Source organism: Glycine soja, chromosome 18 (genome assembly GCF_004193775.1).
Source record: "Glycine soja cultivar W05 chromosome 18, ASM419377v2, whole genome shotgun sequence".
Taxonomy (NCBI): Eukaryota; Viridiplantae; Streptophyta; class Magnoliopsida; order Fabales; family Fabaceae; genus Glycine; species Glycine soja.
Genome location: NC_041019.1, coordinates 12,301,279 through 12,362,226, shown reverse-complemented (window position 1 = coordinate 12,362,226; position 60,948 = coordinate 12,301,279). Strand labels below are relative to the sequence as shown.

At 32.6% G+C, this 60,948-nt stretch overlaps 4 protein-coding genes across 9 annotated transcripts; 1 reads left to right on the top strand and 3 right to left on the bottom strand.

Annotated features, from left to right (window-relative positions):
- The first annotated feature begins 1,625 nt into the window (after positions 1-1,625).
- Positions 1,626-7,680, top strand: LOC114396937 (imidazole glycerol phosphate synthase hisHF, chloroplastic-like). The gene is made up of 12 exons (XM_028359099.1): positions 1,626-1,668; positions 3,744-3,799; positions 3,903-3,941; positions 4,047-4,145; positions 4,380-4,442; positions 4,521-4,583; positions 4,687-4,769; positions 4,916-5,024; positions 5,111-5,164; positions 6,389-6,476; positions 6,849-6,886; positions 7,390-7,680. The coding sequence occupies exons 2-12, from the start codon at positions 3,791-3,793 to the stop codon at positions 7,663-7,665; spliced, it is 921 nt and encodes a 306-aa protein (XP_028214900.1). The 5' UTR covers positions 1,626-1,668; positions 3,744-3,790; the 3' UTR covers positions 7,666-7,680.
- Positions 7,681-8,418: 738 nt separating this feature from the next.
- Positions 8,419-19,053, bottom strand: LOC114394443 (imidazole glycerol phosphate synthase hisHF, chloroplastic-like). The gene is made up of 19 exons (XM_028356019.1): positions 18,749-19,053; positions 18,552-18,634; positions 18,361-18,455; positions 17,734-17,837; positions 15,974-16,143; positions 15,751-15,865; positions 15,164-15,219; positions 15,022-15,060; positions 14,818-14,916; positions 13,296-13,358; positions 13,155-13,217; positions 12,969-13,051; positions 12,714-12,822; positions 12,574-12,627; positions 11,263-11,350; positions 10,850-10,887; positions 10,241-10,346; positions 9,378-9,544; positions 8,419-8,707 (listed from the first exon to the last, which is right to left on the bottom strand). Exons 1-19 carry the CDS (start codon positions 18,897-18,899, stop codon positions 8,648-8,650), a joined length of 1,743 nt encoding a protein of 580 aa, XP_028211820.1. The 5' UTR covers positions 18,900-19,053; the 3' UTR covers positions 8,419-8,647.
- Positions 19,054-24,233: 5,180 nt separating this feature from the next.
- Positions 24,234-26,186, bottom strand: LOC114396936 (pentatricopeptide repeat-containing protein At5g15280, mitochondrial-like). Its single transcript, XM_028359098.1, has 3 exons — positions 26,000-26,186; positions 24,838-25,419; positions 24,234-24,736 (listed from the first exon to the last, which is right to left on the bottom strand). The coding sequence occupies exons 1-3, from the start codon at positions 26,184-26,186 to the stop codon at positions 24,234-24,236; spliced, it is 1,272 nt and encodes a 423-aa protein (XP_028214899.1).
- A 3,440-nt stretch (positions 26,187-29,626) lies between these two features.
- On the bottom strand, positions 29,627-33,103 carry LOC114395422 (villin-4-like). 6 transcript variants are annotated; one of them, XR_003663017.1, is made up of 5 exons: positions 31,758-33,094; positions 31,324-31,421; positions 31,039-31,138; positions 30,542-30,863; positions 29,627-29,907 (listed from the first exon to the last, which is right to left on the bottom strand). XR_003663017.1 is itself a non-coding variant. In XM_028357198.1 (4 exons), the coding sequence occupies exons 2-4, from the start codon at positions 31,377-31,379 to the stop codon at positions 29,812-29,814; spliced, it is 252 nt and encodes an 83-aa protein (XP_028212999.1). In that variant the 5' UTR covers positions 31,380-31,421; positions 32,979-33,103; the 3' UTR covers positions 29,627-29,811. The 6 variants fall into 6 exon arrangements, 3 of the variants coding, with proteins under 3 accessions (XP_028212999.1, XP_028213002.1, XP_028213000.1); XR_003663018.1 differs by lacking the exon at positions 29,627-29,907 and having other exon boundaries at positions 30,692-30,863; positions 31,758-32,890; positions 32,979-33,103; XR_003663019.1 differs by lacking the exon at positions 29,627-29,907 and having other exon boundaries at positions 30,692-30,863; positions 31,758-32,890; positions 33,007-33,071.
- Between the last annotated feature and the right edge of the window lie 27,845 nt (positions 33,104-60,948).

Sequence of the window (60,948 nt, the reverse complement as noted above, 5' to 3'; positions counted from 1 at the left end):
CCCCCTTTTGGAATGTTCCAAGCAATAATTGTCTTGCCTTTACATGTCCTTTTGTAGTGGCCAACTTTCCCACATTTTTTACAAACAACTGATTTTGACTGTCTTGGCAGCTTGAAGTTGGTCTTAGGCTCATCATTACTCTTGTTTCTTGTTTTCTTTGGTCTTCCAAGTGCCCTCCTCATCATTGGTGGAAGCATTACTGGTCTTTGTAAAGGAGGCTACAAGTTTGGTCCATTACATGGAAACACAATAAATGAATATGTCGACAAGAAAGTATATTTCCTGTCAAATGCAATCGAAACAGTTTCAATTTAAAACAACTACCACATACAATCCAAAAACAACATAACAATAACAGAAAACAACAACTGTAATAAGAAATGACACTGACTTCAGGTTTGACACCATTGAGCCACTTGCATGCTATTGAATAAGGGCAAGGAATTCTAGTTAACTCCCACTTTTTACAAGAACATGTATGTTCTTTTAGACTAACCAAGAACTTTTCTATGCCATTTGACGCCGCAAACAAAGATAAATCAACATCACCAGACCAATGTGGTTGCCATGCTTCACAAGCTTTCTTGTTTTTTTAATGATCTGTTGAATTTTGGGATAGATGGTACCCTCGTACCTCATCATGATAGTCCTTAACTTGACAATTATGGAACTAATGTAAAATCATATTCCTTCTAACAAACTGATAATTGGCTTGTCTATGTACTCTATAATTGCCTTGTTGAATGCCTCCCACATGTTGTTGACTTGCAAATCACACTTGGTGTTTAGTTTAAAAGCAGATCTTGTCCAAGCACCAGGGTTTAACTTATCCAGATCCTACCATGCATTTGCATCATATGTCTTAATCTGATTCATAGTTATTTCCCAATCAGGGACAATAGTTGCTCGATCTGCCATCCACACCAATTCTTTCATATGTGCTCCAAGGTACTTCTTTCTCCAATTACCATAAATGTTTCCCATACAGCTCATGTTCTACATTATGTCCAAGCTCCTTGATTACCTCAACCAACCCCTACAAATAACAGTGAATAAATTAAATAATAGTAGAAATGCAAAGATACAAGACTCTTGTAGGTTAAAATAATAGTATCAAATTTAATTTTACCTTTTGTTGGTAAGAAATGAATGCCCAACATCCTTCTTGAATACCATTTAAATAAGCTAGCAAAAGATCACAAACCACTTCCAAGAAGAATAATTTTCAGATTCCAAAACAGCATAAGCAATAAGAAGCATTTGATTGTTTCCATCTTTACCTACTGCAAACAACAATTGGCCACCAAATTCTCCTTTCATAAAGCTACCATCCAATCCTATCAAATGCCTGCAAGTGGTTGCAAATGCAGCCTTACAAACCTCAAGACATACATAAATACGTTCAAACACAAGACCATGAGGAGTTAAGTCACATTTTAATTTGACTGTGTTGTTTTTGTTTTTGTCTAGTATCTTAGCAGCATAACTTCTCAGGTGCTTATACTGATCTCTAGTTGCACCTTCAATTTCTTCCATTGCCTTTTGCTTTATATGCTTGATCCACAGTCAACCTAATTCCCCATTTTTATTCACCATAAGCAATTAAGGTTTTTAGCTTCATATCAGGAAATGTGAATGCGGTTCAATTCCATCCAGAGAAGAGTGGAGGCAAGTTTTATATTTCTTCCTTTCCAATCTTTAGTACTCTCTCATATAAAGGACCCTAAACATGAAGGTTGTGATAACTGCTAAATAATTGTATTTTGATAGTAGAAAATTAGTCAAATATTGGCCAAAAATTAATTATTTAGCAGTTATTTGTGATTAAAAGTTAGAAAATTAATTAAATTGAATTTTTGGGTGCAGATATAAAAATTGGAGGTGTAACAAGCAAAAAGGGCAGAAAAATTGAATAAAAGAAGAAAATTTGAAGAAGGCCCAACCCAATAGGCGCGTTCAGCGCGCGTCACGGGCTAAGCGGGCTAGGAAGTACACGCGCTATGCGCGGGGTGTCGCGCTAAGCGCGCCTACGAAGGTCCAAAGCTCATTTCAGCAGCTATAAATAGAGAGTCAGTCCAAGGGACAAGGGGACCACCACAGAACCCCCTCTTTTAGGGGTTTCATTTACTCCCTTTCTTTCACCCCCTTCTCACCCCCTTCTCATTGTAAAGCCCTCATGACCATGAGTGGCTAATCCCCTAGCTAGGGCCTGGCAGGCCTAAAAAGCCAATGATATATGGAGCATTTCAAGAGTTATCAATAAAAAGAGGAATTCCCTCCAGGTTCTTTTATTTATTTACCATTCTTTCTTTTTGCATCCTGTATCTCAGAACTTACTTTTTGTTAGGGTTTAGTCCACTCGGGAGAGGGTAAAGCCTAATTAGGGGTAAGGAATGAATACTTGAATCTGTTTTAAGGGTTAGTCCACTCGGGAGAGGGTAACGCTTAAGAGAACACTAAAAGGAGGAAATTATCGGGTTATCTTTTAGAGGGTTTTTCCTTCCAGTTTCTTTTATCTGCTTTTCTTTCTTGCTTATTCTGCATCTCGAACTTTGTTTTCTGTTAGTCTTTAGGCCACTCGGGAGAGGGTAAAGCCTAATTAGGGATAAGGAATGAATGCGTGAATCGGTTTTAAGGGTTAGGCCACTCGGGAGAGGATAACGCTTAATAGAACAATAAAATAAAGAAATTATTGGGTTAGCATGACTTAATGCCCCAATGCCCATGCTTTAGCAAACATCTAGAATGTAATTCTAATGCATCTTAGTTATTGAGTCTTCGCAAAGGGCATTTGGAAGATAGGTAATTAAGGTAGGCTTGTCATCGTGAGGCATCAGGGGCAAGTAGATGGATAGATGTGGGGCAGAATTAGTCCATATATCTAGGCTGATTAGACTTGTTAGGTTTTAGCAATTTTATTATATAGATTTTATTTCTCCTTTATTTGAATTTCGTAGAAATAGTTATCTTTATCGCAATTTAAATATTTTATCTTCTATCTTGATCTTTCAATCTTTTATCTTTTTCTTTTATCTTCTAACTTTATCTTTAAATATCTTATCTTTTCTTTTATCTTCTAATTTTATCTTTAAATATCTTATCTTTTTTTTTACCTTATCTTCTATCTTTCTTTATCTTTTATTTTAAATTCTTATCTCTTGCTTTTAAATTGGGGTTTGCATTAATCTAAGTACAAACAAAGTCTCTGTGGATTCGACACTCGGACTTCCGAGAACTTTACTACTTGTGACGATTTGGTACACTTGCCAACGAGTCAACAGGCTGCAATCTTTGTTGAAGTTTCTATTCTTCATTAGCTTGTAATTGGACTCTGGTCATGCAAAAGAAATAAATTTTCTAAATCAACATTATTGTATTTAAAGTAATATACTTACATGCAATTTTTTACCATCCCTGGTTCCTTAGAGGAAGAATAGAAGGATGATCTTAGATCCCAATTGAAATGAAAAGAAAAATGAAAAAGAAATATGAAACTATTTAATTCCATTCAATTTGGAATTTTTTTCTTCTGTCTTTGATATCTTTCCTAGGATTCGCACTTAAAATCTTTAATGGCGTCTGGTAGAATACCTTTATAAAGTCTGAACTGCAAATTTAACTCTTCTTTTGGGGGCAATACAGTACTTTTGGGATGATTAATTTTTATAGGTAAAACAAAATGCTATTTTTTTTTCTTTCTTAGGCTGCATATTCTTGTTGTGATTCGAAAATAACATTCTCAGATGTTGGCCTCTCTATTTTGGGAAGATTCTTGAATCCGAAGTCAAACATGGCAAAGGTGGCCTTCATATCTTTCTATGCAATTCTTCTGTATAACAGTTATAATAAATTTTTTGTTGACATATGCTAACTAACCATTTGTAATATTTACTTGAAGACAGAAGCCTGGGGAAGGAAAAGCTTCAAAACTTGCAAAAAGGGTAATATTCATGGAAATCCTCTTGTGCTTTAAATTAGTTAATGTGTTCTTCGCCTCTAGGGTGCATTCATTATTTTGATTTCCTGACAAAACATTGTTTATTAAGGTGATTGCTTGTCTTGATGTGAGAACAAATGATAAGGGGGACCTTGTTGTAACCAAAGGAGACCAGTATGATGTAAGAGAACATACAAAAGAGAATGAGGTATCAGCAATAGTACTCATTTTGCTATTATATTTATGGTTTTTGAGTTTGCTCAAAATTCAACTAGAGTATATGCCAAGACACACTGTACAATATAATCTACTTGTAGGTGTAGTAGATAGTTAAACAAGAATGATCTAGACTTGAGTTTTTTGCCGTCGCCTCATTAATTTTTAGTGTTAAAGAGTAAACCTATACGCATTTATTATCTTATGAAGCTATTTTAATTGTTAGGTAAGAAATCTTGGCAAGCCAGTTGATCTTGCTGGACAGTACTATAAAGATGGAGCTGATGAGGTATGCTTTTGACAATTTTGTTCTTTTTTATGAAACATGTTCTTTCCAACTAAACTTAAAGATTGGGATTGGGTGCAGGTCAGCTTTCTAAATATTACTGGATTTCGCGACTTCCCTCTTGGTGATTTACCGATGATTCAGGTTTGTGAAATGTGCTAAAGTGGGAGTTTTTGAGTTGGTGCTAGATTGTATTTGTCCGTTATCTGCTGTGGTTTCAACGTTTCATGCTCCCTATGCTTCATAGGTATTGCGATACACATCAGAAAATGTTTTTGTACCCTTAACAGTTGGGGGAGGAATTAGAGATTTCACAGATTCAACTGGGAGGTATTATTACTGATCATTATGGAGATTATGCTATTGACTTTCTTGCATTTTTTTCCCTCTATTGAAATTATTCAGTCTTATAGTTCTATCAATTCTGTTCCCTCAGAATTTTCAAATCTTTTTGATCCGATCAATTATATTCTCTGGTACTATTCAAGTTTGGAAGTTGCTTCTGAATACTTTAGGTCTGGGGCTGATAAGATTTCCATTGGAAGTGATGCAGTTTATGCTGCAGAAGAATATTTAAAAACCGGAGTATTGAACTCAACCCATAGCTTGTTTCTAGTTACATGAACTAATATATGTGTCACTTCTGATGTTTCTATGGCTGTTATGTTTAGGTAAAGACTGGGAAGACCAGCTTGGAGCAGATATCAAGAGTTTATGGCAATCAGGTAAGCTAAAAGCTGATAGTCTTATCTGCCCTTTTTTCATATCCATGCACCTTTATGTACTTGAGAATCCCTAAACATACATGTAACAATAATTTTTTCCCCATTTATAAAATAACTTATCTAAATTATTACCATGTTTGTTCAAAAAATTTATTATGTTGCTGATCAAGTTTTATTACAAATATTTGATGAAATATTGATAGGTGGGATATTAAACTTTTTGGCTTGTTACATCTAGTTTGTCCTAAATTACACCGGTATTTTAATACATTGAATATAATATGTGATTAATATGTCTAGTGAGTTCTATTCTGCAGTCTGGATGTTAAGAATTATCTTATTTTTTAACCTGTGTTTATTTAGAATAAGAAAAAATATTAAACTTTTGACAATCATGTTTAACTTGTAAGATAGGAAAGAGTAAGTTTTAAATATTTTATATCCCACATTTTTTCATTTAAAATGAACAATGATAATGTATTTGATACAACTAACTGTCTTGTGCATAACCACATCACATCTCAAAAATTAGGTTGTGTTGTACTCCACTTGGCAATCAGCTTTATTGAGATGTAGCTAATGGGTAGCTTGGATTGATTGTTGGGTTAAGCTCTTCTTTTTATCTTAAAAAAACTGTGGTATATGCTCTTATCTTATTTTTAGGAGATAGTAAATTGTTAAATAATTCTTTAAATTTAAATTGGACCTTGGCAAAACCATTATACTCTAGTATTGTATTAAAATTTTTTGGTTTAAGTTTCCATTGATAATAGATTATATTTTTTGGTTTAAAATATTTAGGATGAGGACTGGCCAATTATTTATCAGTTATAGTTGCTGACTTGCTGTTATGCTTTTATAATTGGTTTCATCTGGCATCTAAATTTCCTATCACTTTTTCCCTTGCACCAACTGCAATCCGTCATCACTATATGGTGGCAGGAAAAAAATGAATTTAAAGTTTTTGTGCATGTGAATAATGATGAAAGAGTGAATACAAATATGACTGTTGGATGTCTGTATCTTCTTTTCAGATTCTTGTAGAGGCAGGGCATATATTTCGACATTTGTTAATCTCTCTTCTTCAGGGAGATGTTAAAGAACCTCATTCCTGAAGTGATATGTAAATGATTGGCATTATTCTTTAACAATGGTTCATCAGTGTGTGTGTGTTGCATGTATTGGAATCAATTGTCTACATTCCAATTAATTTTCAATTTGCAGGCAGTGGTTGTTAGTATCGTTCCCCGTAGAGTGTATGTAAAGGATCCTAATGATGTGCAATTGAAGACCATAAGGGTTTCAAGTCCAGGTGAAGAGCTTGTTTTTTTTCTTTTTCTTTATTTTATATTTTATGGCACTGAATTATCTAAATTCTTACTCTAATAAGAGTCTAATTAATAAAGAGGCAGATCTAGCCTCTTTTAAGGTGGTCCTAAAGAATTATGCCTAGTAATTACTGTCATATTGAGCTGTATACAGTACACTGTTATGGTATTGGGGGTGGAGGGTGGGGGAGGAAATGTGCTGAAGTATGCAGTAGGGTAATTAGTTTCTAATTCGATTTCTTGTTAAAATAAATAAGTCCTGATAGAAATTTTACGATGTAAAACAGAGAAGATGCTCTTTTATGTGAAATATATTAATTTAAAAATATTCAAAAACCATTTTATGTCGCTTTCAGGTCCAAATGGAGAAGAATATGCATGGTATCAATGTACAGTAAGTTTATTTTCCTTCTTTGCTTAATTTTTTATCATGTCCATTGAACTAAATCTCTTAACCTAGTTTTCATTTCATTTAAACATTCTACCATCACCATCAAATAGTATATAGTACGACTAGAGAGACAACTTTTAGAGAGGCTAAAAAAGGCATAACCAGTGTGCAGAGCTGTTAGATTGGTCATGGGTATATGCATAACTAATGTGACCTTACACTCTTGACTCTTATAATTGTCTAGAGTTGTCAACTCTGTCTAAGTTAAAGTCATTGGTGTATAAGATGCCCTCTACTTGTATGTAATTAGTGCTACTGGTTATATTTGCAATACTAGAAGGGAACTACAATCATCTAGCCTTCAATTTTTTAGTCAGTGGTTGTCATGAGATTTTAACTCATGGATCTCTTGGAATTTCTTTTGAAGGGAAAGAATGAAGATAGTTAGTCATTTGCCTACTTCCTGAAGTATTTTTTCTTATCTCATTACTTATGTTTATTGTAAGGTTAATGGGGGACCAGAGGGCCGGCCAATTGGTGCTTATGAACTAGCAAAAACAGTTAAAGAGCTTGGTGCTGGTGAAATACTACTTAATTGCATCGATTGTGACGATAAATATAATTATGTATCCTTTAGTTATATTTCACTATATTTTTTCTTCATCAAGAGCAGTTTGTTTTTTTCTTCTTTGAAACACTGGTTTTTAACTAAGTCAAATGGACATTGTGTAATTCATGTAATTGACCTCACCGAGTGTGATAAGGCTTTTGTTCGTTTGTAAGAGCAGTTTTTTTTTTAGCTTTAAAAATTGTTCATTATTTTCAGAGTTTTGACTGTTGTCAAGACCATTTTCATCATCAATGAATTTTATAAAATAAACAAGGGAGAAAAGAATAAAAAAAATCCGAACCCTTAATGTAAATATTAATAGATCTAAGGGTAAAAGAAAAATTTCTCAACTTGGGAGACCTACCAAAGTTTCGCACGAGTCTTTGAAAATACATGTAAATATACCAACCCAAAGTGACAAGTGGGATTCTGAGCATGATGTAAAAAATTTCTAAGATGTTTCTTTGTCAATGGGTGTAATTATTTTGCTTTGTTTATTGGTAGAATTTCAGTGGACAAAAGTTGGATACAATTTCATATTTTTTATATTGTTCTTCAGAATGAGTTTTAGTTTAATAATCTATGCCGATCTTTAATGTAAACTTTTATTATGTTGATTATTTGAAATAAATTATAATTTTGATTGAAAAAGAATACCACGAATACCCAAAGACTGCATCAACTTGTCCTTTTGCTGAATAGGTATAGTATAAAATTATTACGTTTGCATAGTCCTAACTAATCTCTACTTGACACCAGAGTTTTATTAACTCTTCATAGATTGAAAATCTTTGGCTGCATTTGTATAGAATGGCCAGAACGTACAATAATTTTATTATTTTCAGAATCAAAATTGGATATTTTTCCTTAAAAATATCTTCAATAACCAATCAAACACGAGAAACATCGCACACTACCATACAGGTGACACATGAAATAATTTTGTAATAACAAATGTTCAGAGATAGTGCTGCACATGGTAAATATATTTTCCTTAAAAATATTACAAAGGAAAGGTCTCGTTGTGAAAATCTTTTCATGATCCAAAAGGTTGACATTTTGAGAGCTTCGTTAGATTACACAAAAAGGGATAACGTACAAGGTTTGATTATTATGAAGTGCATCTCAAAAATTTTACCACTAAATGCATATGATCAGATTCGAACTTCTATGCCTTCCTTCAACAAATGCTCTTTTACCGACTGAATAGGCACCTGCAATTAACAGAAAACTCAATTTCACTGCCAGAGTAACATCATTACATCAATCAAAATCAGCTAAACTACATTCTAAATCTGCAGAAATATCCGTTTGGTTTCAGGAAACGTTTTGTTTTCATTTTTTGAAATGTCACCATATTTTCACTTTGTTTCCTTTTTAAAAAAAAATTGTATAGAAAATAGTGAAAACAGGAAAAAAAAATAAAGTTGTTTTTACTGTTTACTGTACAAACTTTTAAAATCAACAAAACAAAGTGTAAAATAAAATAGCACTTTTGTAATACAAAGTGCAAGCAAAAATTGAAAATAAAAAAACATTTGGTTGTGGTATATTTTGAGACAAAGGATTCTTTAAGACCGAAAATTGTCTAAAAAATTTTCAGATAGTTAGACAAGTTATTAAAAAAGTAGAATCTAAAACACAGTTTTATTACTTTCTAGAAAAGAAACAGTATCTTCTCTAGAAGTTTTTGTTTCAGAACTTTTCCAAATACACACATGATAATAATAATAATAATAATAATAATAATAATAATAATAATAATAATAATAATAATAATTAATGAGAATGGATCAATGCAATAATTGATCCGTAACAGAACATACTTAACAAATCAAAATCATTCCCATCAGCATTAAGAAATTAACAAAACAGAAGTAATACCTCTTTCCTGTGAAAAATGCCAGCAGCAAGTGCTGCTGATGCATTTGTTTTATAGAACACCTCAGAGAAGTGTTCAGGAGCACCGGCACCACTACTTGCGATGACAGGGATACTTACAGCATCTGATATCAACTTAATTAAATCTACATCAAATCCTTTCCCTTGACCTGAAACATTACAAAAGTAAAAAGAAATTAGAATAAACAAAACATTTTATATTATTAAATATATAATCAAATTACCCCAAAAATCTTGCATTTTTTCAACTAGAAAAACGTTTATAAGAGGAAAAGGAGGGAAAGTACAAATAGGAGGAGAATACGAGATCATACAAAAATAGGTAAATTTAGACATAACAAAGAACAAGAAAAAACTCATGAATGCAACAAGACACCCCGATCTCATTGCATATAAGAAATAACAACTCCCTTAAAACAGCCTTACGAATGACTAAGAATAGAGGCCATACATATATCTTATTTTACTACCCCTCAATGGGGAGGACTGGACTAGTAATGAGTCATGACACTTGTGAAAAAAGTTCAAGAAAAGAGGAAGTCATTTTTAACTAAGCCAAAAGTCATGTTTATTTTATAAAATTCATTGATGATAAAAATGGTCTTGACAACAGTCAAAATTCTGAAAATAATGAACAATTTTTAAAGCTAATAAAAAAAAAAAAAAAACTGCTCTTACAAACGAACAAAAGCCTTATCACACTAGGTGAGGTCAATTACATGAATTACACAATGCCCATTTGGCTTAGTTAAAAACCAAGTGTTTCAAAGAAGAAAAAAACAAACTGCTCTTGATGAAGAAAAAATATAGTGAAATATAGTTAAAGGATACAGAATTATATTTACCGTCACAATCGATGCAATTAAGTAGTATTTCACCAGCACCAAGCTCTTCAACTGCTTTTGCTAGTTCATAAGCACCAATTGGCCGGCCCTCTCGTCCCCCATTAACCTTACAATAAACATAAGTAATGAGATAAGAAAAAATACTTCAGGAAGTAGGCAAATGACTAACTATCTTCATTCTTTCCCTTCAAAAGAAATTCCAAGAGATCCATGAGTTAAAATCTCATGACAACCACTGACTAAAAAATTGAAGGCTAGATGATTGTAGTTCCCTTCTAGTATTACAAATATAACCAGCAGCACTAATTACATACAAGTAGAGGGCATCTTATACACCAATGACTTTAACTTAGACAGAGTTGACAACTCTAGACAATTATAAGAGTCAAGAGTGTACGGTCACATTAGTTATGCATATACCCATGACCAATCTAACAGCTCTGCACACTGGTTATGCCTTTTTTAGCCTCTCTAAAAGTTGTCACTCTAGTCGTACTATATACTATTTGATGGTGATGGTAGAATGTTTAAATGAAAGGAAAACTAGGTTAGGAGATCTAGTTCAATGGACATGATAAAAAATTAAGCACAGAAGGAAAATAAACTTACTGTACATTGATACCATGCATATTCTTCTCCATTTGGACCTGAAAGCGACATAAAATGGTTTTTGAATATTTTTAAATTAATATATTTCACATAAAAGAGCATCTTCTCTGTTTTACATCGTAAAATTTCTATCAGGACTTATTTATTTTAACAAGAAATCGAATTAGAAACTAATTACCCTACTGCATACTTCAGCACATTTCCTCCCCCACCCTCCACCCCCAATACCATAACAGTGTACTGTATACAGCTCAATATGACAGTAATTACTAGGCATAATTCTTTAGGACCACCTTAAAAGAGGCTAGATCTGCCTCTGTATTAATTAGACTCTTATTAGAGTAAGAATTTAGATAATTCAGAGCCATAAAATATAATATAAAGAAAAAGAAAAAAAAAAACAAGCTCTTCACCTGGACTTGAAACCCTTATGGTCTTCAATTGCAAATCATTAGGATCCTTTACATACACTCTACGCGGATCGATACTAACAACCACTGCCTGCAAATTGAAAATTAATGGGAATGTAGACAATTGATTCCAATACATGCAACACACACACTGATGAACCATTATTAAAGAATAATGCCAATCATTTACATATCACTTCAGGTATGAGGTTCTTTAACATCTCCCTGAAGAAGAAAGATTAACAAATGTCAAAATATATGCCCTGCCTCTACAAGAATCTGAAAAGAAGATACAGACATCCAACACTCATATTTGTATTCACTCTTTCATCATTATTCACATGCACAAAAACTTTAAATTCATTTTTTTCCGGCAACCATATAGTGATGACGGATTGCAGTTGGTGCAAAGGAAAAAGTGATAGGAAATTTAGATGCCAGATGAAACCAATTATAAAAGCATAACAGCAAGTCAGCAACTATAACTGGTAAATAATTGGCCAGTCCTCATCCTAAAAATTTTAAACCAAAAAATATAACCTATTATCAATGGAAACTTAAACCAAAAAATTTTAATACAATACTAGAGTATAATGATTTTGCCAAGGTCCAATTTAAATTTAAAGAATTATTTAACGATTTACTATCTCCTAAAAATAAGATAAGAGCATATACCACAGTTTTTTTAAGATAAAAAGAAGAGCTTAACCCAACAATCAATCCAAGCTACCCATTAGCTACATCTCAATAAAGCTGATTGCCAAGTGGAGTACAACACAACCTAATTTTTGAGATGTGATGTGGTTATGCCCAAGACAGTTAGTTGTATCAAATACATTAGCATTGTTCATTTTAAATGAAAAAATGTGGGATATAAAATATTTAAAACTTACTCTTTCCTATCTTACAAGTTAAACATGATTGTCAAAAGTTTAATATTTTTTCTTATTCTAAATAAACACAGGTAAAAAAAATAAGATAATTCTTAACATCCAGACAGCAGAATAGAACTCACTAGACATATTAATCACATATTATATTCAATGTATTAAAATACCAGTATAATTTAGGACAAACAAGATGTAACAAGCCAAAAAGTTTAATATCCCACCTATCAATATTTCATCAAATATTTGTAATAAAACATGATCAGCAACATAATAAATTTTTTGAACAAACATGGTAATAATTTAGATAAGTTATTTTATAAATGCGGAAAAAATTATTGTTACATGTATGTTTAGGGATTCTCAAGTACATAAAGGTGCATGGATAAGAAAAAAGGGCAGATAAGACTATCAGCTTTTAGCTTACCTGATTCCCATAAACTCTTGATATCTGCTCCAAGCTGGTCTTCCCAGTCTTTACCTAAACATTACAGCCATAGAAACATCAGAAGTGACACATATATTAGTTCATGTAACTAGAAACAAGCTATGGGTTGAGTTCAATACTCCGGCTTTTAAATATTCTTCTGCAGCATAAACTGCATCACTTCCAATGGAAATCTTATCAGCCCCAGACCTAAAGTATTCAGAAGCAACTTCCAAACTTGAATAGTACCTGAGAATATAATTGATCGGATCAAAAAGATTTGAAAATTCTGAGGGAACACAATTGATAGAACTATAAGACTGAATAATTTCAATAGAGGGAAAAAAATGCAAGAATGTCAATAGCATAATCTCCATAATGATCAATAATAATACCTCCCAGTTGAATCTGTGAAATCTCTAATTCCTCCCCCAACTGTTAAGGGTACAAAAACATTTTCTGATGTGTATCGCAATACCTATGAAGCATAGGGAGCATAAAACGTTGAAACCACAGCAGATAACGGACAAATAAAATCTAGCACCAACTCAAAAACTCCCACTTTAGCACATTTCACAAACCTGCAGCATCGGTAAATCACCAAGAGGGAAGTCGCGAAATCCAGTAATATTTAGAAAGCTGACCTGCACCCAATCCCAATCTTTAAGTTTAGTTGGAAAGAACATGTTTCATAAAAAAGAACAAAATTGTCAAAAGAATACCTCATCAGCTCCATCTTTATAGTACTGTCCAGCAAGATCAACTGGCTTGCCAAGATTTCTTACCTAACAATTAAAATAGCTTCATAAGATAATAAATGCGTATAGGCTTACTCTTTAACACTAAAAATTAATGAGGCGACGGCAAAAAACTCAAGTCTAGACATAGCAAAATTTAACACAGCTTTGTTGGGCAAATGGATATGGGCCTTAGCTTCTGACCACCAACAGCTATGGGTTAGGATTCTCAATTCAAAGTATGGAGGTTGGGATGCCTTGCAGTCTGCTCGTGTCCAAGGGAGGCATTCTGGTTGGTGGAGGGACCTAAGAAAGTTGTATCATCAGGCTGATCAGAGCATTTTTCAGCAATGCATGAGCTGGAAGGTGGGGTGTGGGGATAAAGTAAATTTCTGGAAAGACAAGTGGCTAGGGGAGGATTATCCTCTCCAACAGAAATACAATCAGCTGTTTCTCATCAATGAACAGCAAGCTGATCTCATTTCAATGATGGGAAATTTCGACCAGGATAGCTGGAGATGGAACTTCAAGTGGTGGAGGAATCTGTTTGGTTATGAAAGTGATCAAGCTGTGAATTTTATGGAGGAGATTAATTCCATACATATTCAGAGATATGTTAAGGATGTCATGTTATGGAAAGCTGACCCTAGTGGTGTGTATACCACTAAGTCTGCATATAAATTATTGATAATCCCTTCTACACCAGCCTCGGATGGGAGAACCTCACAATTACTATGGAAAATGAAAATTCCTCCAAAAGATGCAGTTTTCACTTGGAAGCTTTTAAGAGATAGACTTCCCACTAGAGCTAATCTCACAAGGAGAGGGGTGATCATTCAAGATAATGTCTGTCCTCTATGTGGTGAAGAACAAGAGGAGGTGGGGCATCTATTTTTCAATTGCAAGAAGATAGTAGGGCTATGGTGGGAGTCCATGAGTTGGATTCAGGCTATGGGACCTCTCCCAGCTTCTCCAGTGGACCATTTTCTTCAGTTTTGTGATGGATTTGGAGCAAAGAAAAATCATAGTACTTGCTGTGGATGGTGGGTTGCTTTGACAAGTACCATATGGAAGCATAGGAACTTCCTCATTTTCCAGGACAAACCTTTTGAGCCGCAGAAGATCATGGAAGATGCAATGTTCTTAGCTTGGTCTTGGTTAAAAGCTAGACAAAAAGGCTACAACATCAGTTTTAACCATTGGTCTTCCAATATCTCGGAATCCTTTGGTTAACCTGTATGGGATAACCTTTTTAGTTGGGTTAGCTTGGGTTTTTTGGAGGGCAGCACCACTGGTGCCTTGTATTTCCTTTATCCAGTACCACTTGTACTGTTTTTGCCTATAATAATATATATATATATTTTTGCCTTCCAAAAAAAAAAAAACTATCTACTACACCTACAAGTAGATTATATTGTACAGTGTGTCTTGGCATATACTCTAGTTGAATTTTGAGCAAACTCAAAAACCATAAATATAATAACAAAATGAGTACTATTGCTAATACCTCATTCTCTTTTGTATGTTCTCTTACATCATACTGGTCTCCTTTGGTTACAACAAGGTCCCCCTTATCATTTGTTCTCACATCAAGACAAGCAATCACCTTAATAAACAATGTTTTGTCAGGAAATCAAAATAATGAATGCACCCTAGAGGCGAAGAACACATTAACTAATTTAAAGCACAAGAGGATTTCCATGACTATTACCCTTTTTGCAAGTTTTGAAGCTTTGCCTTCCCCAGGCTTCTGTCTTCAAGTAAATATTACAAATGGTTAGTTATCATATGTCAACAAAAAATTTATTATAACTGTTATACAGAAGAATTGCATAGAAAGATATGAAGGCCACCTTTGCCATGTTTGACTTCGGATTCAAGAATCTTCCCAAAATAGAGAGGCCAACATCTGAGAATGTTATCTTCAGGAATCAGAACAAGAATATGCCAGCCCAAGAAAGAAAAAAAATAGCATTTTGTTTTACCTATAAAAATTAATCATCCCAAAAGTATTGTATTGCCTCCAAAAGAAGAGTGAAATTTGCAGCAGTTCAGATTTCATAAAAGTATTCTACCAGAAGCCATTAAAGATTTGAAGTGCAAATCCTATGAAAGATATCAAAGATAGAAGAAAAAATTCCAAATTGAATGGAATTAAATAGTTTCATATTTCTTTTTCATTTTTTTTTTCATTTCAATTGGGAACTAAGATCATCCTTCAATTCTTCTTCTAAGGAAGCATGGGTTGTAAAAAATTGCATGTAAGTATATTACTTTAAATACAATAATGTTGATATAGAAAATTTATTTCTTTTGCATGACCAGAGTCCAATTACAAGCTAATGAAGAATAGAAACTTCAACAAAGATTGCAGCCTTCATGTTTAGGGTCCAGTACATGAGAGAGAGTACTAAAGATTGGAAAGGAAGATAAAACTTGCCTCCACTCTTCTCTGGATGGAATTGAACCGCATTCACATTTCCTCTTCTAATAGATGCTATAAATTTGTCACCATAGTCACAGGTGGAGGATATCCACTCATTGTTGTCATCTGACTGAGAAAATGAAAAAAGTCAGATTACTTAAACACTTCCATGAATATATAGAGTAAGAACGTGACAGCCAAGGCAACAAGGAGATTTCAAAGAAAAGTGGAAACATACAGGCATGGCACGATAAGAGTGCACAAAATAGACATGGTGATTTCCAACATCATCCAAAATTCCCGAGTCCTCAGTGATTTGTAAAGCATTCCAGCCAATATGTGGTACTCTAAAACCATTTGATGAGTCAAATCGCCCAACAGTTCCAGGTACTAAGCCAAGACCTTTTACTGATTCAAAAGCATATTTGTCCATTCAATACTTTATTAAAAGTGTGAATAAAAAGGTAATTTGCTCTTGTAGTGCTCAGGAAATTAAGCTTTCTGTTAAATCAGATAACATTGTCTCCAACACTGTCTCTGTATGTTTGAAAAGCATGCCAAAAATTACCAGAGCTACAGATTCTAACAAATGACTCAATTCACTGAACTCTCAAGTCTCAATAGATTCTTTATTACCCAGTTATTCATGTTTAGAAATCAACAGCCATGATAAAACAAAAATATCTAAGGATGATGTACATTGTCCAAGCAAGTTCATAGCCAAACAATTTTTATGGGTATATATATTACGTCAGGAAATATTTCAACATACTACTAAATAAACATACCAATTGCAGAAATATAGCATTAATTAAACACTAAAGAAATACAAATTTTGAAATGCACAAATACCAATATCTCCAAATATAAGTGTTTTGGGGTATGTTTGGGAGCTGAGGTTTGGAGGAAAAGGGAGCGAAGGGTAAAATTTTTATTTCTAATAAATATTGTCTGATTTGATAGTTTTCTAAAATAAAATGATAGATTAGCATTAGCAAAAACTTCATGTCCTAATTTTTTTTATAAATATTATATATAACTAAATTAAAAAAATAAAAAATCCCTTGCTTCCCCTTCTGTTCAAAGCCTCACTCCCAAACACACCCTGAAGAAAATGAATTTACAACAGTACCACCAAACTAACATTATCCTAGTAAATGGGGTTAGCTAAATGGATCAATCAATGTTATTGGACCCTATCAAAAAAAAATTTGATTAAAACCATTTAGAGCAGGGCTTTTTGTTAATGATTGTCCCAAAGTTTTCTTTGGTCTTCCACCCTTCCTCTACCCATTTTAATCAGACAGATTCATAACCTTATATTTTCATGGGTATCCACTCACTCACTATAGAAGTAAACCTTTTTTTTTTGCTCTTGCTAGCACTTCATTGCCCAACTTTCACTACTGAATCACCATAGAGCATCATTGACCATATAGTTGTCCATTATAATTTAACCTCCAAACCATACTAACTTCTGCCTAACTAAACCTGCATTCCATAAACTTTGTCTTACTCTTATTTTAACCAGGAAAAAAAAAGACATTGATTCCATAGCTTCTTTTCATATCTCAAGCATCTCATCTCATAAACTAGGACTCCATCAGCTGTAAAAATCATGCATTGAAGCACTATTTCAACCAGAGTTAATTATAAGAAAATCTTACATCACAGTACACAATAAAAATGAGATATAAAGGCAAAAGATTCTTACATCACACTACACAATAAAAATGAGATATAAAGGCAAAAGATTCTCCTCTCATTAGCATTGAGCTAATTAAAAAATCATTCAAATCTGGGATGAAAAGTGAATCATAGTTACACATTCATACAATATATCTTTTTTCAATTGAAGCGTATATAATATAGAATAATTTCACATCTACATGGATGGAAAGCTTGGCATTCATTTATGCTATAATATTAAAAAAATGTTCAAAGTTGTAGGTGTAACGATAACAAAAAGTCAAAAACTAAAGATGGCTTATAACTAACCTGGTCCATTCTCCTCACTAGATTCAAAAAGTAGTTGAAGTCCAAGACAAATGCCCAGAAATGGACGATCCTTGTCAATATATGAACATAGTGCTTCATCCATTCTGCAAAAAGTATGATATTACTTGAAACTTAATACTGAAACAATAAACAAAATAAAACATTTGAATCACTAAAGCTAAAATTCAGAGTGCGACCATTCAAAGATCAAAACTAAAAATTGCCTCAACAGAACTTCAAATGTATGCATGACAATGGCTAGTTAAATCAGCAGAACTAAATAAACAACAAGACATTACACGATTACACAATTTAAAAGGTATATCAGACACAAACAAAATGAGTTTATTTTATACATTATGTCAAAAGGTAAAACAGCCACCAATCCCTCCCAGCTTAATCATCCCAAAAATTTTACCCCATCTTTCTCAGTAATTAGTACACGGTCGTATAACACAGTACATAACAAGTCGTTCAACCCATTTTTACTATAAAGTGCAAATTTTAATCAAACAAATGAAAATCTGCTACTTTAATCCAATAGAAATATCATACCACAAGCATAGAACTACCACTTCTACTACCACATCATCAAAGAAAAATATTTGTAAACTAAAAAAAAAATACCCAGTTTTGCTTAACACCTCCATGGCAGCAGCAAATGCTCCAACACCAGGAAAAACTAACCGACTTGCATTCAGAATATCTTGCGGAGTTTGCACCTAGTAAAAAAAAATTGCTTCAGATTCAAAACCAGACACCAAGAGAAAAGAAAAAAAGAAAAACAACCCCATTATGTAATGATGCAAAAAGCTCACATCTTTGATGTCAAACCCGAGGAATCTGATTGCATTCCTGACACTCCGAACATTGCCAGCACCGTAATCAAGCAAAGTCACAACTGAAAAATAAGAGAGAAAAATGAGAGGTTCTGGTGCAAAAGACCAAGACACAGAAACGAAAAAGTAAACAAAAAAACAAAAAAGTGGAGATTTTTGCAACAGAGAGAACGAACCAGAATCCCTAGAAGAGGAGGCACCAACCGAGAAACTCTTTGATGGTTTGGTGTTGCCCAAATGGGTGATTGTAGGGGATGAGAGTGGCTTGTTGCGAAGAGAAAAGAGAGAGGAAGTGGAAGCAGAATAAGCAAATGGCGGCGCCTCCATTGTTGCTGCTGTGCTGATTCTCTTCGAAGGCAGATTCACAAGCACAACACAGTGTTGTGTATAGTAAGCTATATTTTGGTGTCTCAATCTTATGTTCCAATTTCTGACTCTCCAGTCCCTCCTACAGTGGAAAGAGGGGTGGGTATACCGGTGATATGCGGGTCCGTGGTATATTTTTTGTATTATTCTTACTCAATCATGATTTTCTCTTCTTCACTTCAAATTTTTCTTAAATATAAGATGAAGAAATGTATTAAGATGAAGATTTAAGGATAAAAATAAAAAATTTAAATTAAAAAATAATAAAGATAAAAAATGATAAAATAATAAAAATAAAATATTAAGATAAAAAGATAAGTAATAACACGTTAAAAATCTTTTTTTTTATATTTTAATAAACATGATAACTTTAATTTATTTTATGATTATTTATTAATTAATCAATTAGACTATTTGATTGATTTTTTAAGAAAATTATAAAAACTATTAACAAAATAATATTTTCTACAAATATTTCATGTAACAAAGTCTATATTTTTTTTTTGAGAAAAAGGATTATGCATAAGTTTTACATAGACATCGAATCACAAGTCACCATATATGATAAGTTTGTTGACTTTTAAAATAATTATCTTAAAACAATTCAAACGGTAATTTATGATTAAATAACAATGTATAATTATTTTACACTATTAGTGCATAGATATTAAACTCATTTTTTTACTTATGATATACATTATTCACCGTTAATATAGATTAAAAAATGCTACATAATACTTTTACAATAAAATGCATAAAATAAAGAATACAGGACAATAATTTATACATAAGTTTAAATCATAATTACATCATATATTTATTTTTTATTTTCTTATAAGTGTATTTTTTTAACGAGTAAGAACTAAATTATTGTTACGAAAATAATAAATAGAGACAAATAAATATATTTTATTTCACAAAAATTGTAAAAATATATTACTGTTAATAATTTTGATAAATAATTAATTTCAGAAATCAAATCAATCAAATATCTAATTTATTAATTAAAGATAATTAATTAATTATCATTAAATATATTAAAGTTACCATATTTATTAAGATATTATAAATCACAGATTAACATATATTAAAGGTTAAATTACTCATTTGGTCTATATAGTTGATTCTTTAGTTCCTACCGTAGTGGTCTTTTTAGTTCCTATAGTTTACATTTTAATTCTTTTTTAGTTCATGTAGTTTTGAAAGTGGTCTTTTTAGTTTCTATAATTTCATGATTCTCCCTTTTTAGTTCCTATAGTTTTTAAATTACAGGGACTAAAAGAGAATTAAAATGTAAACTATAAGAACTAAAAAGAATACTTTTAAACTACAGGGACTAAAAGATAATTAAAATATAAATTACAGGGATTAAAAAGACAACTTTCAAACTATAGGAACTAAAAAGGTAAGAACCATGAAACTATAGAGACCAAATGAGTAATTTAACCTATATTAAATATGTAAATTTGTTATAAATCTTTAGACTTACATATGATGTAATCAGATCATATCCTTACATATATTATAAATAGATGTGTGTCATATTAAATGAAATATATGAATAATATTTTTTAAGGAAATGAACCAAAAGAATATATGAGATTATATAATAAATACGAATCAAATAGATAGGTGTAACTTTGATAATTATTATATCATTCTATAACTTTTAACTCGATAATGTTCTGCGAATCCGAATTGACTCAATTTGATCCCGAATAGTTTGAGTTGAGTCATTTATGTATTTAGGTCACAATCGAATCAAACCGATCAAAACCGTTCATGTATGAGTTGGATCACGAGTTTAAATATATAGATCCGATTAAACTGAACCAAACCGATCAACATGTTTAGAGTTGTTTGGTTTGACTTTAGAAATTGCTAATATTAAGACTACAAGTGTTGGAATCAAGTATTTGGACTACTAGTGTTGGAACTTTTTAAGATATTACTTTCTGATACATTATTATTTGTTTCAACAAATCTGGTTATAGCAAATTTGATTGCAACAAAGCTTCTTGCAATAAATTAGTTTGTGGGAAATAATTGTGATTTAAACTATTATAGTAAATCTCGTTGAAGAATATTTTGTTTTAATTTTTATTAATCTACTTTAGAATATTATGTTGATGGTATTAAATGAATCAATTTTAAAACTTTTAGACATTTGATAATATTGTGTTAATTGTATTATATATATTGAATGAATCATAATATAAAGCAGTAGTTCTAAGAAAAAAAGATCAAATTTTTAAACGGGTAACTTGTTGGCTTAAACCAAACCAAATCCTTCATGAATGGATTGGGTTGAGTTGGGTTTCAAAAAAAAAATTGAAAACCGAACTTAACCTAACCGATCAAATTTGATTGAGTTAGGTTATGAATCTGGTCAAAACCAACCCGAACTGACGTGCGAACACTCCTAGTTGGATTGAAAGTTCCTTTTAAATAGATCATATATTCAATAATTCATATTAATCTAAAATCATTTGATACCTTGTTCATATATATTAAAATTGACGTAATATAAATATTTCAAAATATATTAAAATACGAAACATTTGATTACCTTTTTGTTATTGTTCAATTTTGACAAAATTTAATACAAATAATTTTTATAATATATAAATATAATTCAATGATTGGATCAATAAAAATCAAATTCTATATCAAGTTATAAAATTGAGATATTAGTTGTCAAAGTTATATTGATATAATTTGATTCTTCCGTAAAGAACTACCTCGGGTATTATTAACTTTTCAAACCAAAAGTACGCCTAGACTACAAACCTTACGTTTTTTTATTGAATTAAAATATATATTTTCTTATAAATATTAAAATGTTTGAAATTTGTTTATGTGAAATTTTGAGTATATCTTTCATTCTCCTAAAATATAAATTTCATTTTCATAAAATATAATTGTGTGATATTTTGATTTAGAGTTAGAATTGGGAGATCAGATCTTATATGTCGATGTGAGGTCTTTATCACGTGTCAATTAGAACTAGAACTTAAGTGTTGAACCACTACTAATATTGTGATGTAGGGTCAAATTTCTAGAAGTCAAAATATCATGCATTTACATGTTGGGAGTTAGGAGGACAAAAATCATACTAAAATTTTTAGAACATATTCTGAATATTTTAATATTTATAACAACAAAAAACATGCATTTACTTTCCTACTAGGTTGCCTTCCAAAATAACAGCCACACGGTTTAAAGAATCCCACCACACGATCTAAAGAATCCCACATCTGACCGCTGATATTTCCTAACAGGTTGTCAATCATAAGTGATGTTTGATTCCTTTAAAGAAATAAATAAAATAAAAAATTTAATATTTATATACTGATAATATAAAATGATTTTATGTTGATATTCAATTATAAATTATCGTTTGAATTATTTTGAGATAATTATTTAAAAGTTAACAAATTTATCATATATAATGAATTATAATTAAATGTCCGTGTAAGATATTTTACTATATAATCATTTTTCACGTAAAACCATTGAATTTTAATTATATTAATTTATTTAAACATAAGATGAATTAATTTGAATTTCAGAGACTTTTTTTATAGATTTCAGAAACTTTTTTCTTTGTACACATAAATGTAAAGATGTACTTTTGAGTCTTGAACATATGTTTAAAAAAAAGTTACGTCAACTATGGTATTTAAAAGGTTCTTTTTTTATTGTTTACACCCAGTTTATTTTTAACTAATATTATATTTTTTTAATAAAATCTTTGTCATACACATAATTAAAAATCAAGTCCGTGGCAACATATTTAAGAAACCAATTTATCTATTAAATATGCTAAAGTTTGTTGGGATTAAATGATTTTTAATTTTTTATTTACGTAAGATGCAGAGTGCTTCTAATCGCAAGTTCATGATATCTTAATAATACATTGAACATAAACATCTCACTCTGATGTTAAGTCTTCAGTCTATAATTTTTTTAACGATTATGTGTAATATTAATGTGTTTCGCTCAAACAAACATGTATGTTTTAGTTCACGTTCAAAGCTCAAAACTTATGTTAAAAACGTGAAAGTCTAATAACATGTTTAGATAGCTACCAAGAATTAATTCAAAGATCCAAAATAATGGTGAAACATTAAAAAAGTAAAAAATTACTATTTGTTACTTTGGAATTAATTCTAGGAAAATAAAATCTGATCCATGCATGCTATAAAACTATTGGAAGTAGCTTTTGCCTTAAACGTAAATAGTGAACGTATTATTTGACCTGATGCAGTTTCAAATGCCCTAGTACGGTCTCTTGGAAGCATCTCTCATGAGTCATGAATATATGTCAATTTTTTTTTTCCACAGCTATATTACTATCTTCTTAATAAAAACAAAGAGGGGTAGCTACTACTTCTCAAACTATAAAATCTTGTGTGAATATATACATGTCACAAGGCAAATGATCATATTCATTTTTTTTCAACAGTACATTGAAAGTACTAGTGATTACAAAATTTCAATAGGCTTGGCTCATGGGCATCAAAAATAATATATACCCACCACTAAGGCAATATTATGAGTGTGTTTGAACACCAGTTTAATTTACTTAGCGAACAAGGAGAGGGGCTGTTGCTGATATTCCCGTGCAAACTAAGACATACTGGCCACATGCTCTTCACAGTGTGCTGCTTGTAGACCTGATGGGGGGTTGTGATTCTCTCCAGTTACTTGAATATTTCAGTAAGTCACAAGCCCATTGTGTCTATATCTCTCCTATTGAAAAATTCTAGTAAGCATATGAGAACCACAAGTCCATTGTGTTTATATCTCTCTTGTGGAAAAATTCCAATAAATAGAGGAGTATTTTCTCCCCTTGGGAGTGTTTACTGTTTGAGTAGTTAGTCTGTTTTTCTGTTTTTGTTGTATTATCTCTCCCACAGACAAAACAAATTAAAAAAAAAAACAACAGCTGAATGCTGAACATGGTATATTGGTACGAAGATTTTATGTTATTTTCCAGGAGGAATTATAGAAATAATGCATACTGCAAAGAAACTAAGGATGTGTGTATTTTATTCCAAAACTATTTGATGTTGACATGAAGTCCCCAATCCAAATATAGAAAGAGGATAAAGTCACTTTATAACTGGATTATTACACTCAAAGTGATTAACAGATCCTCTTGATTGTTGATAACTATTGTTGTCCAAATTCATTTCCCAAAAAGTGAAGTCCAATGTACAGTGTACTTACATTCTTACAAATACAACCAACAAATACCCCTTTTGACAACAGAAGGGCTATTTCTTTGAATCATTTCTTTTGAAGAAAGCCACTTTTAAAAAGAAGTCTTGATAAAAATCCCGTGCTCGCATTATCAGTGTCCTTTGCTTTGGCACTGTTTAAGTTGCTTATGAGAGACCAATGTGTTTCAAAGTCAGGCTGATAGCCATTTTCCTGCATGGCTTGCAGGAGCTCTGATGCCTTCCTAAGATTCTTTTTCATGTGATAACTCTTAATTACAGGGCAATACATTTTTCTGGTTGGAGTTTCACCTCCATGACTCATGTCCACAAGGAATTGTTCTGCTAGTTCTGTCTTCCCATCTTGGCAGAATCTATGGAGAAGCATTTCCACTGTATCAATTCTTGGTTTGAGATTCCAACTCAACATCTCAGAATAAAAATTCAAAGCTATGTCCAGTTTATTTTGTGCACAGAATCCATGAATGATAAAATCATAACTGGTGGAAACTGGAATGTTATGCTTCTTCAGCATTGTGTTCATAAGATGAACTGCCTTGTCAATCTTCCATGCTGGCAAAAACACTTGATAAGGTAATCATAATTGATATTATCAGGATTTAGAGATTCCTCTCCCATCCTGTCCAAAAAGGTTTCTGCTCCTTGTATATTACCACACAGAAGAAGGCTTTCAACAATAGATGTTTGAATGGAAGAATCATGCATCCAGCCTCTTAATCTCATTTCTTGACTCAACTCCAGGGCTTTTTTCAGATTCCCAGCATCACACAGCTTGCTTATTACCTTCCTCAAGCCGCGGTTACTTGGTTTAAGTCCCTTTGAAATCATGGTAGTTAGATAATGCAGAGAACTAGATAAATCTCTACATTGCAAGAAACCATATACAACAAAATTATGACCAACTTCATCAAGTACAACTTTCTTCTCTTCCATTTCAGTTAGTATCTTATTAACATCCAAACTGTTTCCATCTTTCAAAAGATAGAACATAAGAATGTTATATATGATAAGCCCATCAAGTGGACATTGTGCAAGCAAAAGGTTCTTTAAGCTCAGTGCGAACTGGACTCTACCTTTCCTACAAACCAATCGTACTAAATTCTTGTAACTTGTGAGGGATAGCTCCCAATCTTTTCTTATTGCAACACCCAGTAGCTCCCCCACTTTTCTCAAGTCATTAACTTGGCAATGGTCCTGAATAATTATGTTACACAGTTCATCATCTGGAGTTAACCCTTTAGACAAACATATCATGGAACAGAGTGTCAGCTTTCCCCGTGCTCCCCATATTGCAAAATCCGCATATCAATGCACAATCTGCAGCATGAGAAAATGAAGGCTGCTCTTTTAAAATGATATCTTTTAAAGCAATAGCTTTGTGATATCTATGAGCCTTGCACAATTGAGGGATTAACAAGACTGAAACATCCAAACAAGGTGCCAAACATCTATCCAGCATATCATCCAATACTGTAAAGGCTAGAGAAAATATTCCCTCGTTGCATAAACCCCTTATAAGATGATTATAATCAGTATGATCCAAGTTGAAACAAGGTTGCAGTTGTTTTAAAACTACAAGTGCAGTGTCAGTAAGACCTGTACTAGAAAGTACTTCTAGAAATACATGACATATATCAGACTTTAGATAAGGGTATGATAAAAGCATGATTTCAAGAAATTGTGATGCTTCCTGAAGCATTTTCCAATGGCAGATATGGACTAGAAGACATTTAAAGTCCTCCAAACCTGGTAACCATTTATTTCTACAAGCAACATCCCAATAATAACTAAAGTCCTTCATGTTTCCTTTCTTACATAAAGGCATTAATATGGCAGTATATGTCTCATTCTTGACATGAAATTCGTTTTGAAGCATTCCATCTAGTATAATTTTTGCTTTGGAAAGCAAGCCTTTCTTGCTGTATGCCTGTACAACCAAATTGAGAGTTTCTGGGTCGAGTTTATGGGCAGACTTTGGCATTTGCTCCAAAAGCTTGGTCATTGACTTGATTTGTGACCGAGATGAACAAATTGTCTCACTAAATTTGAAAATTCAGGAAATAGCAATTCTTGTCCCCAACAAAGCATTTCTTCAACCAAAACCAATGCATTTTTCAGGTTACCATCGCTACATTCCTTCCTTACAAATGAATTGAAGTTGGGTACCATGGATTCTTCAAGATCCAAATTAATGTGTTAGTCATACTCATCAACATCTGTATCCAAATAAAGTCCATTTCCAACCTCATCAAAGAACTCTGTTTTCGAAAGTCCCCCATCATTGTCTCGTTTCAACTTCACACTCAAAGGGTCCAAGCCCAAAATCAGAAAAGCCATGGAAATCGTATTCTCCATCAAAGCAAGCTTAATCAATCCACGGTTCTCCATCTCATGAATCAAACTTTTCACTTCATCAAACCGCCTAAACTTACAATAGCCCGCAATAAGGACTCTGAAAGTCGAAATATCAGGCAGTATCCCCACTCAATCATCTCATCAACAATGTCCCGTGCATGATCCAACATACCTAACTTAAACAACCCACTTATAAGAGCATTATAAGTATACACATGCGGCACAAAGCTTTTCAATAGCATAACTGACAAACAACTCAATGCATTTCTCATCTTCCCTTCGCGACAACTCCAACCAATCAATATCCCATAGGTTACTTCATCAGGACTAAAACCTAAACTCTCTAGCTCTTGCAGAAACAACCCGGCCCTTTCTACGCCATAACTGCTACACAACGAATTCACAACTCTATTAGCAGCCGTCACACTAGGGGCACACTTCACCTCAACAAAGAAACTAAGCAAATCTTTAAAGTCCCTCTTCTCACAATATCCAAACGCAATCTCATCAAAAACCAAACTACTAACCTCAGAATTAAGAACCAACACCTTCTTCACCATGTTCCTTGCTTCCTAAATCTTCCCATCAACGCAAAGCTGCACCATAACCTTCTCCAACGCCTTCACTTCATCACCACTCAACGGTACTCACAAATCCACCAAATCAAAAGCCACCCTAGATGCAAGACACATCCTCTTCACCTTCACCAAGAGATCAATCAAAACACCATAACAATCCTTCGAAGGAACCTTCCCTCGACCCTTCATAACATCATACACAAAAACACCCTTTTCCCAATCTCTCGCAGCAACATGCCCTTTAACGAGTTCATAAAAAATCTCATTACTTTCCAACGCGAAGAGCAAGTCCTCGGCTTCTTCAAACAACCGCACTTGCACGAGAAGAGAGGCCATGGTTTCAAGGGACTGTGAAGGGTGCTTGGAATTCAAAGCCACGTTTTTGTGAGCACCCCATTTTAAAATTTCCCACAAAGATCGAACCTTTTCGACAGTGACGCTGTGGGACTGGAGAGCCTGCAGGAGTTGCAGCACGTGCGAGGGGCCCTACGCGGGGAGCCTCCAGCACGTGCGAGTGGTTCCGGGGATCGCGAGGGAGAGCTCCAATAAGTGGGGTTTGAGAGAGGAGGCATTGTTGTCACCGACCCCCTTTTTTTTTTCAATTTAACTCACCAATTGAGTCACCCTCTTTTTGCAATCCGGTTATTTGAGTCACCGACCTTAAAATTGGATGTTGACGGTTAATTGTTCACGTTGATGGTCACGTGCCATGATTCTATTGGACATAAAATAAGTGCACGAAATTAATCCTCATTGGTAATTTTTTTTTTACCTCAAAACCATAAAAGCTTCTCCTTGTCATCACTCTAAAAGGTTCTTTTGTAAAAGCTTACCTCAAAATCCCTAACCTTGGATTTTTGCAAAATCCCTAACTCGTAAGCTTCTTCCTCTTGCTTTAACCCAAAGCGAAGCAAGCTCCTCATCCTATTTGTAAATTTGTGGTCATGGTCGCAACAACCTCCTTGTCACATTTTCCATGTCGTCGTATACCTTCGATCCCCAAACTCGCATGATGTGTTTGTGTAGTGTAGAGGCTCCATTGGTGACATCATGGACTGAGGATAATCCAGTGAGACATTTTTATGGTTGTGGTTCATATAAGGTAAGGAATAATGTTTAGCGTTGGTTATGTTTTGGTTTGTGTATTGATTTTTGTGTTTATTTTGCCCATGTAGGTTATAGGTAGAAAAAGGGTGTTCATTTTTTGAGTGGCACGATTCACTTGTCAATAGTCGTGAGAAGAGAATAATTGTAGCATTGATGAAGAAGGTTGATGAATTGAAGGTCAGGGAAAAAGGTTTGCAAAACAAGATCAGTGATATGAAGATGAAGGGAAAAATTTTAGGGATTGGATTGGTTTTGTCTTAGGTCAGTGTTTTCTTGTTGGTGTTTTTATTATGTAGTAAGGGAATGTGATGTAATGGTGGCAATTTGCTTGTTGGCGTTTTTATTATGTAATGGTTTAGGACGAAAGTAATAGTGGTAAGTTGCTTGTTGGTGTTTTTAGTTTGCAAATTGTAATTATTGAATGGTTAGTTAATGATAGAAGAGTTTATTGGTGTTCAACTTTGGTATTTATTTGGTGTTCAACTTTGTTTGGTTTTCATTTTTTAGCTGGTGCAATAATTAAAATTAGTGAATGGATCTATATTGATCCCATGGTTCAATTCTGTTTTGACAAAAAGAGGATAAATTCCATTTGCATATTATCATAATTGTTTCTTATTGCAGGGATGTAAAATATCATAAACCTGATATATGCATATAATGGGTCAATTTTGTTTGGACAAAGAGGACAATTTCAAAGGCTTATACTAGAGTAACACTATTAGAAAATATGCTTTTAACATCGGTTATTTATGACTTTTAACATCGGTTTTTGAATCGATGTTGAAAGTACTGGCGTTGATAGTATTATCGTTAACATCGATTTTTTAAAAACCGATGTTAACGTAAAATTACTTACATCGGTTATATAAAGTAAGTTAACATCGGTTTTTTGTAAAAAAACCGATGTTAACGAATGTGTTAATGTTGACAATTAACATCGGTTTTTTGAAAAAACCGATGTTAACGTTTTCAATATTAACATCGGTTTTTTGTAAAAAAACCGATGTTAACGTACGTTGACATCGGTTTTTCTAAAAAACCGATGTCAACGTATGTTAACATCGATTTTTCTAAAAAACCGATGTTAACTGTCAACATTAACACATTCGTTAACATCGGTTTTTCCAAAAAAACCGATGTTAACGTTTTCAATATTAACATCGTTTTTTCTAAAAAAACCGATGTTAACTGTCAACATTAACACATTCGTTAACATCGGTTTTTCCAAAAAATCGATGTTAATATCGTTAACATCGATTTTTTAAAAAAACCGATGTTAACTGTCAAATTAACACATTCGTTAACATCGATTTTTCCAAAAAACCGATGTTGTTTTCAAAAAAAAAAATTTAAATAATGTCTCTATTTTTCCAAAAAAAACCAAAATTTAACCTGTAAATTTAAAATCAAACCACACAGCACACAACATATATCATTTGCATTCTGCTTTCAAATAGGTTTTAGCGGAAAACTAGCTATCAACAAAGGTTATTCAATGTTAAAATGAGACAACAATTGTAAAAATTGTAATGCAAAGTATGTAAACTAATTAAGTAACCTAAAGTTACATAGTTGCCTAACATCTTATGTTTGATTTCTAACTTTTAGATAATGCTGTGCCCACTGGATACGAAGCGCCTTGAATCTCTCTGCTTCTAATGGTCTAACTTCATTAAAATACTGCATGATCAAATAAAAAAATAAATTAATAATGTAATAACAACGTGCATAATAGTAAGAGATTATTAAGTTAATCAACGTGCATGCAGCAATTGGAAGATATGATGTCCCATCCCACTCTTTACTCAAATCACAGATCCATAACAACAAAGTTTTATTTCAAGGAAATGAGGATATTCCCAAAAATCGGCCAACATAGCGGCTTTATCATTGCCGAAAACAACCACCTTGAATGTCAAACTATACACAATCAATGCAAGATGAGAGCCATATCCATATGTTCTGAACAATCAAACACATAAGTTGCAATATTTACTAAGGTTGCCAGCAAGTTAATACAGTAATGACATTGAATCCTGAGGTACAAAAATAAATGTTCCCCCTATTTTCATCATTTTTTTTCTTTTCTTTTTTGTACGGTTAGTAAACCCCCTTAAAAGGAGGAAAAAACATCATTTGGAACATGGAATGGGGTTTCTGTAAATAAAACAAAAAAAATCTAAAAATTTAAAAACTAATAAGTGAACTATTTTTAGTTTAGTGTTTGCAAGAGGGGCAACACTAAAACAACTCACCAGATTAATACCTGGAAAGCTATTTTTAAAAAATACAATGGCACATATTTTATGATTACCTTCCTAAATGGAAACAAATCCATCGAGATCCTAGCCGATCATCTCATGGGATCTCAATCTCACAAAAGGATGGATACTGTAATTTGAAGCCTTAGGAAAAGGTTAAACAGGGCTCCTGCATAAAGTATCATTTCCTTTTCCTTGTCTTCATTTTATTGCCTACTTGCGTTTGATGAACATTTGGTGAACTTGTTGCTAAGCCATTGATATCCAGTTGTGCTTCAGATAGAGGTTTTGGCAAATGCTTCCTTTTTCTAGAGCTTGTGGTTTTTAGAGTTTTTTCCAGTTGTGCTCCAAAGAAAAATGAAGACGGAAATTGATCTACATGCCATTACATACCAATATTGTGATTTTTTTCATGCTGGGAACAACAATTGCTTTTAAATTACAATGTCCATGCAATGCAATAATAAACAGAAATAGAAACATCCCGAAACAGAATATACCAACATGAGGCTAACACTGTATGAATAATCACTTTCAAAATATGGCTTACCTTTAAGATCACATAGGAGTCTCCAGTGAAAAATTTCCCATAAGAGGACTTTGGGACAGGAACTGGATTAAAATTCTCAATACGCCATATTTCAAGTCCACTATATATGGTTAAGGAAAATAATGCACAAGTACTGGACTACTGGGAACAGATCAAACGTTAAAGCATCAAATTAAATTAAGCATATGACGGAACCAAATGAAGCAGAAAACTTGAACAAATCTTCTAAATATGAAAATCTTATAAATAGTGAAAAGTAGAATATGTTAACAAGAAGCAGGATACGCCTTTTGTCCAGCTCCCTGGAAAGCTAGATCCAAATCTCTCATGGAAACAGCCATAATATTCTTCTATTAACTAGTTTAAATTTTTCAAAAAATGCCCTGAAAGGAAACCATGAATGAAATAATGAATGAATAGAAAAGCAAGATCAAAGTGTTAATTTTTTGAAGCTGACATACAAGTGGGAGAAAAAAAATGCAATGCTTCCCCCGAACCATTTCAACAAACAAATTCTCGCACAGTGATTACTTTATTTAGACAGTAAAGGAATTTCTCAGGAGTTGGAATATATCATAGATAATGTTAGCATCATTAATTTGCAAGGGAAAGGCAATAGAAAGAAAAAAGGAAAAACAACAACCTAGGCAAATTGTAGCTATTATATATGTTCTTTCATCTACCATTAGAAATTCCAAGTAAATAAAGAGCTTATATACCTAAATTCATGTGCACAAGAAGCAGAGAAGAACAGCAACACATTCTTAAGCACGTCACTGTCAGCAACTACATATTTGCGGTTGTTCACAAACAAGTAAGCAAATTGCACTTTGAATATGCACAAATGCCTTTTCATAGCAATTTCTTAAATTGGACAAAAGCATAACAGAAAATTGCATCTTTTGTCACCATGTCCGTTCTGCATACCTACCTAATAGAGCTAAATATTTTGGTAGCCATCAATTGACACAAGTTTAAGCAGTGTGACACGTACCGACGTACATGAAAAAAAACACGCATCCTCACATTTGCTTCCAGCATAGGCTTTGCACTGCACTGTGCAAAATTTCACTAATGCGTGGAGAGTTGCCATTGGAAGGGAACCTTATTAATTCATATTCTACTATTCTAAAAGAATTGCCTAACAATATCAAATTACAAAACACACAGAGAAAGAGATGAAAGGAGCTAATATTCACCATTCAATCTTACATGCCTTTGGAGTTGGGATACAGCTGTAATTGGACACGTGTCATTTACCCTTTACACAAGTCATCTCTATTTCCTCCTCTCATTTATCCTTTCAAATTCTCATTTTTATTTTAACTCATAAATAAATAAATATATTATGGATTTTGTAGGCTGTAGATCATCAATATCCGTAAAAACTAATAAATAATTATTAGAAACCACTAGTGAAGCTCCGTGGTAAGTTCTACTATCCGAATTAACGTTTCGCAACTAACTTGAAACCAGCACTACTGCATTAGTGATTATTCCCTCAATTTCTTTCTCCAAACTAAATTCACACTCCATTCAACTCAACACGGTAAACGGTAGCAACACGAAACTAAATATTTGCATGGAATTTAAACTAATTCTAGTTCCAGCCACTGGTGAAAACAGTGAAGGAGGATAAACCCTGAGTGTGAAATCCACGCTTCCTTATCCGTTGTTACAACTCGGATAACATTAACTCTACTACACATAAACAACGAGTTAAGCGATAGCACAAATAATCATCAAATAATATTCGTAGATTAAAATGAAGAAAAGCATAAAACATCGATTACATTGTAGTTAATCGGTAGGTATGGAGTTCAAAATGCACCTTAATTGGAAAAGCCTAACCCTAGGAGAAGAGAAGAGAAGAGCGAAATGAACACGAAGGAGAGGTAAAGAGAGAATGAAATGGAAGGTACGGAGAAATGAGAACTTACGGTGAGGTACGGAGAAATGAGAACTTACGGTGAAATGGAAGCAGAGGCAGAGAAATGAGATTGAGAGAGAGAATGGACGGATAAAGCACGAGAGAAGAGAAAGTGAGGAGTGGATTGTGGACATATTGTTTTGTATTTGTGTACGTAAAAACCCCGTATGTTGAAGACAGCTCACTTTTCAATTTTTTTCTTTACTTCTAATAATTAATAATTAATTAATTAATCCGTGTCATAGTTAATGCACTTATCTCATTTAGGGTGAGGTTTGTTTATAGTTATCTTTGTCGCATAAAAAAAATCAGGAATTATAAAATTAGTTTATGAGGTATATCTTATAAAATATTTATTAGTTAATATGTTAAAATTTGAAAATATTCTCTGTTCATGGAATAGTCTCTTTTTAAAAAAAAAACAACTATGGGCAAATTTACGGAAGAGGGTTTCTTTTGAAAACTATTTACCGAAGAGGGTTTCTTTTAAAACAAATTACGAGGGGGGTCACTTCTGGACGTGGGTGCCGCCATTGACACTGGCGGAAAGTTTGAACCGCCAGTGGCAATGGCAGGATAGGGGGTGCCGCTATTGGCATTTGCGGGACAGGCTGACTAGGAGAGAGGGGGAGAGAGGGGGTACCGCCAACAGCAATGGCAGGATAGGCTGAGTAGGACAGAGGCGAGGGTACCGCCATTCCTCCTGGCGGGACATGCCTACGTGGGCAGTCCCGCCACTGGAGCCGGTGGGATAGTTCAGGTTGCGCCATTGGAGCTGGCGGGATAGGCTTGGCTCACGTGAAGGCTTCCAGGTCTGCACGTTGCAGGCTTGCAGTGTTTAGAAGATAGCTAGGCTCAGGCTTGCAGTGTTTAGGGTTTCCAGTTTCTGAAAAGCCTAGTATAGCATGTGAACGTTAAAAAATCTTGAACGTTGGGGTTCAAGTTTTCAGCTATAAAAAAATGGTTGAACTTCATTCTTTAGGCTTACATTTCTCCTTACCTTACTGAGTTTTCTTTCTCTTTCTTTCTTCTTGAGTGTGAGAGCTTATTGTGCTTGTTGTGCTGTGCTGTGCTCATGGTTCAAATTTCTTTCAAATTTAGTGCTTGTTGCTGTGCTTTCATCCTTCAAGTGCCCTTACCCTTATCTTGGACATAAATTCCTGGTAAGTATTTTCAAAGTAAATATGTTAATATATATTATAAGTTTAAGTTAGTTAGTATTAGTATTAACAAATATTCTAAGTTAGTTAGTATGTAAATAGTAGGTTAGTTATTATTAACAAAAGTTCTAAGTTTAAATTAGTTAGTATGAGTAGCTATTGTGTTGTTATTTTTTACGTATTAATAGATATTCCAATGTTAGGTTAGTTAGTATGAAAATATTATTTGGTTAGTTAGAATTAAAATTTTATTTAGTTATTGTATATATTGTTAGATATTATTTGGTTATTGTATATATTTGGTTGAAAATAATATTTGGTTATTGTATATAATATTTTAGTATTAGTAGTAATTACAGCATAGAATATTATTATTAATTTTTTTTATCAAAGAATGTTCATTTTATTATGAATTCTAGAAATATCTGTAAAATAAAATATATTCTAACTCAAGAAATATAAAGTTTTCTAAAATAATTATTCTTTCTTATCAACTTGTTTCAATTATTTTTCTAAATTTATTTTATTTGTATACTATACATATGTTCTATAGAATCTAAATTAATTGTATTCTTAATTATTCGTAGAATTAAAATATATGATGTACTTTTGCAGGGGGGTTGACAATTATTCTTATGAGTTTTAAATAAGAAATTATTTTATAACTTAATCTCTCGTCAAAAAAATTGTATGAGTAAGTATAATTGAAAAAAATATTATATATTTGTTTAGTTAGTATAAAAATATTACGTGTATATATATTTAGTTGTTGTATATATTCTTAAATTTTATATATGTGATATTAGCTTTTGTAGTATTAGGTATATATTTAGACGAATGATAGTTTAGCCTAATAAATATATATACATGCATGATACTTTAGGATGACACACGTAATATTAGATTTTTTAGTATTAGGCACAAGTTAATATTAGCTTTAGGTATATATTTATAAATTTTAGACACATGTAAATTTTTAGTTTTTGTAATATTAAATATTTGACACTTAAATAAATAATTGTAATATTAGACACTTGACACACGTAAATTTATCTTTTTAGTATTATAATTTTGTATTTTAAATAAATGAGTTGATAATTTAATATTATTTGAGTTAATTATTTTTAGTTAGAATGCTATATATATTATTTGTTAGTTTTAATTTATAGGTTAATATTATTTGTTTTAGAAAATTTACGTGATTAAATATATGACACATTGTACATTATTATTATTTTTGTATATATATTGTTGAAATGATTTTTTGCATTCCAATATTTGTTTGTATTATAAATAATTTGTTAGTCCATATTTTATTCAATTATTTATTTGTTAATTATAGAAAAAAAATTACTAATAAATTAAAGTTTTCTTCACATGTATTTTAATTTATGTATAGAATATATTAAAAATTGGCTAGTTTAATTTTTTACAAATTTATTGTTATATATTTAAAGTTTACTAATAAATTAAAGTTTTCTTCACATGTATTAAATTTTATTTTGCAGTAGCAATGGCATCTTCATCATCATCTTCATCACATATTAACATTAAGTTTGGTCCCATCGATACTGATGTATTATGGATGCAACCTAAGCATGTTTCAGAACATGTTTGGAATGGGGAAGAAGAAAGGAAATTACATATTTGGTAAATTTCCCATAAGTAATTGAGTGTGAGAGCCAAATGAATCGAAAGATTCATGTTTGGTTCGGGAAGAGATCCTAGACATTTTGAAATGAATGGAAAGAGAGTCTACTTTCATTAAGTGATTTATTAGATAATCGAAAACAGAAAATCTTGAGAACTATTCGAAACTCAGAAGAATTACGGGAAGGGGCCATTGAACAGCTGGAAAAAGCCCAAGCCCGCTTAAGGAAAGTCGAAACGGAAGCAGATCGTTTTCGGGTGACGACGAGCTGTCCCCACGTATCAAGGGGAAGAACAAATTCCAGAGCAAATTTTTCATTTTCTTCAACAATCTGGTTTCGGCTGGATCATTAAGATGGGATACTTTAAAATAAATGCCTCATTAATTAGTGTTCTGATAGAAAGATGGAGGCCGGAAACACATACGTTTCACATGAGATGCGGAGAGTGTACTATTACTCTACAAGACGTCTCTGTATTGTTAGGTATAAGTATGGATGGTTTACCATTAATCGGTCCAACAAATCTTGATTGGGCTGATTTATGTGAGGAATTATTGGGAGTCAGACCACAAGAAGGTGAAATTAAAGGTAGTGTGGTTAAATTAAGTTGGCTGGCTCACCATTTTGATCAAATAAATAATGACGACAACGAAGAACAAGTACGAAGGTTTTCCCGTGCATGGATACTGAGATTCATTGGAGGTGTCTTGTTTGTTGACAAAACCAGTAACAGAGTTTCGCTAAGGTACCTTCAATTTTTACGTGACTTTGAAGAATGTGGCAGATATGCATGGGGAGTTGCCGTACTTGGTTTTCTATACAGAGAGATGTGCAGTGCCACCGATTATAAAACTAAATCAATCGAAGGTATGTTCATCTTACTACAATTGTGGGCATGGGAACGATGTCCAACCTTGGCTCCAAAGAGGACTCCTTCCCAAGTAGAAAATACACCACTAGGGCACAGGTCAGTCATTTTTAACAACGTCTTTCATTTCAATAGAATAAATGGTTTTAGGGTATATTAAATTTTATTCTTTGTAGGTGGCTGCGACGTGGAAACCAACATATCGGCAATGATGATGTGAAAGTTTATAGTCGCAAGTTGGATATTATGAAACGTCATGAGGTAAAAACCATGCTATTGTATTTGTAAAATAAAAAATTATATGTGTTATTTTACTACAATGTTCACAACTATGTTGTTATATGCAGTTTGTGTGGGAGCCTTACCCATCAACCGTTATATCATTGTTGCCTCCCGTTTGTTTAGTCGGAAGTCTCGCGTGGTACGCAGTGGTGCCACTAATTTGTTTCCAAGTTATTGAGTGGCACCAACCGGACAGAGTGTTGAGACAATTTGGGATGCAGCAACCAGTTCCAGAGTCTCCTTCACAACCCTTAAACATTCATGGCATAACATTAAAAGGGAAACATGACGAAAATTGGGGGCAATTGTTCGCCCCAATGATTCATCAGTGGAATAATCGCCATGCATTTAGGGTCGGCGCTTATCCCCGACAAGAAGGCCTATTGAGCTTTAACTCGGACTACATGGTCTGGTATAGGCGAAAGACAAAGATGTTTGTTGACCCAGAAAATGAAAAGACGGCTACATTGGTATTTTTTAATTTTTTTCAATATTTAACTTGAACTTTTTTTTAATGATGGTCATTAATTTTCTTACCCTTATAATTGCAGGCTGAAGTTGCGGAGACATTACAATACATGGTGTCTCCTCAAGGGAGGAATACATGGACAGTTGATGATCTCGTGCCTTATGTGGAAAAAATTACAATTTTATCCGAAAAGCAAGAGAGAGTCACTGAGTCAGTGTCACATGGTCCCGCATCAGAGCATCAATTTCCTGCACAACAGTTTCACATGCTTCAGTCAAGTATTGAAACTCAGGGCATAGACGGACGAAGGGACACTGTTGAAGCGGAAGAATATTCCCAACAAATGGCGGAGCGTGGCCATGGAATGTATTACACGCCACAAACATTTGCTGAGTATTCGACACAGATGTATCAGTATCCTTTTCAGGGTCATCACACTGATACTTCTACAAGCCAGCAATCGTTTGGTGGTGTTGCGGAAACACAAGCTCATTTTTCATGGCCCACAATGACCCCTTCACAACAATATCATGGCCCAATTCCAACACCTAATGCCCTGTTAGGAACACAATGGAATGTACCGGGACAAATACCTAATACGGGTGACTTATTCGGTGTTGATTTGCGTCACGCATTTTCTGCGGAGGCTGACGAAGAAGAAGCGGGGAGGCATCGGGGCAGAAGAAATCCTGATCGCCAAGCACGAAGATGGGATCGACCATGTGGCACATCCTCACGGCATCACGGACACCAAAATGAATGATTTGCATGTCTCCGTTTATTAAGGCTTTGTTGTATATTTGTCATTTGAATTTCACACGTAATGTATGATATTCAGTTTATTAAGGCTTACTTATGGATACAATTTATGTCGCGTATCAAACTATAATAATCAATGAACCCTAAACCAAATAACTAAGGTAGCCAAAAGGAAAAAACTAATGTTTCTAAGTAACGATGAACATCAATGTGAACTAAACCCTAACCCATAAAACATAAAAACTAACCCATAACCCTTAAAATAGAAAAACTAACCCTAACCCGTAAAATATAAGTACTTACCCCTAAAATGTTTAGAACTAAACCCTAACCCTAAAATATAAAAACTAAGCCTAACCCTAAAAAATAAGAACCAAACCCTTACCCTTAAAATAAAAAAACTAACTCTAACCCCTAAAATGTTCAGAACTAAACCCTAACCCTTAAAATAAAAAACCTAATCCTAACCCCTAAAATGTGAAAACTTAGACGTAAAATGTTCAAAACTGAACCCTAACCCTAAAATAAAAAAACTAAGCCTAACCCTAAAAAATAAGAACTAAACCCTTACCCTTCAAATAAAAAACCTAACCCTAACCCCCAAAATATAAGAACTTGGCCCTGACCCATAAAATATAAAAAGTAAACCCTATCGCTTAAAATAAAAATAACTAACGTTGATAACTAATGATCAACACCAATGTCACTCAACTTCGATTGGTCCACTCCATTTATTTCAACTTCTAAATGTAATTTTATTTCATTAGAAGTACACATTCAAAAAAAAGTAATTTTATTTCAACTTCTAAATGTAATTTTATTTCATTAGAAGTACACATTAAAAAAAAAGTAATTTTATTTCAACTTCTAAATGTAATTTTATTTCATTAGAAGTACACATTAAAAAAAAGTAATTTTATTTCAACTTCTAAATGTAATTTTATTTCCCTAAAAAATAAGAACTAAACCCTAACCCTTCAAATAAAAAACTTAGCCCTAACCCCTAAATAAAAAATATTAACCCTAACCCTAAAATAAAAAACATAGCCCCAACCCCTAACAAATAAGAACTAAACCCTAACCCCTAAAAAAATAAGAACTAACCCTAACCCTTCAAATAAAAAATTTAGCACTAACCCCTAAAACATAAAAACTTAGCCCTAACCCCTCAAAAATAAGAACTAAACCCTAACCATTCAAATAAAAAAATTTAACCCTAACCCCTAAAATAAAAAAATTAACCCTAAACCCTAAAATAAGAAAACTTAGCCCTAACCCCTAAACCATAAGAACTATACCCTAACCCCTAAAAAAATAAAAACTAAGCCTAACCCTTCAAATAAAAAACTTAGCCCTAACCCCTAAAATTAAAAAAATTAACCCTAACCCCTAAAATTAAAAGAACTAAACCCTCGCCCCTAAAAAATAAGCACTCAACCCTAACCCCTCAAAAATAAGAACTAAACCCTAACCCTTGTAAAAAAGTTAGCCCTAACCCCTAAAATAAAAAGAATTAACCCTAAACCCTAAAATAAAAAGAACTTAGCCCTAACCCCTAAAAATAAGCACTAAAACCTAACCCCTCAAAAATAAGAACTAAACCCTAACCCTTCAAATAAAAAAAATTAACCCTAACCCCTAAAATAAAAAGAATTAACCCTAACCCCTAAAAAAGAACTTAGCCCTAACCCCTAAAAAATTAGCACTAAAACCTAACCCCTCAAAAATAAGAACTAAACCCTAACCCTTCAAATAACAAAATTAGCCCTAACCCCTAAAATAAAAAGAATTAACCCTAACAAATAAGAACTAACCCATAACCCCTAAAAAAATAAGAAGTAACCCTAACCCTTCAAATAAAAAAATTAACACCAACCCTAAAATAAAAAAAACTTAGCCCTAACCCCTAACAAATAAGAACTAACCCCTAACCCCTAAAAAAATAAGAAGTAACCCTAACCCTTCAAATAAAAAAATTAACCCCAACCCTAAAATAAAAAAAACTTAGCCCTAACCCCTAACAAATAAGAACTAACCCCTAACCCCTAAAAAAATAAGAAGTAACCCTAACCCTTCAAATAAAAAAATTAACCCCAACCCTAAAATAAAAAAAACTTAGCCCTAACCCCTAACAAATAAGAACTAACCCCTAACCCCTAAAAAAATAAGAAGTAATACTAACCCTTCAAATAAAAAAATTAACCCCAACCCTAAAATAAAAAAAAACTTAGCCCTAACCCCTAACAAATAAGAACTAACCCCTAACCCCTAAAAAAATAAGAACTAACCCTAACCCTTCAAATAAAAAAATTAACCCCAACCCTAAAATAAAAAGAACTTAGCCCTAACCCCTAACAAATAAGAACTAACCCCTAACACCTAAAAAATAAGAAGTAACCCCTAACAAATAAAAAATAAGAACTAACCCTAACCCATAAAATAAAAAAATTAACCCTAACCATAAAATAAAAAAACTTAGCCCTACCCCTAAAACATAAAAACTTAGCCCTAACCCTAACCCTTAAAATAAAAAAACTAAACCCTAACACTTAAAACATAAAGCGTAAACCCTAATCCCATAGTTCTAAATACTAAAACCTAAGGCTTAGACCCTAAACACTAAACCAAAATACTTAGACACTAAACCATAATGACTAAGTCCATAGTTTGTCATTGTAGATAGTTAAAAAAAACTAAGGTAGACAAAATACTTAGACACTAACGTTTCTAACTAACGATCAACACCAATGTCACTCAACCTCGATTGATCCACTCCATTTATTTCAACTTCTAAATGTAATTTTATTTCATTAGAAGCACACATTCAACAAAAAGTAACTGACGATTTCATTGAAGACCAACAAGTAAATACATTGAACAAAACCTAAAGCAATACAAGTCAGTCATGTAACATACATAAATCAATTAAATGAATTACTCCCATGGTCAGATTGCATTGGACATCGGTGCCTATTGTGCCCTTCAGCTCCACATCTACTACATTTTTGTCGATGGTCAGATGGTTCGACCCAATCCATCTCATTCCTTATCCTTGTTGATTTTGGCCGACCTTTCGCACGAATTGTAGTTGGGTCAGGGATTAGTGTCCATGCCTCATCAGAAGGAGGAATTGCCGCTTCATTCCCAAGAGGCCACCACTGTGTGGAGTATGCTTTTAAGATGTGCTCATTGGTGTAAACAACATCTATATATTGGTAGTAGTTCATGCTCACGTAACCACAAGCTGCAATAATGTGTGAACATGGATAGTGAAGCGCAGAATACCTTCCGCATTGACAATAATGGCCATTCAAGTTAACTGCCCATTTTTGTCTGCCACGTTGCGTTATAGGATTGAAGGTCTCCTCTACTTCAAACCTTGTCGAGTGGATATCATACACGCGAACGATGTGCGAACAAGCTTGTTCTTGATTTTTCCTAAGTTCTGTAACAAGCTTAGAACAATAAACTTGGCCTTCTCTTAATTGTCTTTGGGCTTGGCGACCACGATCAACAAAGTACTTTCGGCACCTACTATATATTGACTTGACCAACGCTGTTATTGGAATGCTGCGACAATCTTTCAACACCTTATTCACACATTCTGATAGGTTGGTTGTCATGTGACCATATTGTCGTCCAGATGTATCGTAAGCCATGCTCCATTTTTCCTTTGAAATGCGATCAATCCATCTTGCTATGGCTGGACTCAATTGACGAAATTTTTCTAAGTTTTGATCAAACACATGCTTGCAAGGAGTGTACGCTGCATCAAATTTGTTATCATCAAAAGTTGTACGTAGACATCAAACTCAAATTAAATTAATGTATGAAATAAACCTTACCCAATTTCTTGAACATCTCTTTTTGTTTCGCGTTGTTGAATTTGCTGGCTATGTGTCGGACGCAGTACACATGATAACCGTGGAAAGGTTGCCAACCAAGTGCTTCGTTAGCGACAACAGACTTTATACTCGCGTGACGATCAGATATTAGACAAATTTCATTCTTATCTGTGACGTGTTCACGCAAGTGGGCCAAAAACCATGACCATGCTGTTAGTGTCTCGCCTTTGACCACGACGAATGCTAGAGGAAGAACACCACCATTTCCATCTTGCAATGTGGCCATTAACAGGGTCCCACGGTATTTGCCGTATAAATGTGTGCCGTCAACTTGTATGATTGGCTTACAGTACTTAAAAGCCTCTTTGCATTGACCAAATGTCCAAAATACTCTATGAAACTGACGATGTTTGCGACTGACCCTATTACCAACAATAAAATCGTCATGTAGTATTTGAAAGTAAGAGCCAGGAGAATGATTTTGCATGTGTGTTAGCCATGACGAGAGTTTCGCATACGACTCTTCCCAATCGCCATATTCAATTGCAATCGCCTTTTGTTTGGCCATCCATGCTTTTCTGTATGAAACCTTATAGGAAAATTCACTATTTATCCTTTCTTGAATCAAAGAAATTTTTATTGATGGATCTTCTCTGATCATGCCTGTAATTCAAATAATAAAATAAAATTACAAATTAAAATAACAAATAACACAAAAGTAGGATAATATGAACATAAAAAACGTACCTACTACGCAAGTCGCAATTAAATTTGAATCAAGCTTCTCATGGTCTTGTGTCATAGTCATATTTAGACATGTGTGCGGTCCACCCCATTGTGTCACTTTCCATGCATAAGTTTTTTTGGATAAAATTGCCCTCATATAAAAAGGGCAAGGAGACTCTTCGGTGTTGTTGGGGCAACAAACGATATATTTGTGTGATTTCGTTTCAACAACCTTAAAAGTTTGATGCACCTTCATCACATATTGTTTCAGTGCATTTTTGACCGCATCTTTACTGTCAAAATCCATGCCAACATATAATTCTTGTCCAACATTAAAAGTCGTTGGCATGTCCAGACCACAAATGTCCTCCTCGTCCGGATGACTCCAATTGATATTGTTATAATGCATAGCATCATTCCAAAATGGATTTTGAATTTGTGGTACACCTAATAATTTTTTAAAAAAATCACGTCAACAAACTACTCCTATTTAGTTACTATTAAATACAATTCTCATAAAAAGATAGATGTATTCAACTAATTTTGTATTTTACAAACATTTACCTTTGGTTGGGTGAACAATTGAAACTGGTTCAACGATGTCAGTGACTTCATTGTCTGTATCAGATATTCCATCATCACTATCATCTTCATCGAAAGACTCTTCAACGTATGAGTTAGATGCAAGATAATCATCATCATCATCATCATCATGTAAATTGCTTATATTTCTTGGCAGTTCCGACTCATGATGAGATACATTACGTCAACATGACGTAACGAAATTTGCAGCATGAAACATCGAACCACCAGCAACATCCTTTTCTACGTACAATTCTAGAACTGACATTTGTTGTTGTTGTTGAAAACTTTCGATCATAGTTTCAACATCTTCGTCATCACAAATTTGCAACGCAACATATTTTCCTGAAACTAAAAATCTACAACTTATAGTATAAATAATTTCATTATTTTCTAACTTTACCTTATTTCCAATTTTTTTTTCAAAGCATTGAAACTAATTCCACGTTTAATCTAAATGACCTTTTTACTACACATTCATACTTTATTTTAAAAAATATTACTCTAATTAAATAATTTATGGAAAATTCCTCAACTTCAAAAAAATTCCAGACAAACACAAAATGGAAGGGTTATAAATGAAAGGATTACACTTAAAAAAAATTTAGACGGAACATGGCCAACACGCCTAGGCGCCCCAATATTTGTATCTTCGAAGCCGTTTTTCAGTACTAATTAACTAGAACAACTTACTTAACTCAAATGAGATTCGGTAATGAAGGATATATCATATATATACATATGAGAAAATTAGTAGGAAAGTATACTGTCTATATATAGGAGTGGAGGAGAGACAAATAAGGCGTAATTGCTCTCCATCTCCACTAAATACTCTCAATGGTTAATTAATTAAACTACATGCACGTATATGTAAGGCACAAAAAATACTCGATGAACAACTAATTTGAAACTTAGTGAGACAAGGAGATAAAAGAAATATATACAATTCAAGTATAATAACTAATATGATATATGTGATAAAAACAAAGAGATACAAAATTAGTGAGTGTTAAAGAATTAATTCAACTATATTTTTTAATTTTCTGGACTAGTGATTGCTTGGAGAGATAAAATATTCACCTATTATTTTTCGAAAACTGGAGAAGTATTAGACCTGATCTAGTGCTAGTTTGCAGTCTCAATATTTTTCTTAGTTACCATAAAGTATAAAATAATCTAAAAATCCAAGTAAACTTCTTTTAAGATTATTAAAAATCAATAAATTACTAATAAATATAGTAACGAAAAATTGTTATTCCCATGCTAGTTTTTATGTTAGTAAATTTAAATAACGAGACTTTTAAAATTGGTAATATTTTTCTTATTGTTTTTATAATTAAAATTACAATTTCTTTTTGTTAACTTATACTAAATTTTATTACAAGTAAAATGAAACTTCGTACTCAGAACAAACCACAAAATACTTAAGAAATAGCATGCAATTATTTTTTGTCTTAAATTAAATTATATGTCAAATAATACTTCAGACGCAAAAACCATTAACAAAAAGGCTTACAAATAATTACTACTAATAATTTTTAAATTTAAAATGTAATTTACAAAATTAATACACTTAAATTTGAGTTTCAAATTTCATTCTAACCATAATATTTGTTACTTCAAAATAAATAATTTTTACATGATAAATAAACAAAATGAAAGAAAACTTTATTTAAATAAATATAAAACATCCTTACTATAGAATCAAACTTCAAAGAAACTCTTTCTTCCTCTTTCACAATACTCTCTTCAGTCTCAAATTTCTGCAAGTGTTGAGTGTGTGGTGATTGCAAGTTTGCTCTATTTAAAGAAAGCAAAAAGCTATCTACAACGTAAATTTACACACCATTATTAAAGTAAGTCTGTATGGAAGTCACCTCCTACATGCCTGCCTTACATGCCTAGCTCTGTGATTTCTGATGCCTGCCTTACATGCCTAGCTCTGTGATTTCTAATTTCCTATGCAATACAGTGCCCTAGTCTCCTCTAAAGCAACAACTGGGTGCATGCATGTGAAGTAGAACTCTAGCCCTAGCATCAAAAAAAAATTTCAGAGATAACATGTGAACCCTAGGTGCAGGCTTCAGCCATCACGCTTCCATGCTTCAGTCCCATCATCAGAAGCCTATCCCGCCATGTGAACCGTAGCCATGTCCTGCCAGGAGGAATGGCGGTACCCTCGCCTCTGTCCTACTCAGCCTATCCCGCCATTGCTGTTGGCGGTACCCCCTCTCTCCTAGTCAGCCTGTCCCGCAAATGCCAATAGCGGCACCCCCTATCCCGCCATTGCCACTGGCGGTTCAAGCTTCCCGCCAGTGTCAATGGCGGCACCCACGTCCAGAAGTGACCCCCCTCGTAATTTTTTTTTAAAAGAAACCCTCTTCCGTAAATAGTTTTCAAAAGCAACCCCCTACAGTAAATTTGCCACAACTATGCTCTTCATGCAAAACAGCGCGTCCACTGGACACGCAACGCTCCACTCAATCTCAATTATAGTAGCCTCCAATTTTGAAATTCACTTTTGACTATGTTTCTTTTTTTTTTTCCTGTACGAGTTGCTTATAGGTAAAATTTAGAGTTAATTTTATAACTTATCCAAATCAAATTCTAATGAAAAGCATCCAAATATTTAAAGATGCATAGAATTTCGTGTGGGATATTTTTTTTGACTGAGGACTATTCCAGGCTGTATAGCATTAAAAATAATTTGAATTAAAAATATTTAAATAAAAAGTTTGAATTAAAAATATATTTTTTTCAAATTATTACTAACTTTTTTTCTTTATTTTTCCATTATTTAAAAATAAATTATTATTTATATTTTCTTTCTTTCTATTTTTTTTCCTTCACACCCTTGCAACTCTTAAAAAAAAATGAGTTATCACCAATTCACCATAACTCAGGAACTTAAATAATTGTTTTTAAGCAACAGATCCATCCTAGCTCCAAGAAATTATAAAAAGTGGGAAAAAAATGAATGAAACTCAGTCGAGAAACAAAATTTTAAAAGGAAGCTTATGAATAAGCAAAATGAATAAGAAAATGAAAGAAATGATTATTACCTCTTGGCTAGTTCTCTTTGGGTGATATAATTTATGTTTAGAGATTTTTGGTTGATATAATTCATGTTTAGAGATTTTTATTTTTAACACAAGTTAATAATAAATTTTAATATATATTTTTTTATTTAATGCAAAATGACCTAAGAACATCTACTGTGTTGAATTGCTTGCTTATTGAGTTGTTGAAGTAATTTTTGAATGGATCATACACATTATGCTACACTTAAAATCTTTTACTATTATGTTCTTTCTTTTTTTTAAGCAAATTATTATGTTCTCTAATAACATACAATTGTGAGTTTCTTAAATAATGGGTCTAGTTGAAATTATTTATTGAAAAATAATTTTAAATATTAGAGAAATAGACCTCATAAATAATTAAAAATAACATGTGATAGTCTCAATGTTTATCATAACATCATTTTGCCAAACAAATAAAGTTGACGGCAAAATCTAAAGATAAAGAAAAGTTTGAAGACTTTGACAAACCAAATATTTGTTCAAATATTAAAATTAGAATTTCAAAAAAATAGACTGAAAATAATTAATCCGAAATGTTTTTTCTTTGTTTCTTCTTTCCTAAATGAGTATTAAAATATATTTAATTGAGTATTAAAATAAATTTTGACAAAAAAAAAATCATCACTATTTAAATATAATTCTTTTTCTTTGTTTCTTCTTTCCTAAATATTTTTTTTATTAAATTTATTAACAAAAAATTCACATAATTAACAAATGAGGTTAAAAATAATAAAAAAATGACAAATGTAATAAAAATAAATTACATGTGGATTATAATTAACTCTAAATTTAAAGACTTAAAACATAATTTTCGTGTCTCATGAAAATATTTTTATTTTTGTTCTGAAAAATTTGTTTAAAAATAATGAAAATATCATGTTTTTAAATCCAACAAATATATGAGATAACTATAATTATTTAAATTAAACCACTGTAACATATATTTTCAATAAATCAAATTAATGTATACAAATATTTTAATTTATTTTTAATTTAAAGATAATACGATAATATAAATATAGTAGGATTTCATAGAATTTTTAAACAATATTCTTCATTTACCTTTTTATGAATAATTTCTTTTATTTTTATAATAATTAAATAAAAATATATTAGTAATAAATTTTAATTTTTTTACGATATAATTGTTTTTACCAACATTCTATAAAAATTCTATAAAAGTTAAACTCTATTATTAAAAATAGTTTTTTTTTTATTTTCAAATTAACTAATATCAAATAATTTATATAAATGTATGTTATATTTAAATGATAATCATGAAATAATAAAATTAAAATTACGAAATTCATTTTAAAAATTTAGTTTAATTTTTAAATGTTTACCTTTTGAATTTATTATTGTTTATTAATTATTATATTTTTTTAATTAAATATAATTAATAACGCAATATATGATTTTTCAAAAACCGATGTTAACTAATGATGTTAACATCGGTTTTTGAAAAACCGATGTTAACGCATGATATGTTAACATCAGTTTTCCAAAAAATCGATGTTAACTTGTATGCATTAACATCGGTTTTTTGGAAAACCGATGTTAAGAATGATATTTTATTTACAAATATGCCACCACGTTTAACTTAACATCGGTTTTGTCCAAAACCGATGTTAAAACTGCTTTTTGTAGTAGCGTAATGAATATTTATTGGAAGACACCTGGTGTTTACATAGATTCCACAAAATAAATGTTCCATTCATGGCTTGTAAATGTTTAATTCTCCCACACAAAATATGTTTTCACACTAATGATCAATCATTAGCGAATTAATCTTGAAGATCTTATTAGTGGCGTGTTTGCAATTATTTCCACATTCAGGTAGGTAAGGTTGATTGAAAAAAGACACCAAACTATCATGCAAGTAGTGGACAACCATACAAACACAAGCTATTTTCCAAAATTCTACTTGTACAACTTTATTAACAACGACATATCACTATCCCTAAAAGGGTATTTTAGTGCAAGCTGTTGAACCTTGTTTCTCAAAAATCAAAATTTGAGCTCGTCTTAGAAATGATTACTTATTAGTTGTAACCATGCTTCATGGTCAATGGGCTAGAAACTACACCAAAAATATGTGCATCTAATTAGACTAGATCACAATATCACCATAGCACAAATATGACAATGAACAATAAAGAGGAACTTGAACATAATAACAAAACATAATTACATAAGAGTGCATTACATGGCCTCATTAAACAATAGCTTAATCATAGCAAGAAAAGATAATTAGATAAAGAGTGCATTACATAGCCACATTAAACAGTAACTTGAACTAGCAAAAAATAGAGCCACAACATTTAACTTCAACATCCAAAAAACTTTAACAGATAATCCAATTGTGCTTCAATCCTCCATGCCGACTCCATTAATTAATTCTTGATTCTTGTGTTAGATTGGTACTTTCACCTCCTTCAATTCCTACAATTGTGGTCCCATTTGTACATGAAACATTTTTCTGTTTCTTTGATACAACATTGGAGGTAGAGGCTGATTTTGTCTTCAATTTTTGTTAAAATTGAAAGCAAATATTGTAAAAATGATTAAACTCATTCGACACACTTTAAATATAGGTTGAAAGTAATATTTACATTATTCCCCCCTTTTGGAATGTTCCTAGCAATAGTTGTCTTGCCTTTACATGTCCTTTTGTAGTGGCCAACTTTCCCACATTTTTTATAAACGACTGATTTTGACTGTCTTGGTAGCTTGAAGTTGGTCTTAGGCTCATCATTACTCTTGTTTCTTGTTTTTTTTGTCTTCCAAGTGCCATCCTCATCATTGGTGAAAGCATGACTGATCTTTGTAAAAGAGGCCACAAGTTTGGTCCATTACATGGAAACACAATAAATGAATATGTTGACAAGAAAGTATATTTCTTGTCAAATGCAATCGAAACAGTTTCAATTTAAAACAACTACCACATACAATCCAAAAACAACATAACAATAACAGAAAACAACAACTGTAATAAGAAATGACACTGACTTCAGGTTTGACACCATTGAGCCACTTGCATGCCATTGAATGAGGGCAAGGAATTCTAGTTAACTCCTACTTTTTACAAGAACATGTATGTTCTTTTAGACTAACCAAAAACTTTTCTATGCCATTTGATGCCGCAAACAAAGATAAATCAACATCACCAGACCAATGTGGGCGCCATGCTTCACAAGCTTTCTTGTTTTTTTAATGATCTGTTTAATTTTGGGACAGATAGTACCCTCGTACCTCATCATGATAGTCCTTAACTTGACAATTATGGAACTAATGTAAAATCAGATTCCTTCTAACAAACTGATAATTGGCTTGTCTCTGTACTCTATAATTGCCTTGTTGAATGCCTCCCACATGTTGTTGACTTGCAAATCACACTTGGTGTTTAGTTTAAAAGCAGATCTTGTCCAAGCACCAGGGTTTAACTTATCCAAATCCTACCATGCATTTGCATCATATGTCTTAATCTGATTCATAGTTATTTCCCAATCAGGGACAATAGTTGCTCGATCTGCCATCCACATTAATTCTTTCATATGTGCTCCGGGGTACTTCTTTCTCCAATTACCATATAAATGTTTCCTAGACAACTCATGTTCTACATTATGTCCAAGCTCCTTGATTACCTCAACCAACCCCTACAAATAACAGTGAAAAAATTAAATAATAGTAGAAATGCAACGATACAAGACTCTTGTAGGTTAAAATAATAGTATCAAATTTAATTTTACCTTTTGTTGGTAAGAAATGAATGCCCAACATCCTTCCTGAATACCATTTAAATAAGCTAGCAAAAGATCAACAAACCACTTCCAAGAAGAATAATTTTCAGATTCCACAACAGCATTTGATTGTTTCCATCTTTACCTACTGCAAACAACAATTGGCCACCAAATTCTCCTTTCATAAAGCAACCATCCAATCCTATCAAATGTCTGCAAGTGGTTGCAAATGCAGCCTTACAAACCTCAAGGCATACATAAATACGTTCAAACACAAGACCATGAGGAGTTAAGTCACATTTTAATTTGACTGTGTTGTTTTTGTTTTTGTCTAGTATCTTAGCAGCATAACTTCTCAGGTGCTTATACTGATCTCTGGTTGCACCTTCAATTTCTTCCATTGCCTTTTGCTTTATATGCTTGATCCATAGTCAACCTGATTCCCCATTTTTATTCACCATAAGCAATTAATGTTTTTAGCTTCATATCAGGAATGTGCATTAATAAAGACATCAACCTTTTTGTCACCCATTCAGGTGTAGCCTGGTTGTTTCTGGCAGTTCTAAAGTAACAATGCTGATCTTTGAATGTCACTGCTTGCCAATAAGTCGCTTGAATGGACTTGTTGATCCGTAAGTAGAATGGACAACCCTTTTTTTACAGGTTGCAATGACTATCTTATTATCATTTTTTACCTTCAGATTCTTCTTAGAGACTATACCAAAGGTTTTGATAGCCTCTATAATTTCTTTTTTATTTTTGAATTATAGCCCTACCTCAAACTTTACATCTTCATCATTTTCAGGCACCCTAAACCAAGGAAATCTGACTTTTGGATCAGCTTCAACATCACTTCCATTTAGAGTATCTAACTTATCAAAATGTCCATCTTCATAAAAAAAATCAGGATTTGTTGCAGCTGAAGTATTATGACCATGCAAATCTGCTTCACTAGTCTGATATGTGGGTCGACCAGTCTGTGTAAATGTCTCAGGGTCCAAGGATTTTGTCCAATCTCAGTTTTCTTCAAAGTTACTATCCGAAACTTCACTATAATCACTGCTATCATCTTCCTCCTCCTCCTTAGCCTCCACATCACCCTCCACCATATGTTCAACCTCAGCCTCCATCTCACCTTGAACATCAGCCTCCCCTTCAGCCTACACCTAAACCTCCACCAAAGTCTGTTCATGAACCTGAACTTCAACCTCCATCTTAGCTTGAACATCAGCCTCCCCTACAGCCTCCACCAAACCTTGTTCATCAACTTGAACCTCAGCCTCCACCTGAACCTCAACCAAAGTCTGTTCGTCACCCTGCACCTCAACCTCAACTTCACCCTCCACCACAGCTTCAACCTTAGCCTCCACTCAATCAATTACAACAACATCGTCATCCTCAACATCATTCAACTTTTTTGAGGATGTGTCAATCACCCCCTGGTTCATATACACATCAATCACATCGAAGCCAAAAACAACTTCAGCCAATTGTAAAATGTTAAAGTCAGAATTAAGTGGCTTCAACCCTCTGCTCAATGCTTTCCTGGGGTTCCTATACCATAAGAACTTGAATGATTTGTACCCGAGGGAGTTAATTAGCTTCTTGAAGTCAATATAGGACATAGTATCCACATCCCAACCCCATTATTCTTCTTCGATCTGACCATTGATATACAAAGTAAAGGGCTGATAAATGAAGATCCCACCATGGTGAATTTTTAACCTCATTGTTCGTTCTTCAGTTGGCCTAAAAAAATGATAGTAATAAGAAAACAAATTTTCCTTTACACAATAAAACCCACTTTATATGTGAATCCAATAAATAAAAAACACTGAACAAGACAACAAAAACCAACACACACCCCGTGGAGTGCAAAACATAAATAAAAAATCAACACTCACGTGGAAAACAAACCGTGGACCACATCAACCAAACAACCCCACAAAGGGACCACAACCATCCACCATGGTAATATACAAATAACTTAACTTACTTGCAAAAGTATTGGCATTCCATCTCCCTACGACTATCGTGATGCTCACTCGCACAGAGTCACAAAGCTTCCACACCTCCCCTCGTTCAAATAGCAAGTGACGACAACTTTCACCGAATTGGAAGCCCAAAATCGTGAGGAAAACCACCGACAAGAACGACTCTAAACACCTCATGTGTCTCACGCTCTAGGGATTCACTTTGGGTTTGTGTTTCGGGTGTGATCTTGGAAATTTGGGATTTCAAGGTTTGGGGTTCCAGGTAGAAGGATAAGGTTACAGGGTTTGAAGTTGTCTGAGGTAATTACCAATGAGGGTTGAGGTAATTATCAATGAGGACTAATTTTGTGCACCTATTTTATGTCCAATAGGATGACGATCGGGGTTGAAGACTCAAATAGCCAGATTGCAAAAAAAAAAAAAAAAACGAGAGACTCAACTGGTGCATTAAATTATAAGGGGATCGAATTAGTGAGTTGAGATAAATAAAGAGACTATTTTTATAATTAAGCCTCTTTTTAAAGCAACGCAAAGTGTGTGTGGTTTCAATGTCTTAATCTCAACCATTCACACGCATCCAACGATCCAAATAAGTGCTGTAGAGAGCTGGAGAGACACTTGGGCCGTAGAGAATGTAGACACTCCTTCCACTAGTCTGTCATATGCTATGATCAAAATAATGAATAATGACATATGCCACGTGGTGTATTTGAAGGATAAATATTCATTTGATCATTGAAAGTTTGAATAGTGATAAATTAATTTTAAAAAAGATAAATTTAATTTAATTTTTGAATATATAAAAAATATAACAAATTAATTTTAAAAACAGTTTAATAATAAATTGATCTTAAACTATATAATTTAATATTAAATTGGTATTTTAAAAATTTAATTTAATAAAAAATAATGTCACAAAACAGGATGAATCTATCACACTTCTAGATATTTGATAATTAAATTTAAATTTTTCATTTTTTACTGTCTCACACTATCAAGATAAATATTTACACTTATTTCAATTTTAAAATTTACAACTCCAACTTAAGAAACTGTAGCAAATACTAAAGATGTGAGACCTTTACTCCCACGTTAGTTAGCCTGTGACACCTTTACTCCCACCTTAGGAGTTGGAAAGCAGCAGGAAGGAGGGACTAGGGAGTCACAAATTGGAACATAAGATTGAGACACCAAAACGATGCCGTAATCATAAACATAGCTTAGGATACATAACACTGTGTTGTGCATGTGAATCTGCGTTCGAAGAGAATCAGAAAATCAGCACAGCAGCAACAACGGAGGCGCCCCATTTGCTTCTTCTACTTCCTCTTCCTCTCTCTTTTCTCTCCGCAACAAGCCACTCTCATCCCCGACAATCACCCATTTCCGCAACACCAAACCATCAAGAGTTTCTCGGTTCGTGCCTCCTCTTCTAGGGATTCTGTTTCGTTCTGTTTCTGAAGATACCCTTTTGCAAAAATCTCCACGCTTTGTTTTTTGACCGTTTCTGGGTCTTGGTCCTTTGCATCAGAACCTCTCATTTTTTTTTTTCAGTTGTGACTTTGCTTGATTACGGTGCTGGTTCGGAGTGTCAGGAATGCAATCAGATTCCTCATGTTTGACATCAAAGATGTGAGCTTTTTGCATCATTACATAATGGGGTTGTTTTTGAATCTGAAGCAATTTCTTTTGAATGCAAGTTGGTTAGTTTTTCTGGGGTTGGAGCATTTGCGGTGTTAAGCAAAACTGGGTATTTTTTTTAGTTTGTTTAGTTTACAAATATTTTTCTTTGATGATGTGGTAGTAGAAGTGGTAGTTCTATGCTTGTGGTATGATATTTCTACTGGATTAAAGCAGTAGTATATTGAAGAAGGGTGTAACACAGGATAAAACATGTTGTTTTCAAATCATACAATACTGGTGTTATTCATACTGGATGATTAGACTGGAAGGGATTGGTGGCTGTTTTAGCTTTTGATATAATGTATAAAATAAACTCATTTTGTGCGTCTGATGTACCTTTTAAATCGTGTAATGTCTTGTTGTCTCTTTAGTTCTGCTGATTTTATCTGTTCAGATTTTTAACTAGGCATTGTCATGCATACATTTGAAGTTCTGTTGAGGCAATTTTTAGTTTTGATCTTTGAATGGTGGCACCCTGAATTTTAGCTTTAGTGAGTCAAATGTTTTATTTTGTTTATTGTTTCAGTGTCAAGTTAGTGTCAAGTTTCAAGTGAGAGATATCATATGAAAATGTTTGAAAACAAGTACTCTAACGATGAGGTTTGGAACTGAACGAGATCCCGGGAAGCCCACGTCTTCATTAAAAAATCTTTAAAATAAAATTCAATTTAAAAATTATATAGTGTATCATGTAAGTTTAGTTGATAAATTTAAATTATGATAATAGATTAAAAAAAACCATGAAATTAAACCGAACCAAACCGAAAATGATTGATTTGATTTGATTCAAATATAAAACCGAACCAAATCAAACCGTACGAACACCTCAATAACAACCTATCATATATGATAAATTTGTTAATTTTTAAAATAGGTATGTAAGTAAGACGAGGGTGATGTGTAATTATAAGACTGTTTTACATAGCGAGTATACAACGTTAATCTCTTATTCATTAATAAGAATATAAATATTCATGTTTATATATTATAATGGAGTTCTCTAACAAAATACAACTTTTTACATGAATATTGCAATGACAAGCATAGTTGAAACACACATGAAGAATGAGTTAGAAAGGATGATGATAATCACGTGACCAGATGCACTAAGGAATGAATCTCTTGTGTTTACAAGTGTGAGGCCTCTGAATTGTAGCAATCAATATTGGATGTTAGGAGTAGGTGGCAACAATCTATACAATAGAAAGCCAATGTTAAGATGTAACCTTGCCATATATCTAGCTATAAGTAGTTATCAAGGTGTGACATGTTTGTAGATAATTTCATCCCTTAAATATGTTATCATGGATCTAATATTTGAGTATGACTAAATTTTATATTTTGTTGGTTTGGCCATTTTAGGCACATCTTGAGCTTTGGAATTGGTTTTTAATTAATTGCATGCCTATTAAACAATTACCTTAATTATTATAATTTAAAAGAATAGGAACATTGGTTTTGGATGAATTTGAAGGAATTGATTTCCATTTAAAATGTTATACCACTACTAGAAAAGACATTTTCGACAATCGTTTTTGGAGACATGCGACGATGATTTTAAACTGTTTTGAAGATAACATCGTGTAAAGTCAAGATTTTTTGTGAGGATTCCCAAAAATCATCCCAAGTGAGTGGGTTCTCCCTCTTTTGTTGTGCCTTAGCTTCTACTTTTGGTCCGAAAAAGAACTAGTTTGATTTCTCCCTTTTTCTCCCTTAAAACCCAACACAATATGTTTTTTTATGTTGACTGCCCTAAGCTGCCTGCATGTGCTGGCTAAACATGTAGAATCCATCTCGAACAAGTGACTGAACCATAAGCCGTCAGATGCGCGCTAAGCCGCCAACACTTTCATTTAAATGGCATCACACTTGTTCAATATTACCTTGATAACTGTGTAACATAATAATTGGTAAGTGAAAATAATTACTACAGATGGTATATATTATTCTCACAAAAATGATTATAAAAATAATATCATTCTTGAAACTTTATTTGATAAATGTGTATTGCATGACATATATTTCTTAAAGGAAACTATACTCTCGTGCCCCTTTAAATTTTAATAAAATTTTACTTGATCCATGTGATATTGGGAAGAAAGTTTATACCTGTTTACAAGTTTAGACAATAGATATTAGGAAGGTATGATGAACCAAAGAGCTTTGCATTGATATTGTCTGGTACGATCATTCACCAGTGTAACAAATGTTGTTAGAAGTGTTGGAAGTAAGTTACCTGAATGGTAGAGGACTATCCAAGGAGGAAGAGTTTGGCTTGAGTGAGTTCAACATAGATGGACCAATCACTTGAGCAAGGAGTAAGAGATTTTAAGAAAAGCTTCGCAACAGACTAAATTCTCTAATGGAGAAAAGAAAAGAATAAGTGAAGCTCATAGATTTTAGCCAACTTTTAGAATATGATTTATTTTTATTTTTAATTGTACTTTGAGCCTATTTTTGAACTTGTAATGAGTTGTCATCACCTTTTATTGTTACTTTAAGTTTTTTCATTATTAGATTAGTTATTGAGTCTTAGGCCTAATTTAGGGTTATCAGCACGAGGCATACATAAATTTCACATTAGATGGAGGGTGTCTCTCTTGGTTTTGTGTGAAACCTTAGGTTCTTAGAATTTCTTTATGACAAATCAATCTTCCAAGGTCATGACATTGTTCTTTTCGTTCCCTTCTCTAATTCCACTTTTTCCCTTCTTATTTTTTCGGTTTCAGTTTAGAGAGTCCCAAATAGGTTTCCCAATTTGTTGATGCTAAAAGTTAGATCCGCAAACTAGGGTTCTATCAATTGGGTTCTAAGGAGAACAAACAAAGCCAAACTCACAAGTTGGTTGTAGTCCTGCAAGTGAAGGTGGTAAGTACCTAGTCAATTGATTGGATGACAGAGCCCTCTAGTGTTAAAATTGTAGAAAAATTGTAAAAAAAAAAAACTTGATATCTTTCAAGTTACAAGAGACAACCCAAATTTTCAAATAATCATATTAGAAAAGCAAATAATAGATGGAATTGAGATGTCTTACAAGGTCTGCAAGTTGATTAGTCTCCCAAGCTTTGTTAGAACATCACAAGAAAATTGATTTACTTCAAATCCTATTTGTTTCTAGGTTTCAATTTAGAAGGAAAAATAGGAGGCAATAACCTCCTTGACTCAAAATTTGGAAATATTTAAGTAAAATAATATCACCATGACAACACAATCATAAGTAAATACATACATGTACTTAAGCCGAATCAATTTGGATCACATCTTTATTTTATGTTTGGTTTGGATGACTTGTTGTCTAAAAATCGAACTAAATCAAACCATACTAACACCATAATAAGATTGTTTTACACATCAAGTAGTTAATCTCTTATTCATGGACTAATTTTTATTTTAATTTTAATTTTTGATAAGGACGTGATATTCAAGTGATTACCTGAATTATATATATATATATATATATATATATATATATTATATTATTTATGTTAAATACATTTTTTAAAATAATATAATTACCTTAATTTAAAATTACATCAACTATTATCATGAGTGGTGCTAAGGGGGTGAAGGAGGACAAACTGTTGAGGGAAGGACAAATAAACAAAGAACACACAACAATGGGGAAACAAAAGGCCAACCATGGATGATTTAGGTGTGAAGCAAGAATGGGTTGGAGAATATATGTAGTAGGAAGAGATATATTAGCAATGACAGGGGAGAGGTATGGGTTGGATGGTTGAGTATAGTTATACACTATTTATACTGAGGTGTGAGATCATTGACATGAGAGCTTGATAAGAAGTCGTAGTTGCGCAATTAATGAATATTGCAATGACAAGCATAGTTGGAAACACACATGAAGAATGAGTTAACAAGGATGATAATCACGTGACCAGATGCCCTGGGGAATGGATCTCTTGTGTTTAAAATTGTGAGGCCTTTGAATTGTAGCAATCAATATTTGATGTTAGGAGTAGGTGGCAACAATTGATACATTGAAAAGCCAATGTTAAAATGTAACCTTAACTTGCTATGTAGAAGGCTACTTCGGTAGTAGTGACATGTGCGATAAATACATAATTAGTCTAAAAATATAGGCAAACAATTTAATATCAAATAAAATAAAATGGACAATTCATATTTAGGTTAAAACTAATAATCAATTTTAAATTAAATCAATACTATTTTTTAATTTATTATTTAAATTATTCGTTGATTTTAAATTAATCTCCCGTTTCAAATTTTGAGCTATGAAAATGCTATTAAATTATTGAATTAACATGTCTAATAAATATATAATTAGTCTGAAAACAAATTAACAATTTAATATGGAAATAATTAAAATGAAAATTTCATATTTAGGTCAAAATTAAACGTCCATTTTAAATTGAAAATTACATTAAATAATTTAATTATGTAATTTAAAATAATCGTATGACATTTGTTTTAAATTGCTTATATTACCTTAGTTGAAACATAGCTTGATCACAATTAATTCATATCACAATATATATCAGTCGTAATTATTATAGTTAATAAAATTATATATTTTAACACATAAAAAAGTAATATTTAGCAATATTCAATGAATATATTTAATAAAAGTTAAATTATATTTAAGAATTATATTAAATTATCTTAATTATATATTTAATAATTAAATTTATTATTTTAATTATATAAATAAAAATTCAAAAAAATTAATAATACATTAAATAAAAAAATGAAACTATATCTTAAGAAAAAAAATGAAATTATATGTAAATTAGTCATTTATCGCTTGTCTTTTTATTGTGTCGTAAATTTTTATATTAAATCAAATTGATATTTTTTTCTTAATTTATTATTCGAATAAAGGATATTTTCATTTTATATTCAAATGTTTGAGTTTCTTCAATCAATGTTAAATATAATTAAATATTTACACGTAAACTAATTGATAATTATAGGTAATTACGTTAATTATATATATATAGAGAGAGAGAGAGGAAGAAAAAAAACAGAAATGTAGTATTCTTTTTGAATAATTATATATTTTTGAATTAAGTACTATACGACATAGCAATATCTCATATTCTAATAATAGAACCATTGAAGATGTTATTGTAGGAAGCTCAAGAAGATCACATGCCACTATAGAAGGTATAGAGCTGACACATTGTGAGTACTACTTACTAGTGTAGTAAATGACATACCACTTCTAAAATATTTTTGGGCACAAGCAGTCAAAACCGCATATTATATTATGAATAAAGTTTTAATAAGACCCATTCTTAAGAAAACCCCATATGAACTTTTTAACAATAGAAAACCAAACATTGCTCATTTACATGTTTTTGAATGTAAATGTTTTGTCCTAAACAATGGTAAAGAAAGCTTAGGAAAATTTGATGCTAAGGCAGATGAGGGCATATTTCTTGGGTATTCCCTACATAGCAAAGCCTTTAGGATATACAACAAAAGGACCATGACAATTGAGGAATCAATACATGTTACTTATGATGAAACTAATATTACTTCTCCGAGAAAGGAATTTCTTGATGATATTGCAGATTCTTTGGAAGATACACACAATCAAGAAAGAAATCTAAAAAGGAAGAGAGATGAAGAAAACAAGGATGTTCAAAATGACACAGCCCAAGAAAATGATAATCTTCCTAAAGAATGGAAAACTTTAAGAAATCATCCTCTTGACAACATCATCGGAGATATCTCAAAAGGGGTAACAACTGGACACTCTCTCAAAGAATTATGCAATAATATATGGCTTTTGTTTCCTTAATAGAACCTAAAAACTTTAAGGAAGCCATTATAGATGATCATTGGATAGTAGCTGTGCAAGAAGAATTAAATCAATTTGAAAGAAATGATGTATGAGAATTAGTAGAGAAACCTTCAAACTATCCAATCATAGGAACTAAGTGGGTATTTAGAAATAAATTGGATGAAAATGGTATAGTAATTAGAAATAAAGCTAGACTTGTAGCAAAAGGATATAACCAAGAAGAAGGTATAGACTATGAAGAAACCTTTGCACCTGTAGCCAGATTAGAAGCCATTAGAATGCTTTTAGCTTATGCATCTATTATGAATTTTAAACTATATCAAATGAATGTCAAGAGTGCTTTCTTAAATGGTCTAATTCAAGAGGAGGTATATGTAGAACAACCTCCATGGCTTGAAGACTCACAAAAGTTAGACCATGTATATAGATTAAAGAAATCACTCTATGGTTTAAAACAAGCACCTAGGGTTTGGTATGAAAGATTAAGTAAATTTCTATTAGAAAAGAGTTTCACTCGAAGGAAGGTAGATACCACCTTATTCATAAAAAATAAGGATAATGATATCTTATTGGTACAAATTTATGTTGATGATATAATTTTTGGATCTACTAATGAATCTTTGTGCAAGGAATTTTCTATTGATATGCAAAGTGAGTTTGAGATGTCCATGATGGGTGAGTTAAATTACTTTCTTGGACTACAAATCAAACAAAAAAATGATGGGATCTTTGTCAACCAAGCAAAGTATTGCAAGGAACTCATTAAGAGATTTGGAATGGAAAACTCAAAACACTTGGCTACTCCTATGAGTACCAGTTGTTACCTTGACAAAGATGAATCTGGTCAACCCGTTGATGCAAAGCAATACAGAGGTATGATTGGATCTCTACTTTACTTATCTGCAAGTAGGCCAAATATTATGTTTAGTGTATGCATGTGTGCAAGATTTCAATCAAATCCAAAGTTTTTGCATTTAATGGCAGTAAAAAGAATCATAAGATATCTATTAGGAACAGTTAACTTAGGATTATGGTACCCTAAGAATTCTTTATGCAATTTAGTAGGATACTTAGATTCGGATTTTGCTGGATCAAAAATAGATAGGAAAAGCACTAGTGGCACATGTCAATTCATAGGGTCTATTCTTGTTTCTTGGAATAGCAAGAAGCAAAATAGTGTAGCATTATCCACAGCAGAAGCAAAATATGTTTCTGCTGGTAGTTGTTGTGCACAGATTCTGTGGATGAAACAACAGCTATCTGATTATGGAATTATATTAGATCACATTCTCATAAAATGTGATAACACAAGTGCCATAAACATATCTAAAAATCCAGTCCTTCACTCTAGA

Bases quoted from the DNA above. Each gene is read 5' to 3' on its own strand.
- LOC114394443 (XM_028356019.1), bottom strand. From the start codon at position 18,899: ATGGAGGCGCCGCCATTTGCTTATTCTGCTTCCACTTCCTCTCTCTTT. The intron at 13,218-13,295 runs GTATTCTTTTGA...GATTGGGTGCAG, and splicing joins ATAAAGATGGAGCTGATGAG to GTCAGCTTTCTAAATATTAC. The intron at 10,347-10,849 runs GTAAGTTTATTT...GTTTATTGTAAG, and splicing joins ATGCATGGTATCAATGTACA to GTTAATGGGGGACGAGAGGG.
- LOC114395422 (XM_028357198.1), bottom strand. From the start codon at position 31,379: ATGGCTGTTTCCATGAGAGATTTGGATCTAGCTTTCCAGGGAGCTGGA. The intron at 31,139-31,323 runs GTATCCTGCTTC...AACCATATATAG, and splicing joins CAGGGAGCTGGACAAAAGGC to TGGACTTGAAATATGGCGTA. The intron at 29,908-31,038 runs GTAAGCCATATT...TTGATCATGCAG, and splicing joins ACTCCTATGTGATCTTAAAG to TATTTTAATGAAGTTAGACC.
- LOC114396937 (XM_028359099.1), top strand. The intron at 3,942-4,046 runs GTAATATTCATG...TTGTTTATTAAG, and splicing joins CTTCAAAACTTGCAAAAAGG to GTGATTGCTTGTCTTGATGT. The intron at 5,165-6,388 runs GTAAGCTAAAAG...TTCAATTTGCAG, and splicing joins CAAGAGTTTATGGCAATCAG to GCAGTGGTTGTTAGTATCGT.
- LOC114396936 (XM_028359098.1), bottom strand. From the start codon at position 26,186: ATGACCAAGCTTTTGGAGCAAATGCCAAAGTCTGCCCATAAACTCGAC. The intron at 25,420-25,999 runs GTAAGAAAGGAA...GTTTGTCTAAAG, and splicing joins TGCCATATTAATGCCTTTAT to GGTTAACTCCAGATGATGAA. The intron at 24,737-24,837 runs GTAATATACAAG...TGTTTTTGCCAG, and splicing joins TGAAAGCCTTCTTCTGTGTG to CATGGAAGATTGACAAGGCA.